The 72,089-nt window shown below is 38.5% G+C and overlaps 2 protein-coding genes, 1 long non-coding RNA gene and 2 other non-coding genes across 14 annotated transcripts; 1 reads left to right on the plus strand and 4 right to left on the minus strand.

The window, feature by feature from the left end:
- Window positions 1-1,129: 1,129 nt before the first annotated feature.
- LOC5565144 (condensin complex subunit 1) lies at window positions 1,130-29,469 on the minus strand. Of its 2 annotated transcripts, none has more exons than XM_021838324.1 (5): window positions 28,691-29,469; window positions 27,790-28,513; window positions 13,011-15,590; window positions 2,405-2,792; window positions 1,130-1,825 (listed from the first exon to the last, which is right to left on the minus strand). In XM_021838324.1, exons 1-5 carry the CDS (start codon window positions 29,266-29,268, stop codon window positions 1,770-1,772), a joined length of 4,326 nt encoding a protein of 1,441 aa, XP_021694016.1. In that variant the 5' UTR covers window positions 29,269-29,469; the 3' UTR covers window positions 1,130-1,769. The 2 variants fall into 2 exon arrangements, with proteins under 2 accessions (XP_021694016.1, XP_001649509.2); XM_001649459.2 differs by having other exon boundaries at window positions 1,130-1,452; window positions 28,691-29,468.
- Trnal-aag lies at window positions 9,349-9,430 on the minus strand. Its single transcript has one exon. It is a non-coding gene; the product is annotated as a tRNA-Leu (tRNA).
- Trnal-aag lies at window positions 10,086-10,167 on the minus strand. The gene has a single exon. It is a non-coding gene; the product is annotated as a tRNA-Leu (tRNA).
- A 1,916-nt stretch (window positions 29,470-31,385) lies between the features above and the next one.
- Window positions 31,386-48,618, plus strand: LOC5579965 (tRNA-specific adenosine deaminase 2). Of its 9 annotated transcripts, XM_021838328.1 has the most exons (11): window positions 31,386-31,531; window positions 31,588-32,024; window positions 32,820-33,085; window positions 34,356-34,388; window positions 34,477-34,668; window positions 35,013-35,210; window positions 37,728-37,808; window positions 37,862-38,754; window positions 39,451-39,721; window positions 40,152-40,738; window positions 41,978-42,594. In XM_021838328.1, the coding sequence occupies exons 1-8, from the start codon at window positions 31,523-31,525 to the stop codon at window positions 37,879-37,881; spliced, it is 1,236 nt and encodes a 411-aa protein (XP_021694020.1). In that variant the 5' UTR covers window positions 31,386-31,522; the 3' UTR covers window positions 37,882-38,754; window positions 39,451-39,721; window positions 40,152-40,738; window positions 41,978-42,594. The 9 variants fall into 9 exon arrangements, with proteins under 9 accessions (XP_021694020.1, XP_021694021.1, XP_021694019.1 ...); XM_021838329.1 differs by lacking the exon at window positions 40,152-40,738; XM_021838327.1 differs by lacking the exons at window positions 37,728-37,808; window positions 37,862-38,754; window positions 39,451-39,721; window positions 40,152-40,738; window positions 41,978-42,594 and adding an exon at window positions 47,751-48,291.
- Window positions 43,714-44,664, minus strand: LOC110674211. Its single transcript, XR_002498739.1, has 2 exons — window positions 44,420-44,664; window positions 43,714-44,344 (listed from the first exon to the last, which is right to left on the minus strand). It is a non-coding gene; the product is annotated as an uncharacterized LOC110674211 (long non-coding RNA).
- Window positions 48,619-72,089: the final 23,471 nt, after the last annotated feature.

Raw genomic sequence — 72,089 nt, forward strand, 5'->3', positions numbered from 1 at the left:
ACGCACAGTTTCACCAAACACCCATCCTTGTGTTGCATTATAAAACGAATGATCACACGTTGGCTTCGAAACTTAACCACCATTGCTGATTAGTACAAAGGATGCTACAGATCGTGTAAACGAACTGAACCATCAACAACCAGCACTGGTTTATAAGTAACTAATGAGCCCTGGCGGTCCCTCCGTTCGAAGAGGACCTGATAATATGCCTAAACATATTAACAGATCCTCCGCCTGAATGCAGCCGTTTCATGATAAATCATGAACCGTTGGAGGTGTGCCAAAGTATTGGGAAGGTGATATGTTTCACAGACGAGTATTATTATGGTGCACCTTCTACTTTGGCACCGTCAAACCCTGTGATCGTGGCCAGGGAATTTATTTGAACTTTATTTGTTATTTCTACCAAATTAAGTAGTGATGGAAAACAATTCCACCCAATTAAGTGGTTTTCTGCCATGCATATAAATAATAACAAAACATATTTATAATTTCGTCAATTATTGATTGTTTATGTGCTACATTTTAATTAACAACTTATAAAAGGTATATTTTGAACATGTTTAATCCCTCTTTACGCTTTTATTGAGGAATTTTCAGTTAATATTAAATGTGAGGTGACATCCTATTAAATCAAGGGTTTCTTCCTAAAACGTTACGTATTTTATGGTTGATCCCTTGTGTACATCAAATATGTACTTAAAATTAAAAATCTATGATTTATCAATCCTATTATTGTAATGGTTGTCTTGCTGATGTTTATTGACGCATGAAATTGGATGTGTCCCACTTGCCCCGTTTAGCGAGGTAACTGCGGCTAATGGCTCATTCTAAAACCTTCTTCCAAGGTTTTCACAATTTCGAAACTATTCGATCAGTTTCATGCACACACACTCAAATATGTTGCCAAAATGTGATTGTGTTGTTGGATTTGGAAAATATTGACATTTGAAAATTTTATTAAACAATTTGTTTGAACTATCGTTTTTTTCGTTCCCACTTGCCCCGCGGTACCTTACAAATCGATGATAGCAAACCTAGTATAATAACGGAGAATTGTTTAACCAAAAAGTGAATAACTATGGAATCGATGTTTAATGGATTTCGGATGTATCATCTACACTGCACGTTTGTCAGAGAAAATTTTGTATATTGGTCCGATGTAACAGAATGTCACGAAAAGTTGGGCTTACAAACTAACCAGGCACAACATGTATGCATCGAAAACTGTAAACTTCACTATCGATTCTGATTGGTATAACTTAATTCATATTCGATAACTTAATAAATGCATACTTTCTTAGTCGGTATCGGTTTTGAGCTTAGGTCACTAAGTTGATAAGTATATTCGTAAACACACTGGAACGAGCGAATACGGACGAAACCAAATGAACTAACGTCTCCCTCTCCCCTTTTTCGGAGGCTGCGGTGCGACCTCTTCCTCGTCATCGTCTAAAAGTATAAATTTAAAATTAAGTGAACTTTGTACGGTTTTATTCGAGAGCGGATAAAACTTTGTGCAGCATAGTATTGCATCGATAAGCTTAAGCTATGTGGACATCTCTGCCCGGAGTCTAGTCTAATGATTGTAACTAGAACTAAAAGCTAAACTAAAAAATAAAAATCCCCAAAACTAAAATGCCGGTTTTCCAACGAACAAACAACATAAAAGTGCCATCACATCATTCTGAAGATTGGGGTGCTCAGTTACAGGATGAAGAAAGCATGGGGCTTGTGGTGGATGTGTGCACGGAGGAAATGGTGCGATCCTAATTGAGCGCTTGAATGCGTTTTGTTTTACGTCTAGGCATGGTGGACTCGGTGTCTGGAATGACAGCGGGGAAGAGAGAAATCGAAACAGTATTATTAATAGCTCACTCACTAGACTTGTGAATCGAACAATCCAATGATCGGGAAACAGTGATGCGCGGTGAACCTTTTTCATGTTTAGGATGATGAATTGTTAAAACCAATGCGTTAATTAATGACTGTCATGTGATCGTTTATTAGCCTTCAAAGCTTACGTTGTCTGGATTCCGGGATGAGTTTGAAAACACACATTCAAATTACAGTTATGCCACGTTTCGTTTCAAATTCGAAAAACCACTAAACTTCAACAAGTGAGATTAAATAAAAATTTACCACCTTCGAATCTGTAAGGTATATATCATGAGACATGAATCCTTTCTTCTACTATGTACTATTTACAGTCAAAAGATGATTCATAGAACCAATATCTGAGAATCCATGCACCCTCTAATAATCTCAGATTTTTAAAACTAATCAAGCAAAAGCATGCAACCGTATCCCCAAAATACCAACTACAGAATGGTCCAGATGAAGGCCCCAAAAGCATATGAAAGCAACAATGCTGCGTCTAGAAGCGCTCAAATCAGAAAATTACCTGAACTATCGCTCTCTATGATCTTGGTGATCTTTTTGTTCTTGTTCTGCCGTGCTCGTGCCGCTGCCCGCGCACTGGCCGCCGGTGGCATGTTCTCTTCCTCGCTGTCGGAATCGCTCTCTGACGAGGACGGTTTCTGGCGACCACCCCGGCGAGCTCCGGCCCTGGATCCACCAGCGGGAGCTTTTCCTTTGACCGCCGATTTGGGGACGGTCTTGCTGCCGGCTTTGCCACGGTTACCACCCCGACTGCTACCGGCCACCTGGGTGCCGGCCTTGGGTGATCCGGACTCTTCGCTGGCGTTGTCGGCGCCACCCATTCCGATTGCACCGTCCTCCCGGATGGCTAGGCATTCCTCCAGTCGGCTTTCGAATTCCACGATGGCAGCCTGGAACGAAATGATAGCAAGATTTGAGGTAAGACAAAATTGAGTTATTTCAATCGCATAATTCTTAAAATGTCATCGATCCCTAGTTTTAGACATGAACATTGGAACTGTATAGCGAGCAACGGAATCAAGATCAATCGTGTCCGGTTCGAGTTGTGCGAGTTCGAAAAGGTAGTCTTGTTTAGTTGAGGATAGATTATTAACTGGTGAGCTCGTTTCATGCTTATGACAACATTTATTTTATCGTGGCGACCGTTACGTAATTTTCAAATAAACTATGGATAGCTCGTGAAGTGTCGGTATGAAAACAATATTTTTCAGCTGGCTTATATACGCTGCGGGGCAAAAAGGGCTCTCCCTTAATTATTTTGTTTTAGCTATCAATGGGTCATTGATATGCATTTTGTATGAAGCTATTCTCTTTTTAAGTGTTTTTAAGGAGAAAATTCTCGAATTCCATCTATATTTGGAGTTATAAAAACTAACCTATTTTGTTTGACTAGAAATGAGAGCAATCGATGAGAAACGTTTAACGAGCTTAATTTTATGAATATATACTAACCCATAAATGTAATAAAGCTAATGCTACTAGTCCAAGTATTAAATATTAGGCGTATTTCAATTGATATTTTCGGGAGTTTTTTAACGCCCCCTCTCCCCAAAGTATTTTTTTGTATGAAAATTAAAAAAATACCTTATGCAATTGATTACCCCTAAGGAGTGCACCCAAACTTGAGTGTTTCCTTGATTTAAAATATTTTTCTGATTTTCCCGCCAAAATTTGTGCTCATTAAGGAAGATAAGATTACGGTTAAGGAATATACCCAAGTAACCACGAAGCTATATATGAATACTTTATGCTTGCTCTATAGTGTGCTATCAGATTTTGTTTTAAAGTGACATAACCTTTAAGAGCTTTATAAAGCATAATTAAAGTGGGAAAGGGCCCCACAACAACCAAATTAATGCAATACTTGGTAAAGCAGTTTTAATGCACAAGCCCTACTAAAGCATTTATGTTTGTATATTTAGGATTCATGGTGTATATTAGCTTAAAATAATGTATGTTTAGGGCTTGCGTTAAAAATAAACAAAACAATGGATCCATTGACTACCTTTCAATGGTTTTCTTTACCAGCTTAATGATTTTTTTGTTGGAATCAGGATTCGAACCCACAACTAGGATGATGGTGTGCTGGATGCCTGGCGCGTTGGTGTCCTGTGCTAAAGCTGCTGATGTAATAAGGTAGGATAAAAGTTCCTTATAAACGAAGCCACTGCCACATTACCAGGTCCGTCACACTCGGGCTCAGATTGGGTACCACTTCTAGTACTGCATTTGGTCCCTCGGTAGTGCAAAAGGTACCCAAGTTTGACAGATCGCAGTACACTTTTCACGGCATTCTAGATTACCTTATGAGCCATAAAACTTTGGGCAACTGCAAGGGACATGGAGGTCTTTAATTTGTATTTGACATTACTATTCGCCCAGTTCTTACGAATAGAAAGAATTCTCTTCGGCGATTGAATTGCTTTCCTCACCAAATGAAACATCAATAGAAATAATTTGATCACCATTCTTTCTCGTAGAGGAAATAACAGAATTTAACCCACAAAACAAAGCTCTAGCGCATTAAACAGATTTCAGGGGAGAGAAATTGATCGACATTTCCTCTCGCTCCTTATAAATAAAAGAGTCTCATAGATGAAATACAACAATTTTGAATGAATACATCCTTAGATCATGAAATGGGGGTTAGAGATGAAAGAAAGTCATTTCATTATTCTTCCATATCTCACAAAACGTATTGAGCGAGTGCGAACGTGCTCGATCGTCTTACTGATTTATTACAGATTCGAGTGCGTTCAATGAGGTTATGTAATCTTGTATGACAGGATAACTGTATATTCACTCTAAATGCTTAGCATAATGCTATATTAAAATAATGCTACAAAGCATTTACAATGTTAATCAAATGCATCATTGCTTGACAGTTATTGAATAAATGCTTGATAACATTATTAATGCAAGATAAGTCGACCAAATTAATGCAATGGTATCAGGGTTGTTAACGTTAATCAACGATCAACGCCGTTTCGTTGATTCGTTGACGTTGATTTCAACGATTTAACGGAACTACCGTTGATTTTCAAGAGCCGTTGATCAACGATAACGTTAACGTATAGCGTTGATTTAACGTCAACGACAAAGCGTTATTTCTCGCGTTACATTTTTCGTCTTGTGACAAGGCGACCTGTTGTATTTCCGGCAGCTTAGTCTCAGGTGGTTTTCTAAAACCTATTAGGCATAAAATTTGTGTCGAAATTTTATTATAAAAACGGTATATAGATAAATGAAAACTCTCATGACGAAGAAAACAAAACGGCCGACAATACGTAAGTTCCCCTACCTAGCTTTACAAAATCAAAATTTGGCTTTCATTATTTAGTTTTTGAAGTTGAGTATAAATTTAAATAAAGAAACACTTTACGCAACAGCATAAGATCATTATTTATTGTTATATATGTTTGTAGGGGAAAAGCTGTACCAATTTTCGGATTTCTATACAAAGTAGGTCAAAATCGTATGGCGACCCATTAATACGATTTTGACCTGGTTTGGGTGGTGCTTTTCCCCTATTTTAAAAATTACATTTGACATTATTCTCAGTGTCTAACAAATGCCGTCGTTTGCATCTGGCGTTAAGTTTAAGGTTAAGAGTATATAATTCACCGAAACCTAATGCAATGAAGAAATTCAGTATAGCTTAAACTTTTCTGAAGATCTTCAAGCGATTTTCCGGTTCCTATACTCATTGTAATCCCCTTTAGAATGGCAGCTATGCTGGCGATAGACGATGCTCTGCAGGAATTACATAATCACAGCGTCAAAAAAAAAAAAAATACTTGGACGGACAAGCTGCGTCGTGGAACATTGTGGTCCTAGATCAACTGAATGGAAAGCTGTAGGGAATGTTCATCGATTATCAGGGCACCTCATTGCTTGCGTTCAGGCCGATTCTTCTCTTTTCCGGATCTCGGTGACAGTACGATAAAACTTGTACTTGACTTGACTTGTTGCGCAGTTGTTTGTAAGTTCAGGTCTTCTTTGTTGAGTGAATCTTCCCACTCGGTAAGTTGGTCAACCAGGAGCGCAGCTAAATTTTGCGGTCCAATATGCTTGTGATCCTTGGATTCGATGGTTCACTTTAATTGCTTGGAACCGTTCAATTGCTGGGCGAAGTCGAAGGAAGACACGTTCCTTTTGAGATCGTGATTATTATGTTTGAACAGGCAGACTGCTGGATACAGAATGATAATAATGGGGTAGGTATTCATAATGAAATATGTCTTCAAACTTTCCTTAGATACGATGTCTGCATGGTAACGATTTATTTATCGGCGCAACAAAAAATGTTCATAGCAGCCACATAAACCACACAATTAACGCTTGATTAGCGATAATCCGTTGACGTTGATTTAACGCAACTCGTTGACGTTGACGCTAACATTTATGAAAATCAACGCAACGACGTTAACGTTGATTTTCCACAATCGTAACGTTAACGGCGTTAATCGTTGATTAACGTTAACAACCCTGAATGGTATAATGCTTGTGGTTACTTGGGGTGAACTCGCCTTGGGCGAAAATACACTTAAATGAAGATAAATAATAATAATATAACCCACTAGAAACCAGGGTTGTTAACGTTAATCAACGATTAACGCCGTTAACGTTACGATTGTGGAAAATCAACGTTAACGTCGTTGCGTTGATTTTCATAAATGTTAGCGTCAACGTCAACGAGTTGCGTTAAATCAACGTCAACGGATTATCGCTAATCAAGCGTTAATTGTGTGGTTTATGTGGCTGCTATGAACATTTTTTGTTGCGCCGATAAATAAATCGTTACCATGCAGACATCGTATCTAAGGAAAGTTTGAAGACATATTTCATTATGAATACCTACCCCATTATTATCATTCTGTATCCAGCAGTCTGCCTGTTCAAACATAATAATCACGATCTCAAAAGGAACGTGTCTTCCTTCGACTTCGCCCAGCAATTGAACGGTTCCAAGCAATTAAAGTGAACCATCGAATCCAAGGATCACAAGCATATTGGACCGCAAAATTTAGCTGCGCTCCTGGTTGACCAACTTACCGAGTGGGAAGATTCACTCAACAAAGAAGACCTGAACTTACAAACAACTGCGCAACAAGTCAAGTCAAGTACAAGTTTTATCGTACTGTCACCGAGATCCGGAAAAGAGAAGAATCGGCCTGAACGCAAGCAATGAGGTGCCCTGATAATCGATGAACATTCCCTACAGCTTTCCATTCAGTTGACCTAGGACCACAATGTTCCACGACGCAGCTTGTCCGTCCAAGTATTTTTTTTTTTTTTTTTTGACGCTGTGATTATGTAATTCCTGCAGAGCATCGTCTATCGCCAGCATAGCTGCCATTCTAAAGGGGATTACAATGAGTATAGGAACCGGAAAATCGCTTGAAGATCTTCAGAAAAGTTTAAGCTATACTGAATTTCTTCATTGCATTAGGTTTCGGTGAATTATATACTCTTAACCTTAAACTTAACGCCAGATGCAAACGACGGCATTTGTTAGACACTGAGAATAATGTCAAATGTAATTTTTAAAATAGGGGAAAAGCACCACCCAAACCAGGTCAAAATCGTATTAATGGGTCGCCATACGATTTTGACCTACTTTGTATAGAAATCCGAAAATTGGTACAGCTTTTCCCCTACAAACATATATAACATTAAATAATGATCTTATGCTGTTGCGTAAAGTGTTTCTTTATTTAAATTTATACTCAACTTCAAAAACTAAATAATGAAAGCCAAATTTTGATTTTGTAAAGCTAGGTAGGGGAACTTACGTATTGTCGGCCGTTTTGTTTTCTTCGTCATGAGAGTTTTCATTTATCTATATACCGTTTTTATACTAAAATTATCGACACAAATTTTATGCCTAATAGGTTTTAGAAAACCACCTGAGACTAAGCTGCCGGAAATACAACAGGTCGCCTTGTCACAAGACGAAAAATGTAACGCGAGAAATAACGCTTTGTCGTTGACGTTTAATCAACGCTATACGTTAACGTTATCGTTGATCAACGGCTCTTGAAAATCAACGGTAGTTCCGTTAAATCGTTGAAATCAACGTCAACGAATCAACGAAACGGCGTTGATCGTTGATTAACGTTAACAACCCTGCTAGAAACTTTATTGGCAATCCTCTTATAACATGTTCAGTTATCTTTCGAAGAAATTGATCAATTATCGCCTTTATTCCCGTTGAGATTCCTGCAAAGATCTCATAACAAAATTGTCATGAATCTAAATGGAAATCTATCAAGCATCTTACCAAGAATCTTGTCAGGAATCTCTATGTAGCCCTTCTAGAGACGTTTCAAGGATCTTATTGATGTTCCATAAAATCTTCTTTGATTTTTTGTTTTTCAATAATTGGTCGCCAAAAATCTAAACAATATTTCACAAGAAATAGGTAAAAAATGTTAGAATAATGTACACAACAACAACCCAGGAAATCAACGATTATTTTAAAGGATTTTGGTACAGAAAATACTAGAAATCGTTAACTGGTACTTTGCATAATGACTAGTTGGACTGATTTGGTAGAGAAATAGACCAAATCAGTCTAACTAGTCATTATGCAAAGTACCAGTTGACGGGCAGCCTTTTGAAAGCCCCCTGTCAAAATATTCTTGCATTATTTGGAATTGAAGCAAACTGGTATTCTTATGTTCAAAACACATAATTTCCCGGTGTCTTCTCCAAATTCACGGGTATTTCCCGTATTTTTCCCGGCCATTTGTAATTCCCGGGTTTTTCCCGGATTTCCCGGATGGATGGACACCCTGTACAGTCCTCTAAACATTAGTGGTTCTACAGGTATGAATCACTTGTACAACACCAAAATTTGTACATTTATTTGGTTCCCCAATGAAATCATGTTGGATTAATTCTAATATAAGTTTTTTTTTTCATATAGCAGATTACCCGCCCTAATCAGTAAGGGATAATTGCAGAAAACCAATCGTAACACTCAGTGCAAGTCACGATTGAAATCATCATGGCAAAAAACATTCAATTGTTGCAAATGTGAACTATGGAAAGTGAATATGACGTCTGCTTGCCTATGATTGGTAGGATATAATTTTTAGTCCTGAAAAGCATACATACACTACCCACCATAAGTATGGAATCGCGTATTGCAACACTCATACTGAATATCGCAGCACCTTGCAAAGTTTAGCATCACCTAAAATGAATATTATCTCGTGATTCTGAAGTGCTAGATCAATGTATTTTTGAGGTCATCTTAAAAAATACGTTTTTAACTCCCTGCGATTTTTTATTTTTGTTGAAAAAAATATTTTATCACAGGATTTTGGGTGATGCTAAACTTATAAAAGTGCTGCAATACTCAGTATTGCAACGATTCCATACTTATGGTGGGTAATGTACCTCATTGAGGAAGCGCAAAAAAACAACAACAAAAAATCTTGGCAGCGGTGGGATTCGAACCCACGCCTCCGAGGAGACTGGTGCCTTAAACCAGCGCCTTAGACCGCTCGGCCACGCTACCTTGGGTAGGGGGCGGAGCCACCAATCCATTCACGCTACCCTCGAAGTCAGGGTTGTAGTTCCATCAGGAGAATTTCTCGTCTTTTATGGCATTGATATTTATGGCGGAACAGTGAGCAATCAATTTTAAGAACGTGCACAAGAACAGCACATCGATTTCCGTGGCATATACAGGTGTATATGGATGGCATCGTTTAGAATTATTCAAGTACTACTTCGACTACATTCCTAGTTGATACAGTGAAACCGTCATGAGTCGATATCTGAAGGAACCATCGACACATGGAAATATCGAATCGTAGAACAGAAATGCTATGGAAAGCTGTTTGAGGCGACCATCAGAAATTTAATTTCTGGTATGGTTCCATGAGTCGATATCGAAACTTCTCTTGCAAAAAAACCTCTGTCGAAGTGAATTAAAAGGATCCGGCTTCCTGTCGGTCTGAGTTTATAGAGCACTAAGAAAAGGTATCAAAGTTGTAACGCAAAATGGGAGAAATATGAGAAAAAGTATCGAAAGTTTGAGATTTTGATATTTAACGTATCAGGTACATACGTATTGAAAAATATGGTATCATTTATAAAGTTCGGGCATGTTGATTGATTACTCATTCATCACCTCAATCGCATTGATGTTTGCTCATCTAAAAAAATCTTGGCAGCGGTGGGATTCGAACCCACGCCTCCGAGGAGACTGGTGCCTTAAACCAGCGCCTTAGACCGCTCGGCCACGCTACCCTATATACTCGTGAGCGTTTCATTACAGTAGATGTTCTGCGCATCAGTATCATGAATGCTCTCACAACCGTCAACCATGTGTGATAACGTTAGTAACGTTTGGTCACACATCACGATAGGAAACTTCTACTTAAGTTTGAGTATGATTCGATTAACCTAATTTTATCAAACATTATATGTTATTAAATAAAAAAAAGTACGTTGATAGTTAGATAAACAAACTACTGATTTTGCAGAAATTATATTTGTTGACAATATCTTAATTCCTGAAGATAATACAGTGGGATTCCGTTTTTGGCAACAAAGTTGAAATTTTCAGTTGCCAAAAACGGAACCGTGCCAAAATCGGAACCCATATTTTAAATTTTGTTTTTCAAATATTGGTTTTGAAAGCATCATTACAATGTTAATACATATTTTTTATGGAATCATAAGGCGTTGAGACTTCGAAAAGGTTCACTTCCATGCATTTTCCCGGAGGGTTATACTATGCTATGAATCTATAGCTCCGTAATATTAAATCTGGCAAACGATTTTCTGGTCGCGTTTTTACCCCTCAACGTCTTCAATTTGTTATTAGAAGCTTTATGCATAATTTTTGTGTAAGAGGGCCTTGTAAAACCAATAATCGCATAAGTGACTTTTATTGAAGAACTGGACATTTTCTTAAAACTATGAGAGAAAACGAAAAAATAAAATGTTTTCTTTTAAAGACGTTTTTGCGAATCAAAAGCGCTGGGTATTGCAAAACGGCATGACTATTTTTTTTAATTAAGGTGAAGATGAATCGAAGCCAAACTTCAAATTTTCAAGAGCACGGATCTGAAGCTGAAAACTTAATCGATTGATCACTAGCTGGTGGTAAGCATTCGGTTAGGTTTTCAGCTCAAACGGATGTTTGCTTCTCCAGATCCGTGCTCTTGAAAATTTGAAGTTTGGCTTCGATTCATCTTCACTTTAATTTTTACTTGAAATAATTTTTAATTCAGCTAGATATATGTTTTACACCTGCCTTATGAAATCAACTGAAATTTACAGGATCCTGTTATGAAACCTCAAGAACCTCATAGGAATCTTCAGGTTCTCATAAGAAATTTACATGACGCCCTAGAGTTTATTAGGAATCACCAGATTTTGGACATAATCTTCCATAACCAGTTATACACTCTAAAGATCCCTCAAGAAGCTCTCAGTGTCCACTTGGAATCTGCAGATATCCTCATGAATTCGAAAAAAAATTCTGAAAAGTCCCACAAGAACGAAGAATCCCTTAAGCATTCTCCAGGGTACAGTTAGGAAACTCATAGACTCAGCTCGTAAGGAACATTTTGATGATGTTGATTAACAATCTTGTATAGAATCCTGGAAAGTCTCTTAACAAATCTAACGCCTTATAGAGTCTATAGAAAAGTGAGAACGTAGTTTTAAATAGTTGACGCAGAAAGATCAATATACACATTCCAATACCACAGACAAAAAGTAAAAACACTCTCAGTCGTATTTATCGCACGCTTCAATGGTATTTTTGAAAATAAATTGTAGTTTGGACTGTATTTGAATTTGTCATGTTATATAACGAAATTAAAAAAAAAGTTATGATACACGACATTTTGCTGTACATATTTGTATCTATTTTTGCGGTGTGTTTTTACACACGCAATGTATGTAAATCCATAATAATAAAGACAGCGAGACAAAATTTATGATTGTAACTCTGTGTGAGTCATAGATTTTTCGTTGCTCTTATGTCGGTGCTGGTGCTTTGTTCGAACAAGCTGTTCCAAATCTGAAAAACAGTGTTTTTTTTATTGTATCACCTACTGGCAGACTCAAGTAGGCTGGTCACTTAATATGAATGCCTATGAAAAGAGGTTGGTCTTAAGTTGAGATACTGGTGGAGATTATAGGTGTCATGAAACGTTGCCTATGTATGACCAATGACCATTCTGAAGTAAATAAGCGCGTACGCGAGTCCTTAGTAGTTGGTGAGATTTGGGGAAACATCGACGAAAATGGAGATCTGGAATATAATCGGTGTTGAGTTGACATGCTTTTCAAGTGACTAAAGCAACAGACACGATAATATTTACAAAAATTTACAAATTTTAATGGTATTGAAAAATGTTGCCAAAAACGGATCCATTTTGTTGCCAAAATCGGGGGGTGCCAAAATCGGAGCATGCCAAAAACGAAACATGCCAAAAACGGAATCCCACTGTATAACAAACAATTATAAAATAGTGATCAATTTGGCCCCGGCTTACGGTACATATATAAGACAATCCTGAATTTCACTAACTTTTGAATTATCCTATAAGATGAGTGAAGGCCGTTAAGCAAATCAAATATACAATTTGATCATACAAATTTTGATATTTATTTTATCTTTAAGAGGAAAACAATCATATTTGTTTTGCAAATTATTAAAACTAGTTATTTGTTCAAAATCGAAGCAATGATCAAGAAAATGTATCATTGCATTACATTTGCTATCTGCAATGCAGTACTAGATTTTCATGAAATTTTCTTTTAAATTTGAACGTATAAACTGATTGAATCATGGATTATTGAGGCTAAAGATAACGTAATGCTGCACAATCAGCCAAACCAACTTCTCACATTGATGACGGATCCTGTCCACTTAACTGGATATTACTCGAAAAGTGAGTAAGTGGAAATTCACTCATCGAATTTGAATCACCGTTATTCAACGACTGAAAAGACAATTCTTTGCGTGTGGGGTAACCAAACTGATGCTTTCCTCATTACCAACACGCTAACACATTTCCACCCATCGGATACGTTACTCCCATTCAAACGCAATAACAAGCGTAACCACTTACCTTCAGCTCCGGTTTGGCCAGCTTGCTGGTGTTGCTGATGATGGTCTTGAACGAGGCATGGATCTCGTCGTACTGCACCTTGTCCTTGAAGCAGCCAATGTTCTCCGACAGCTTCTTGATGGTCTTCTCGTTGTACGAAAGAAGCGACAGGCAGAAGGCAATGTCCCGCCACTGGCGCTGTTCGCTGGTCACCCGGAACCGGAGGCACAGTTTTTCCACCAACGATTCGATCTGCTTGTCCTTGTTGATGAGACCGATGATGTGCTGCATGATGATTTGGTACTTGGACTCTTCCAGCTCGAGGGCGGGGTCACTGAGGCGGGAGATTATGTCCGGTAGGACGTTGTACAGAATGTTGGACTTGTTGGCAATCTCCTTGAAGAACTGCTCGGTAATGGTGCGGATGTCCTTGACCGGGTCGACGATGCACATGGCCAGGTCGGAGATTTGCCCCTTGACGCGGATCATCTCGTGCAGGATGAGATTCGAGAGCATCTTGACGGCGGTCAGACGTAGTTCGATATTCTTCTCGTGCAGAGTGGCATACATGTGGCTGGTCCAGGGTTCGATCACGTTAGGAAAGCGGAAGGTCAGATCCGACAGACCGATCACGATGTTGCACTTGATTTGGTTGTTCTTCGTGTGCTGCAGGATGTTCATCAGGAAGGGCATGTTGTTTTCGCAGAAGGTGGACGAAACGGACATCAGGCGGATCAGGGTTAGGGTGGAGGCTTTCTGGAGGAAGTCGTCTTTGTGCCGGTTCGGGTGTTTGCAGATTTCGATAATCGTGGGGATGAAGCGGGCCAGCATGGATTCCTTGTTGTAGAGCATCTCCGTTTCGCAGATGTAGGTGATTTCTTCGGCAACGGTGTCCTCGGCGGTGGCACCACTCAGCAGTTCCTCCTCCTCGGCTTGTTCTTGTTCCTTGCTGTTGGCGCCGGAAAGTCTCTTCAGGGCGTTACTGGCCGACTCGTTCATACTCATGGTTTTGCGCTTGGGGGTGTTCTTGCTGACGGCGGCGTTCTTCTTCTTGCGGTTCTTGATCTCTTCTTTAAGGTCCTGGCGGTATTTGAGATTGCTGTAGACGTCGATGTCCAGGTGGATCATCTGCCTCATGGCGACGTAACCGATGATGAGGATGAACCGGGCGATTAGGAACGTGGGTAGCGTGATGGAGTTCTTACGGAAGGTACCCTGAGAGGCCTGTGAGGCGCGAACGTTTTCCTCCTGGGTGGCGCCGGGGATTTGCGATTGGGAGTCCTGCGAGAGGCGCAAGCTCTCGTCCTGGTCGGCAAACTTGAAAGCAAGATTGTGCAGCTTCTCGTAGATCGTCACCAGAATGTTCTGGCTGACCACGTCCGGGGTGTTGATCATCTTGTAGATGAAATCGAATGTCTTGTTCCCGATGGTGTCGAAATTGGAGACCTTGCTGTTGAAGAACAGCTTGACGAAGACGTCGCTCACCTTCTCCACGATGGGGGAACTGGCCTCGTACCGTTTGTAGTACTTGATGCCGTCTTTCGGCTTGGGGATGGAGTTCATCAGAAGCATCAGGGTGGCCGTGAAGATTCGAGGATCTTTCCTTCCTCGCTGCTCGAATCCGATAGTTTCCAGCAGCGCTTGATTGGCCGAGACAACTGAAGGCTTCCCGGCAGATACCATGATGAGCAGTTGGAGTGCTTGACGGGATTCCGAATCTGTTACGTTCTCCAGTTTCTTTGTGTAAATTTCGAACATAACTTGGATCATTTGGGCGTCCAGGTCACCGCTTTCGACCCACTCTTTGACCAGGACTTCCATCGCCGTGTAATGTCCCATCGACAGGTTGATCATGAACTGGCACAGATTGCGAACGACTTTCACGTTCTTGGCCCTCCCTTCCAGATCCACCTCCAGCAACACTCTCTTGTAAGCGGTCGCCACGCTGTTTCGCTTGTCCGCATCGGATGACCAAACCAGATACAGCATCTGCTGCATTCCGCACTCGGTTCCCTTGATTCCGAAAAGGTACGCCGAGGTGAAGAAGTCAATGGCCTCGAACACATCCGACTGCGACTTGGACATCAACATGTCCTGTAGCTTTGGCACCGCGTCCGAAACGATCTCCGAGAAACGAATCGAGTCCTTCAGGAAGTTCACCTCGTTTTCGATTTTCTGGAACTCGTCGTTCAGATTCGTCCCGTGACGGTTGTTAATAAAATAGCTTTTCAGAACAGTCAGGAAGTAAACGCACTGCTGCTCCACGTTCAACGTCTTCCGGGTCTCGGTGTTCCCAATTGCATAGTCCACCTTACACGCCAGCTCGAGCAGTTCCTTGTACCGCTGACCCTCAATAATGGTCCCGATGTCCTTAACCAGCGATTCCACGTCCGCATCGGTTCCCGTTATCTGCGTGCCTTCTTCCGAGGAGTTCTGTCGCGAGAGCTCTTCGGAGAATATCGGGAACATCTGCACGGTGAGATCCTCCCAGTCCTCCTCGGTTTTCTTCAGGGCCGTGTCCTGCTCGACCATCTTGTTGCGGATCTCCTGGAGCTTCTTGTCCGCTTCCTCGTACTGGGTGCGTAACTCGGCTAGCGAGAGCTGTGAGAAAATAGATTGTGATTAGTGATGGAATTGAATTAGACGGGGAGGCTACTCAAACTTAAAAAGAGACCAAACAGGAACCAATACAACATAGAGAAACGTATCAGGAACCATGAGATAAGAGTATGATTCCTCATAGAATCTGACGAAATACGTCTCTATAAATCTTGCTTTGAATTTGTAATGATTTTATCTGGGAGTTCTATCAGAAATGAATTTGTGTAGTTGCCCCAAGTTTCCTCCAGATATAACTTCGTACATTTCTTCAGTAGTTCATTCAGTGATTTATTTCTAGATTTCTTAAGGAATAATTTAGTTTTAGATTCCTTCAACAATTCAACCTGGAATATTACAAAGCATAACCGCAGAAATTATCTAAAAAGTTCCCATTAGTAATTCTTCCAAAGATTTTCCCTTGTGTTTTTCAAGAAAGTCCTAAGTCATCCAGGAATTTATCCAGTGATTCATCCATCGATTTCCCTAGCCTTCTTTCAAGATTCTCGTTAAGGACATCTCTAACGGATTTCTTAGAATTTCCTACAAAACTTTTCGTCCAGATGTGCTTTATTTATTTATTTCCCACAACTTAGATCGATTATTTCTTCCCGGAAAAAGTGGCTAAATTTTATGAAGTTAGTTTCACAATGATGGTTGTATTCTTATAATAAATTTGTTGTTTATCAATAGTTTTATCATTGAAATATTTGGATGACTGTTGGATTGATCTGACGACTATGGAATCATATTCTAGTAAATATTGCATAGTATTTAGCTGATTCGATTTTTCTCAAGTTCGTCGAAAATCAATGGAGCTAACATGGGAAAGAGAGGCATAAGATTTCAGCCAGGAATTCCTTTAGTAATTACTTTTGAGATTCCTCCTAAGATTCCTTCAGGAATTCGCCCAAAAAATCTTTGAGAGATTTTCAAAGCCTTCATGAATTGTTTTTGGGTATTATTATTGGATAATTATTGGATAAGAGTGCTTGGAGAAGTCCTAAGAAAGCTGATTCGTTTCGACACGTCATCGGAGTGAGCCTTTTGTGTGTTGAGCATGCTGATGCGACTGCACATTCGAAGATGGATTACCAACTGGTGAGCTCGTTTCATTCTTATGATGAACATTTTTATTGTGGCAATTTTACGGTTATGTATTTATCAAACAAACTTTGTATGGTCCGTCAATACAAGTATCGACATAAACCCTACTTTATTTTTTACATAATATTAAAACATATATACTATATATTGTGTAGCAATGATCGGAGGAAATACTGTAATATTACTGTAGTTCCCAAGCTTCACTTGAAAAATTACTCGAGAAATGTTTGGAGGAACTGCAAGAGTAACCCTCAAATGAAATGCTAGAGAAACTTATAGAAAAAATCTTGAGGTAATTAATGCGGAACCCCTGGTCAAATTGATTTAGGAATTCCTAGAAGAGTTCTTAATAGATTTCCTCAAATATTTTTTGGAGGAATTTTAAGAGCTTACTAAATTACTGAAAGTAATTGTGGCCATGACTTTTTCTAATAATAACTTCAAGAATTACTCTGGAAATGCATGAATCCTAAGATTGTTTAAGGAAACATGACTTGGAGTCCTCAAAATTTGTTTCCATGTATCATTTTAGGGACTCCAGGAAATGTTACAAAAATTATTAGAGAATTTAAAAAAACTGTAAATTCTGGAACATCCTACTGCAAAGATCTTGGAAAAGAAATTCTGAGCAGTTAGGTATGTTTTGGAAAATTTCCATAACATAATTATTGAAATGAATAAATTTGCGAACTCGTTGCCGGTCCGATCACGTCACAACGTTGTGATACAAATCGTAGTTGTAGAAAATACTGATTTTACTGAGCATGCAAAATAAGACTTAAACTATTGTATGAAACATAATCCAATTGAAATTGCTGGATTCCGATGGTCCGATTGGCCTTTACTGTAAACCAAGATTTGAATACCCTTAATATGAGTGCAAGGTAAATGATGCACTAGTGTGCACGGTAACTGGGCACATAGAACGGTACAAGGTGATCTAAACATGAAATTTGCAAACACAATTTTTTGTTATGCATCACTAATTTCGGTAATAAATCTTCGAGCTGTTTAGTAGAATACCTATAAGTAGATGAAAAAACCGAATTTAAGAAAACTTGAAGAAAACCATTTAATTCCACTAGAGTTAGTATCCTTTGTCAGATACGCGTATTTCGACCTCAACTGTAAGGCCGTCTTCAGTGTCGTGTACTAGACTCGACTTGAAGAAAACCATCGTATGCACACATTATATATTAACACTAGGTATAAACGTTTTTCCCCACCCATTATTTATTTATTTTTTTACTTAAAATGTATGAGCTTTTAGGTACATGCCATCCCTCTTTTGTTGAAACTTTAAATGCTGAAAGGTACATCATTTTTTTCCAAACAATTTAAAGCAAACTAGAATAGCTAGGTAGCTTGACGGTAATTATGTTAATTCTTCATATTTTATTTTATTTTACGGCTATAGCGGTCATGCGACTCAAAGCTAAAGGGAGTCTATAGAAGCAAATGATGGAAACGAATAGGTGCATAGGCGTCGCAAGGGAGCGACAAGATTGAAAATTTTTAATTAGGTGGTGAAAATTGAGCAAGCCATTTTAAAGTCAGTAAGCGTCGAAGCGTCCTGTATTTTGCCTAGCTTCTCTACTGGAAAAGGGTTGGCTCAAAGCTTTGAGCTTTGCTACCAACACAGGCAAAATACAGGAGGCTTCAATGTGCTCTTATACTGACGGCAATAAACCGAACGGTTCTATCGATCGATGACTGATATTGGGAATTAACACGCAGTCAGAGATGGTTTGTCTCTATCATGTGTGCTCTTCCCGCCAGTCACCACATGATCCTGTTAGAACTGCATTTCTTATTAGCCAAATTTTTCATACATAGGAGAAGGTATCGACCGTGATTGTGAATCTTTGGAGTAACAACTGGAGATACAGGTAGAAAAAATAGTAGTCAACATCCTGGAATACTCTCTGGGAAAATTTTCAGCAAAATTCCAGTGCAAATTACTGAATGCAGTAGCGCTGAAGTGTTTAATGAGCAAATTCTGGAGAAATTCCTCTAAGCATTTCTTAAAAAATCGCTGCAGTCATTTCTGGGAGAATTAGTCGAGGAATCCTTAAGTCCCTGACAATTGTACAAAAAAAAAAACTCTAGAAAAATTACCAGAATTTCTAAAGAATGAATCCTGAAGAAAATAATTTCATAGGAGTTCCTGAGAATTCTCTGGACCCTCTAGAATTTTGCACTAGGTTTCATTGAAAGCTAAATTGTAATTGTAATTGTAATTGCTCAATCCACACCCTGGCAGACAATTATCCGCCCATCTAGACACGGGCTGGGTGAGGACCTACCAAGCCTCCCCCGTTAACATGTCCTATACCGTTTAGCACACCGGGATCTTCCACAAGCAGGCGCCGGAATTAAAGCGGTCCCACAAGCTTCAGATACATTAAATAGATATAGTCCCTCTGGCACTAAACCGCATAGCGGCCTCCATATCATCACTAGCACTGCCTATCCCGCACGCCAAACAAAATGCCGGAAGTAGCGTGCCGTGTAGAACATCCGATGTTCTACACAGCACACCACCTCCGACACCATGCTCAACGTACAGCAAAGACATCGCTAATAAAAAGCGGAATGCGTCATTCGATTCAGTGCTAGACGGACTATAAATGTAACGAAGAGGAAATGAAAAGATAGTAGAGATGGTTTGGTTGTTGGATTGCTGAAACGAGAAGAAATAAAGTCATTACGTTAAAACGTGGTTTTTATAGTTGAATAAATGTATCGATAGTTTCTCATCTGTTTCTTTTCCGTGTCGTAGTTGCGTTGATTCTATCCACCTCGAGTTTCGTCGTCTCCGCTCGAGCAATGAGGACCGCGATGAAATGAAAATATAAAAATATGAGCATTAGTGTTTATCTATTATTTAATGTGGTTCTCATTTGCTTTTAAATACCTAAGTAACATGTGAACTCTGCCTCTATCAGAAAATTCTAATGAATTATATTTTATTCTCCTGCACTTTCCCTAACACAAAGTATTCCTATTTAGTAAGACATTTACAAGTGCAAAAGCGCAAATAAAAGTGTGGGACCTCATCGAATCATGTTGATGCCCTCAGAGCACTCAGTCTTCGATTTGCGAAAAATGAGTCCGCTGAAAACACCGACCCGACTCGACGCAATCGCGCACCTCTACCAACGCCTCCGCACATGTAAAAACTTCTGCGATAAACCTGTGGTGTGAAAGAAATGCGCAATATTATTTTAATTTCAATCCTAACTGCATGACCCGTAGGCTCTATGCGTATGATTGTTCATTATTTTAGCTAAATATACCATTTATTCCTGTACATCAGAAGAAAAGAAAAACGACTAAGAATATCTTGCAGCGTAAAGTTTAAGTGATCAATTATTAATCCTTTCTTTGAATCTAATTTCATTATACATTGGGTTATGCTATGCTTCGCGTGTGATACGAACAATTAGATTTAACAATATAATGCATTAGCATCCAAACAAATACCCTAGAAAATTTTCTTATTGTCCGACAAACATTTCAAAACAATTACGAACTGCACAAATTCAACGGCAACTTTACTTACAAGCTTTCATTCGATCACCCTTAAAATACACAGTCATCAGTAGACCCTGCACTATAATATCCTCCTAATATAACGCAGAGCTAAAAATCCTCTCTTGCGTTACCCAATCTGAACAAGAAAACATTTTCAAATACTTCCCATAATTTGTGCACGGCAAAACAGATTCCACTTTCTACGTAATGTAACCTAGCATGAACAGCTGCCCAACTCTCCAAGATCCAAGGTGCTGCTGCCTTACGTTCAAAACTTCTTTCCTCAAAGTCTGTCTATCAATTCCGAACTCTATTGCATACTACCATACCAATCAGACCCTATTCCTGATAAGACACAGAGTCATAACCCCAATGTGATGGATTTACCCAGTAAATCCACAACCTTGTCCTAACCCCTCTTACGTTTCGCTATCCTCGAAAGTCACCCATATTGATGCTTGGCAAAAAATATCAGTATTCAATCTACAAATCCCAAATTACACCACATTACGTTGGTCCGTTTGGCGTCGCCGGTGGATACCTGTTCTGACATTCGTTTATTTCAAACCCCATTTCAACCATGTCCCCCCACTTTATCAATACGAATGTTGACGAATCACGATAATCTGAAGATCGTGACCAGAACGGAGGTAGGATAAATCACTAGGGACCAACTACCACCACTAGGTTTCATTGAAAGCTAAACAAGGAAAAAAAATAGTTGGCTTCAAATACCATTTCGGTTAAAATAGACACTTTAGAGACCGACCTTAAGAACTAAAAACTTCTTAGAGACTTGCATTAAAACAGCGACCAAGTCTCTATAAAGAGACCTGCTACTAGCATTGTATCTATTAATATTAGGGCTGGTAGAGACTTAGCTTTCTAACGTTCAATAATCGGTCATTGTGATCACCGTTATCATCGATAACTTCATAAGCAGGGTTTCTGTTTAAAACTAAAAATTATTCAATAAAAATGTGTTCACTGTGTTTCGATTGGGGGATGGGATACAGTGAACACATTTTCATGGCAAGATTCTTGATTTTGAACGAAAAAAAAAGTGGTTTTTAAAATCCTCAAATCAATGATGGATGCCCTCTTAACCCTTCATTTCCCATGGTAGCCCTAGAGCTACATTGATGAGCTTAGCTTAGCTTAGACTGACTACACATATCAATGGTTGCTATTCCGTGATTGACCGAAGTCAGTGAAAATGCACAAAGAATCAACTAGAAGTTAGGCTGGGATTGACCATAATCTTCTTCAGTGTGCATAATTCAGTGCCTCTATTTATACAGGGTCAATAACGGCGCCGGCCACGTGCTTGTAGTCAGGTGGGATTGAAGGAAGGAATGTTAGTGTGTAACCTTTGCTATTTGGAGACCGTGTTAGCCTCTGCATCTCCACAAAGGTTACTGGGAGGGATGTTTGTTAATGGGGAGGATAGTTGGGTCACAGGATTCACTTTGATAAGCGATTAGACCATGAGAAATAATTATTTGTGAGATATAAACATGTTTATATGTAAATATAATATTTTCATTTGATATGAACAATTTCTATGTACCGTGCGAGCTCCATATTATAGACAGTTCCATATTCTGAACAGTTTAGGATAAACTTATTAATTTCAATCGTTTAATCGAAATTTTGGCACGAAAAATTAAATAACTTACATCAGCTATATATTTTCTCTTCGGGTATCCAGGACACATATATATTTCGGCAACATTTCACGCGAATTGACGCAAAATAAAGTGCGGACTTTGACAAACGTGAAAAAAAACATGGCCGCTTAGCCTGTGCACTAAGGCGCCGGTCAATACATTTGTTTTATTTTGTGTTGAAAATATATTCAAATTCAAATCGTAGCTGCTGGAAACCCACCGGTAAGAATATATCTTTGAATTATTTACAAATTTATGAAACTACTGCGTTAAATCTCTAATAAATCAAGTGTTCAACGATCGGCACTAATTTTTGTTAAATGTTCCATTTAATGAACAGGTATGCCGCGGCAAAAAAAAATCACCGTGCACGACCCGTGGAAGCTGGAGAGGGCCATTACTATGGTCAAGAAGGGGTTTACGATAAGAAGCACTGCAGCCCTATACGGAATTGCTGTCAGTACTCTCCACTCCAAGGTGAAAAATCCGACAATAAATAAACGCCCTGGAAAGCTAACTATATTATCGGAAGAAGATGAGGATCGCATAGTGGATTATATTGTGCGGTCAGCTAAAACTGGCTTTCCCATTGACACAAACCGCTTAAGAATATCGGTAGGTCAGTACATGGTTCTTTCCGGAAGATCGGGTGTCTTCCCAAATAACACCCCGGGAAGAAAATGGACTCAGTTGTTTTTGCAACGACATCCGGATATTTCGAGACGGATCCCGAGCGCTTTGTCCAAACAACGGACTTCGGTTACCGAGGTGCAGATTCGGAAATGGTTTAACGAAGTGTCAACATACATATGCGCACAAAACCTACAGAATATTCTTCGAAATCCGGCTTCCGTTTTCAATTTGGACGAAACAGGCATACATCTAGTGCCAACTAAGGAGTCAGTTCTTGCCAAGCGTGGAGAAAAATATGTCCACACATCGAACGCCAATTCCGAAAAGGAAAACTACACAGTATTATTTTGTGCCAATGCAGCTGGTACATTGGCTCCCCCATTGGTTTTGTATCCGTACAAAATGCGACTGCCTGCTGACATTGTGAAAAATATGCCGGATGGTTGGGCAGCAGGTAAGAGCGATAGTGGTTTGGATGACACAGGAGACATTTTATTATTATGTTTCATCCATGGCTTGTAAAATGTGGAATGACGTTTCCGGTTATCGTTTTCGTTGATGGACATAAGTCCCATGTATGTTATCAAACGAACGAGTTTTGCCGAGAAAACAAAATTATTCTTATTTGTCTGTATCCCAACTCAACTCATGTTCTGCAGCCTTTAGACGTGTCCTTTTTTAGAGGATTAAAGGTTCAGTGGAACAAAATGTTGATCGATTGGAGAATTGAACGAGCTGGAGATCCTTTGCCACGGTCACAATTTGCTTCTTTACTTCAACAAGCTGTAAATGAAATTGATAACTTATCAAGTACTCTTCAAAACGGATTCAGAAAGTGTGGTCTCGTGCCATTTGATCCGGATGTAGTGAACTATGGAATGCTTCTCCAAAAAGATGAAAGCGGAACTCAAGACGAAGCTCCTGCAGTATCCACTTCGTATTCCAAAGATCAAATTGAGCATGCTGGAATTGCCCTGAGTGTTGTGGAATCATATCTCACAAAAAATCAACGCAAGACATTCGAAGAAAATGAAAAACGCATCTCTTGGGCAGGACCCACCATTGATGTAAACTTATTCCAAATGTGGAAACACATTAAAAAAGTTGCAAATGAAAAACCAACGCAATCGGATATCGTTGAGGCGGATTCATTTTATGGTTTTGACGAAACAGAAATTATGGGTAAAATAACACAAATTTAAATCAAAACATTTATTTTTCATTTATGTTTCTTTTGTCATCAGGTGATTATCAAAACCATTTGTCTGGATTTTCACGATTCGTTCAGGAACAGGTTAAAGAATATGTCCCAGAACAAATGCCAGACATTTCGAACAAGCGTTTGACGAATGAAAAAGATCTACCGAACACAACTACTGATGAGATCTGTTCTAACGACAAGCTACCATCAAGGGTTACTGCAAGCAGTCATCCAATTTCTACTTCTGCTGATGCACAGAACGATTGCTTCAATAAAGTATTTCGCGTTCCATCGAAGACACAAGCCACGAGTCGGCGTATAAGGCGAACCATCCGTAGTCGTCCTCCAGTAGTTGCTAGTAGCGAAGATTACAAGAAGTACTACCAGAAGCTTGAGGCAGATAAAGCCGAAAAAGAAAAACAAAAAGCAGCAAAGAGAGCGATCAGGTCTGCTAAAAAGGCCCGAGGATGTGCTGATAAAATGCCTCGTTAAAATGTTGTTATAAACCATTAATAAATATGAATGTTTTTATTTGAAACAAGAAGATTTATTGCTGTCTATCATTAGGAACAATTTTGTCTGTTATTAGGAACACTTGCTTGTTGACTGTTCAGAATAAGGAACATCGACACAGCTAGCAAAAATATGTCTTCTGTCTGATCCCTTATGTTTATGCTACCGATATTAAGCCTAAAGTTAACATATATATTTACCAAATGCGAAGGTAGTAAATACCGACGACCAAGTAGAAAATATCTACTTTTCCTTATGCAATTAACTTCAAATTTTCTTAAGCGTTTAGAATATGGTACCTGCACGGTAGAGGAAAATTATGCCGACACTTGAGGTGACGAACCATTCAATGTTTGATGAACAAATACCTAAATGTAACATTCCTAACACTCTTATTCTTATGCCGACACTTACAGTGGCGAACCATCTAAAGTTTGTTGAATAAAGTGAACCTTTCGCAAGTCTACATTTGTAGTGTCGAACCATTCAGTTTTTTTTAATTACAAAAATAAAGGTAAAAAGAAACAGGTGTTTTGGAAAAAAATAAACATTAACATGATTCAAAGTTTATGTCGACGCTCACAGTGACGAACCATTCATAGTTTGTTGAAAAATCATATTTACATCCCACCGTTGTAACGAATAAATGTTATACATATTTTATAGATTAGAAATGGTAACATGAAACGAGCTCACCAATTGATCCGTCATCCTTGACTGAGCAGCAACAATCCACTTTCAGCTTCACTCGTTTGCTCGGCTATATAAAAGCACTCAGAGAAAATAGGCGCACGACCAGAGAGGAAAAACAACTGACGACTTCTCGGGCTTTCTTGACGCACTGCCCAGGAGCAAGCGTCAAGGTCGAAGGATCAAACACTACTAGCCCTAGAGCTACATTGATGAGAGAGACAAATCGAATTAGCTGAATGCTATTGTTTCAGGATTCGCTCGCTTGGATTCACTGACAGGGACGGGCTCACCTGGGAAACGGAGAAGGACCAAATGCGACGGGAACATCTTCTCGGGAGCTCTTCTTGCTTCTGCACAGAGGTTGGCACGGAATCGCTTTGATAGTTTCGCTCACCTGCAAATGGTCGGAAACTATCCGACGGCACACTTCTTCCTTTTTCTTCGGGAAATCTCCGCAATGGAGAATGAAATAGTGACGGTTTATAATTAGAAGGTTTTCGCTTTATTAAACTGATCTAACACGCGATTTGACAATTAAGCCTGATTTGCTGCTAAAAAGGAATCGCCAAAGAAATTTCTCGCCGATTCCTTGCAGAAATTTTCTACAGCGCCTCCCGTTTGAACTGACATTTCTTTTCACCTGCGTACTGCGATCGAAAAAAGCACTTTCTTGCAGGAATTTCCTATGCATCAAGATAGGCCAAGAAATTACTTGTCAGCAGCGAAGGCTTTAATGAAAAAAAAAAATTATGTCGTTCTTTTTCATGGCCTACTTCTCTCCAACAGCTATGCAATAGTTACTAGAATATGATTTCATTTTCATCAGACCAATCCAATAGTCAAATAACTGTTTTGATATTAAAACTATTGATAAACAATCAATGTACTATTGAAAAAAAAAGTTGATTTTGATTCCGAAAAAAGTTAGCTCATTTGCAACATCAAGCACATTTTATAAACACGCTTTTTTCGTAGAGTAATAGTCTATCGGTTTAAAAATACTGTCAACTTCACCCTACTCGATATTGAAGGGACCATCGAGTTACAGAACACAAAACCAATGCAACTTCGATCCAAGGGATTATCGAGGTAGTCATGAAAACCAACTTTTACTATGGTTCTCTAACTCGATATCGAGATACGAAATATCGAGTAAGGGAGAGTTAACTGTAGTAACATTAAGGACCTCATGCATGAAAAAAGAGATAAAAAAAACTAACGGGGACACATAAATCGAACATATTTAGCGTAACATTTGAAAAGGGCCTAACTGCAAAATGTAAACAAACTTGATTATTCATTATTCGTATTATTTTTTACGTAAATTACTCCTACATACTCTTACGGGCATGCAAAATGCATTATAAATGGTATTTTTATTCAAATTTAAAAGGGCCTATCTGAAAATGGTAAAAATAAGAGGGCTTAACTGGTCATAGAAGAACCTAACTGAAAATTTCCATCAAAATCAGATAGGCCCTTTCGTACATTTTTAGGATATTATCCGGAATTTCTCAGAAGTTACACTAGTGATTCCTCCTCACATATCTTCAGGAATTCTCACAGATATTATTTGATAACGTTTCAAGGAAGACCTCAAACAATATGCGGGAATTCTTCCAGGGATGTCCTCAGAGAACTGATGAGGAAGTTTTTCAGAAATTGTTTGATAAAATCCACAAAAGTGGGAGGTAGGGAGCCGGATCCTATTCTTGGCACTTTTGGTTCACTTCGGCAGTGGGTTTATTTGGAAGCTACAGAGCTCATATTTGGGCACAATATGCGTCATACTGAAGTGCTTCTTATTGGGAAGTTTCAAACAATTCGTCCGAGAAAAACTCCGCATGCCAAAGTGAATCAAAGAAGTGCCCAAGTGGTTCTGCACTCTATCTGTGAAGAACACCCTTACATAATCTCTAATGAAACATTTGTAGAAATTCCTACTGAACTACTGCATGGATGTCTGAAGTGATTCCTGGACTCTCGAGAAAGACTTGGGAGATTTTATTGATACATTACTAACATAATTATCGAACAAATAATCGATCGTATTCCTGGATAATGTTATACTTGATTTCCTGAAGAAATTTGTTTCGCTGGTATGTATAACCCTAAATTAACTTAACATTGCTATAATCAATAAAGATTTCACCTGATTTTTTTTTTAAAGAAATGTGCTAAAGAACTGCAGGAAAATGATGAACGTTCATGAGAAATCCTTGGTCGAATTATTTAGGGAATTTCTGGAATAGTTCTGCAGTTATCCTAAGACCAATTCCTGGGAGAAGCTGTCGATTAATTCTAGATTGAATCCTTGTAATAATCCTTGGCTAATAGAATAATCCAAATAATCGGTCTACGAAATCCTGGAGGAATTGTGATAGGGATTTCGGGACGAATCCGTATGCGAGTGTCTTGAAAAATTCAGTAATAAACCTGAGTGGATTTTATAAGGTCTCCTATCCTAGAGTAACTAACTTGGGAACATTTTCAGAACAATTCAAATTGAAATTACTGAAGTAAATAGCGTTGTAGTGCTGAAGGATTTTCTGGAGCAAATTATAGCGAAACTCCTCTAACAATCCATTGAAAACTCGCTGGTGAAATTAATGGAAAATTATTAGTAAAAACTGTGGAGGGACATCTAGATAAATTTATGGAGGGATTCTTATTTTGTATTCCTTAAGCTTTTACTCGAGGAATCTGAAGATAAATTCCGGGAAAAAAACCTGTGGAACTAAAACAGTGACCAAGTCACTAAAAAGAGATCTGTTACCAGCCCTCATATTCCCGGTAGTTTTAAAGTCCCGACAGAGTGGCCACCTCGATTAGAACCCCACCCACTTACCTTAGCAGAGAACGGATTATGTTCCAGGAACGCCTTGATCAGAGCGATGGCATTCTTCCGCACCAGCAGTGCCTTATCCTCGAGCCGCTCGACAGCCCTCTCTAGAATCTGGTGCCGCCAGCTCAGCGGAACCGCATTATTCCGCTCGATGTGGTGCCAGATCTGAAGCACCTTGGATCGCACGTGAGCCGAAACGTCCATCATGTGATTCCACAGATCCTGCAAGAACTCATCTCTGGTCTCCTTCAATTCGTCTGTCAGTTCTTCCGACGTCAGTTCCGTCACAATGGCTTCCCCCATTATCTGCAGGACACAATTCCTCACAACGTACGATTCTAGACCAAGCAGTTCGTCACTCAGCGTCGAGAGATGCGGAATGATTAGCTTCGGTGCCAGAGTACCCAACTCTAGCAGAAACTGGCTGAAGTGGCGAGCGACTTGGGCATCCGCCGCATCAGCCCCAAGCCGTTCAATGAGTTCCTTTATCAGCACCGGGTAGATCGTCGCGATTCCGAATTCCTCATACAGAAGCATCACTCCGGCAGCGATCGGCGCGATGGAAGCCTCGCACCGTTCGAGAATCTGCATCGTTCGCACAGGGAACGACAGGGCGTGATTGTACCGTTTGATGGCCGTACCCAGAATCTGGAACACGCTGTCCACCAGTGCCCGGTTCTTCACGAACGACTGCTCCAACGTCCGGTAGCAGACATCGCAGATCACGCTGTGGATATAGAATTGAACATTAATTTCAATACAGTTATCGTAGAATGGGGTAGAAAGCAGGGTTGGTAGTGGCCAAGAAGCAAAATAATAGTGCAAATCAATTACCAGCCCTGCTATTTTGACCACCAACTCAGCGTAAACAAAACACTGTGCAATCCCATTCTCAAAAACTTACTCAACGAACGACTCCTCGCAAACCGGCGGATCCCAGAGCTTCTCCAGCGGCAGCTGGAACAAATTGTACAACTGCACCACGCACCGGTTCCTCTTGCTGTCCCAGTCGAGCGCTTCCAGTTCTTCGTCCTTGTCCTTGTTCTTCTTCGCGCCTCCTTTCTTCAACAGACCGGAACCCTCCTTGGCCGCGTTCACATGGGCATCGATCACTTTCACCAGCCCTCCCATCAGATAGGTCAACATTTTGACCGCATTCAGCGCCGGCAGCCGTTCTTCCCGCGGCAAATCCGACTTCCCCAGCACTTCGGCCAGCTTTTTCCCCAATCGGTCCACCGCAATAAAAAGCAAATCATACGCCCGCAACAGATTCGTCCCGGACAGCTGCTGCCCGTTATCGATCACCGAGTAGAACGTATCGAAGTGGTCAAACACCCCGAACGGATCGTTCATGCTCCCCCGGGCATTCTTCAGCGCTTCCGGAATCTCCCGCGAATCGAGCACCCGTCCCACACAGTAGTTGTTTTTGTCCGAGTTGAGCAGCTCGGTGTTCACCCGCGGTATCACGAATTGCCACTCCATCTCGCCACTTCTCACCGATTCACTTGAAATTTTTCACACACAAGCTACACGAACATCCGCGACGGTTTTCGAGGTGGAAAATCGGGGAAATTCTGCGAAAAACTACCGGAAAATTGCACAAAACAAACAGACCAAACGGAAAAGTCGGCCAACGATGGCAGAAAAGCAGCCGTTTTTTGGCTTGGGCTTGAGCGGCGTTACGCTACGTTACGAATGCATGCCGCCGGGGGATTCACCGCCGATGTTTTTGGGTGGCAGTGTTGTCAGCTTTAGAAGTGCGGAAATCAACAAACAATGCAAGCCTGGCCTAGAATAAGGGCGCAACTTCGTCCTCCGATTTCTCTTCTGGGAATAAAGTTGAAAAGCTGCATGTTCAGGATGGGCCAGGGGGTGGGAAACTCGGCTCACTTGAAATTGTACCGACTGCGCGAGAGTGAGCGATCGAATCAATATGATGACGGATTGTTTTTATTTATTTTCGGAACACCGAAACCAACTGCAGCCTGCATGCCAAAGACTTGCTACAGGTGACATAGTAATGGAGAAGTGGTTGGCTTTAAATGTGCTTAATACCAGTGGCGTAAATACGGGGGGGCTAGGGGGGTCTTAGCCCTCCCTAGAAAAGTTCAAGCTCCCCCTAGAAAATTATAACTCGCATAGGTAGTTCGCATCTTGCTTAAAGGATTTTTTTATCGAACGGTGCAAGCCCCCTCTAGGTTTGAGTTTAAGTTACGCTAATGCTTAATACATTCCACATTTGAACCCTTCAATGTACCGATGCAATTGGTGGTTTGAGATATCTAACAATAAATATGTTGTGCATAAATGTGACTCATAATAAGATCTTACCCGACCAACCAGTCTTCATAATTCTTTATAGATCTTTGACCAACGATGGCGATCGCTAACGATTCAAAACAAATCTATTCAGGTATCAGAAGGCCGGCTCCAAAGGCACGTTCCCCGCCATTTGGGAGATTTGTGCCATCGCCATATTTGAGCCTATTTCATCATCTACCCGATGGGAGAGGAAAGGGAAGGGAAAGATGGGAGGAAATAGGAGTGGGGTCCCTTGGAGAGGGAAGATCGCATAAGCGAAATGAGAGCATGTAGCTCCATACCACAATGGGTTCGAACAGTGCCCTAAAAAAGGGCACTGCAAAACGCATGAGCGTAAAGAGAGCCTATAGCTCATTACCACAGCGGGTTAAGAATAACAGAATGTCCTGAAAATTCAGGCTTCTGAATTCAGTTTCACTTAATAAGTGTTTACCAAGTAATTGGAATCGCATTTGCGCAAAAACTGGACAGTTACATATCAGGTGATACGAAGTTCCATAATCGGAGTCACAACTATCACACACAAATGAGTCAGCACGCTGAATATTTGCCATGTGATGGTTGATTCGGCAGTGGCCTGTCAACGCTCTGACCAAGAGACTGCAATTCTGCTTTGACAGATTTGTTAAATACTTCGCCACCCTTGGAGATGGCTCAGTAATGTACACTTTTGTTTGACGACATGACTCCAAACTATTCCAATATTGCTTGTGCTGAGTTGCCGCCCAAGAATTTATCTGAAGCTTCACCCAGCACTTCGAAATTGGAATAGCCGGCTCAGGGCCAATGAAGTCATGCGATGCTCAATCGCGAGCTAGCTCATCAGCCAATTCATTTTCAGCGATGGAAGAATGGCCAGGTACCCATACAAGGTTTACAGAGTTGACTGAATTCAGTTCCTCAATTTGAGTTCGACATGCGATAACAAGCTTCGACCTTGAGTTGGCCGAAGCGAGAGCTTTTATAGCAGCCTGACTATCTAAACAGAAGTATATGACTTTACCCATTACGCGCTGTTGAAGTGCTGATTGCACTCCACACATAAGGGCAAATATTTCCGCCTGAAAAACGGTGCAGTTTCTACCAAGTGAGTAAAACTGATTCAGCCTTAGCTCACGAGAATATACTCCTGCACCAGCTCTACATTCAAGAAGGGAGCCATCCAGGGGGTGGGAAACTCGGCTCACTGTGCCCGGCACAGTTCTCCGCACAGTTCCGCACAACTGGGCACCCTGCTAATTGTCATTTGTTTTTGTTTTATTTTTTCATTGATTTGATTTGACAACTAAAATTTTGTTTTTGTTTGTAAATAATCGGACCGTGACCTGAACCGTGATTGTTTTTTGTGATATTTTTTATTTAGATATTTTGCAGTTTTTAGTTTGTTGTGAATAGTTTTTGAATAGTTTTAAACATGGATGAGGTAAGATAATTTAAGTTATTATAGAGCATGATGCAATAAATGTTGTTTCACTACAGGAATGGTTCTGGATGCAGCTCGAGCAAAAATACGGCCAAGTAAGCCTGCACTTAAAGAACATCCTTCGGCTGCAGAGCTTGTGCCGCCAATCGCTGGCGAACCTTACGGAGGAACGCATTCGACACATCGAGGACGACATGAGGAGCATGGCCGAATGCCTGACGGTGGAAGCGAACGCAGGAGGGACACCGTTGCGTGAGATTTATGGTCTGCAATTCGCCAAAAATCCGGAGCGCTTCCGATTTTTGGCAGGAGAAGTTATGTGCTTGCTAGACTTAGCACAAATTATGCGGGACCACTCAGCTACGTCGTTCATACGGCCTTTAAAAAAAGCTAAAGCTTGTCTTTCCCAACACCCCGAGCCTGTCGCGAACCCATACACAGATGGGTTATTGGATAATCTACGCCGAAAAATAACCCTACATATCCGATCCCTGTAAGCATTACCCTGATGTAGGGAAGGTGTACCGGTATTCGCCATGTACCAGTTATTCGCCACCCCGGATTATATACCGTTTTACGACATATATGGTTGCCAATTGTTTAATTTTCGCTAAATTGCTTTAAGATGATACGGAAACATTCTTGGAAACCGCAAAATTTTCTCAAAAAAAAAAATCATTTTTTTTTTTAATTTTTGCACCTTTGCACTTATTTTTCGCCACCCTCCATAACAAATTAACGTAGGTGGCGAATTCAGGAACCAAAATTAAAATCGTGGCAAATACTGGTGCAAGTGGTCCAGTATTCGCCACCCCAATTTTTAATACAAAAACAAAGTTTCTGATTAGTTTATATATTTTCCCTCTCCCTTTCGTGTAATGTATTGACAGTAACCAAAGGTCGTTTGATTGATGTATAAACAATATTTCTCCTTAAGGTGGCCAAAACTGGTACACCTCCCCTAATTATTGTGAAGATGAATCGAAGCCAGACATCAAACTCGCAAGAACACAAATCTAGAAAACGAGACAACCGATGATGTTGAAAACATGATAAATTGATCACTCGACCAAGTTTTCAGTTTGAAAAACTCTCTGCTTTTCCAGATTTGTGCTCTTGAATATTAAAAGGTTTTGACCTCGATGCATCTTCACCAAAGACAAGACATGGTAGTTAGGCTCAGACTGGGTACCACTTCTAGTAGTACAGTCCTTATTTCGTCTTTGTCTTTACCTTACAGGACATATTTAAATGTATAATTTGATTTATTACTTTTTCGAAATCACAGAACATCTCGAAATGACCTTATGGAAAAAGTGAACAAAATGGATGCAAAGGTGTACTTGACCAACGCCGGGCAGTATAATGCGACAATAATATGCCCATTTTGCGAAGCCAAACCCTCAAAAATAACTCTGAGCATGGACGTCACTGGAAGTTGGCACATATTTGGATTCAAACGACATTACAATACGTTCCATTTGTCGTTACCGGACTCCATGGCCGAACCAGTTATCAAACGCAGCAAAAACGATACGAAAAAGGAGTCATACGGTAAGATATGTTAACATATTCCTTGACAAGTGAACGCCGCGTGGCAGTCAATTTGGTTCTCAGAAGGCGGTTGGGTGACAAAACGTCGCATGCCATAACGTCGAATGCCATAACGTGGGAGAGAACGGAAAATTCTTGGAAAAATGATTCTCTTCCCATAGAATAAATAATGCACTTTGAGCCAGACGTTTTTCGAAGCATATTGAATCGAAATCATTGTGAAAAAAGAAATACAATTCTAAATCGCTGTTGAAAATTTACTGCTTGCAACGTTTTATCCCCTTCGACGTCTTGGGATTCGACGTTTTGTCTTTCGACATTTTGTTCCTAAACCGTGTTGAAACAGCCATAGTGATTCCCTATTTATAAATCCTACTGCATAATAATTATTGAAAAGATTTGGAATTTAAAAAAATTCGCGTGTTTAAGGTAAAGGTGAATCGAAGGCAAACCTCGAATTTTCAAGAGCACAAATCTGGAGAACCGAACACCCGTTTGAGCTGAAAACTTAATCGATTGGTCCCCACCAGCTAGTGACCAATCAATTAAGTTTTCAGATTAAACGGATGTTTGGTTCTCCAGATTTGTGCTCTTGAAAAATTGAGGTTTGGCTTCGATTCATCTTCACCTTCAATAATATAATATAAATGAAAATTCTCGAAAACTTATTCAAACCGACTCAAGTCAAAAAAGTATACAAACTTACTTTATCGATTCTACGTGTTTCGCAGACGAAATTCTACTCATTTCGCTCTAAACCAACTCAATTTTTCACTTTTAGAGCGTTTACTTTCCGGATTTACAAAACGACGAAAGTAAGATTTTCAACTTTCGCTACCTAACCACTACTTTCGCCGCTCCGCTGTATGGAGAGACAAAGTGACTTATGCACGAATCAAAACAAAACACTACTTGAGCCGATTTTACACTGATACATAAACGTCGAAAGTAACTGAATAATTCGGCTTATCATTTTGTAATAAAATTGTTGTGGAAAATAACAGGAACTCCCTAGTTTTTTTATCGCGAGCTTATTATATGCAAAATTTAAGCAATGTACACGGCGAAAAAATGTTAAAAAAGTGATTCATTTTAAAACAGTTTTAGAAGACAGGTTGTGATTCTTCTAAATTAATTTTCTCAAAACCGTATGGAAGTTACTTACGTCGATTTGAAAAAGTAATCGAGAATTGTATGTATGGCTAAATAGGAAACCACTATAGCCATAACACTCCTAACCCTGTTTGAACATTTCATTCGCTAATTTTAGATCTCAATTACGAAGACGTCGAAGTATTAGAAGGTAATTTATATGCTGCAATTCACTTTAATAGATATTTTCCGACGATAGGTTTTCGAATTATGAACAATACAATTTTTGTGTTATTTAGAAAACATCACAGTTGAACTTCTCACCGATGTAAGCAAAAATGAACCGGCATTGAATGGTTCAGATCCATACTCATATAGAAGATCTCTCGAAATGTATAATGATAGCGTCTGCACTGAAGAATATGTGTTTGCCAAGGATGCACAATTTGAAGCAGTGGAATTCCTTGAAGGGTACCAGGAACACGTCGAAGGTAACTAACACATAACAAATCAGATGTAATTCATGCTGCACAGTGCCCATTCGATTTTGCCAACACAAAATTATTCAATTTTAGCAACATCGTTCTTTTTTGGTTTTGGTAACATTTGTGGTTGGTATTGTTCAAAAATAGGATGGTTTTCCAAAATTTGTTAGGATTTGGCAAGAATAAATAACAGTTCCTATAATTTGATTAAAAATGTAGTTGGATAACTTTCTAAATAAATTCACGATATGGACATTTGTTTGATCTGTTGCCAAAATCGAACCGACACTGTACATTGCCTTATTCCAGGGAAGTCCAGAATTTTGCTTGCATATATTTTTGCTTCACAGAGAATAGTACAGACAAACCTTTCGCCGATATAATTCAAATGAATCCGTCTTCGAGTGATGCTGATCCGTACTACGTGGAAAATGATAGCTTTGTCGAACTTCATTATGATAGCGTTTGCACTGAAGGTGTTGTGATTTCCGAGGAAGCAACAGTTGGATTTGTGGAATTCGTTGAAACGAGTCAAGAGGACACCCAAGGTAAATTAATTGCCAAATGTAAATCATATACCGTGAAGGCCCCATATTCTGTACATTCAAAGCTTTTCAAATTTCAATCTGCTGTAACTAATCTAAAACACACAATAAAACTCATAATTTTTTTAGAGCAAATACTTATCAATCTTATGTGTTTACAAGGGAAAGTATAAAGTAATGATTTTTATTAAAAAATCTTAAATTTCTTCAAGGGCGCCGTGTTCCTCTTTCTGGGCTCTCATTCTATCAATTTTCTTATCCTGTGTATTAATGTTCATAATTTTGCACAAACGATAAGTTTTCTATAATAGGTAAAATAATTTACTAAAAGCATCATTGGCACATTGATTCCTTCTTCTTCTTCTTCTCCTTCTTCTTCTTCTTGGCAATACGTCCTCACTGAGACAGACACCTTTAGCATGGCTTTGCTTTGTAGCCGCGGACTCTAAACACTCGGCTAAGGAAGGCCCCACTTTAATTCCTACTTATTTTTAATTTTCTTGCTTTTTACGTGTTTACGTCTCTAGTGAAAAGTGGCCCACCTTTAAGGCCGCACGGGACGTCATCATAATCACCCTATCCATTTCAAGAAGCAAATCCCAAGAACCACTCCATATATCGATGCGAAAATGTATCACTATGATGCTTTATATGTAGTACACAACCCGATAAATTTTCAGCTTCATCGGTTCACTAAAACTCGAGATTTGCTTCCACAAAGATTTGATGATTATTGTTAGAGTGAGACGAAAGATAGGGAAAATCACACGGTCTCCCGTGTCCCCTTAACATAGAAACTTACTGAGCAAAGTTAATTTTATCTATAATACAGTCTAAGATAGTTACTAGCATAGCATATCATAGACTGACAGTACATGTCAATGATTGCTACTCCGTCATTGATCGAAACTGGTAAGAATTGTACTTCGATCCAAATGAATAATGGATGGGTGTTTCGTTTACACTCGAAGTGCAATTTTAGCAGATCTCATATTAAAAGTCAATAGCGGCGCCAGCCAAGTCCTTACAGAAGATTAAGAAAATACGTCGACATTCAAAATATCGAACTATTCAAAGGTTATTTTTAGTAATGACAAGAAAAGAAAGCTATAGGTATATAATAAAACTATATTTATTAATATAAAGGTTCATGCCAACACTTGAAGTGACGAACCATCCACAGTCTGTTTGAAAAATACATGAACGATATTGATAAAAGTTTCAAAAAAGAGTTCAAAACACTATTTATTTAATCATCTTAATTTATTGCAGTTCTATGATAATTTGTGAAATAATCCTGACAATTTTATAACAAAAACCTTATAGGGTATGCAAACGTAACGCTGTAGTACATCGACATTCATAATATCGAACTACACAAAGGTTATTTGTAGTAATGATGGAAGCCGACATTTATAATGCTGGTTATTTTAAGAAATGACAAAAAAAAAGATGGAATATGAATATTAAAATTATTTAAAACAGAATAAAGGCTTGTGCCGACACTAGTAGTGACGAACCATTCATAGTTTGCTTGAAAAATACAAATAACATAACTTTGCTTTGATATAAACGTGTAATAACAAGCTCGTTTTATGCTCACCAATCGGTAATCCATCCTCGACTGAACACAAACAACTTTTGACACTCGCACAACGTAAACCGGATACGATTGACCTTGGTTCCATCACTCTATAATACAGTCCAAGATAGTTACTGTTAATAAACTGTTTTTGTAGATAAAATAAACTGAACACTTTAAGGTGTGGGTTTATTCACAAATTTCATTACGCTAAAAATGGCCATTTTCGACACCCACCCACCCCCTCGTAACACTTTTTGTGTGAATATTTCATAAATTTTGTATGAGCCGTAACATCGCGAAGACACCCACCCACCCCCTTTAGCGTTATGAAATTTGTGAATGGGCCCTGTAACTCTCAAGATAAATATTATAGTATTCTAAACGAATTTACCATAGGATTTCAATCGAAATCTAAAAATACACACTAGACATGGAATCCTAACAAATTTTGTTATATTTTCAGCTCATGTTATCCAGAATTGACATTGTTGAGAAACGTATCATTTTGTTAAATAAACTCACTGGATTTAATTCAGAATGATATATTCTGTCTTGAATTATATTCGGTCCAGAATCCTATAAGGACTTGAAACACTATATAGCGCAGCGTAAAGTAAATGTTCTGTAATCCTTAGCTTTCAAATGGAGCGCCTTTATAAATTATGTGTGATCGCATGTGATTTCAATAAATCACGCTATTTGAGATCAAATGGTTATTTTCCCCCTATATTTCCAAATGAAACAATAATTTAAAGCTAAATAAACACTATACGTTTAATTGAGCTCAATCTCATGTTAATTTAAACTTAAATGAAATAATTTTGGTGGACTTAGAGGATGTTCAGCTACAAGTTCATGGCATTGCTTAATTTTATGTTCATACCTGTTTATACATCTAAATTATATTTTAACGATATATTTGTTTTTATTTTCAGTGGAGATTAAATTCGAAGAAGTGTCAAACGATAAAATCTATTTGCATCCTGATGAAACCAGTTTCGATCCTCTGGAGGGAAGTAGGTAGTGAAGAAAATTTCGAAAATTTTCCCCTACATCTTATTTTTTCCAGCAAACCCGTCGGAAAACTGAAGGTTTGGAGTGAGCCGGTCGAACACTTCAACGAACCTTGCTCTGCGACCGATCAATCTAACACTTTACTTGATCTACACGTCAGCATTCACGAGCGGGCAAAAATTACCAATGAACGAGGCATGCGCTACAACGACTTAGAGTTGGATGTAGCCGCTTACGATTATATGACGGCTGGTTGTAGTAACTATCAATGTAAAAGACAAAATATGTCTCTGCCTTGCATCAAAACGTTGAAAAAGCATATCTCTTCGCATACTGAAGATACTCGAGAAGGTATTTTAATGATTGCTCCACTCGTCAAATACTTGAAGGCTCACGACTACCCGATGCGTGTTGTACTAAGTGAGGATGGAACACCTGTATCGCCAAATCCTGAATACGATTGTAAAACCGACTCAATTCGAGGACTAGTCGCTCCTTTGAATGAAAACGGCATGCCAAAACAAGATCTGTTCATAGCCAGTTCGGTGGCAAAACTCATCAACGATCTCGATACATACACCGTTGGCGAATATTTGTACACGATTCTTGCAACACCATTGGTCCCGAAAGCATCACCTTTCTGCATTTTCTATATGTGTACGGACAACAAATTTACACATGAAGATGTGCTTCGTAGATGGCGTTATATTGAAACACAACTTGCTAATGCTGGAATCACTGTAGTAGCTAATGCTTCCGATGGGGATCCACGATTGCTCACTGCTATGAAATGCAGGACAGGTCTTCCTCGAGAAGCGCCGTGCAAAGTGTATGGACCACATTTTGTTGCTGAATTAGGCGACGATGCACTTTGCATCCAGGACTCAATCCACTTGATCAATAAACTAAGGCATAGTTTACTAGATCCTAAAAAGCATATGTACCTTGGTAAGTATCTTACCTCCCATAAAAGCATAACTGTTCCATAAAGAAAAAGTAGGTATTGAGAAAATAGCGCTCGAAGTTTGAAGTTTGTCTTCTCATACAAATGTTTATAATTGTCTAGTACATTTCTGCATGCCATATTAAGCCATAAACCAAGTTTACCCTCTCTTTCCCATGACTTTGATCGATTATTAAACAGAAAAAAAAATCTTCACAAAAAAACTTTAATGTAAAAAAAGCTTGAACAAACAATATTGCAAATGGGCTAAACTTGTCAAAATCAGTTAAAAAGTAGTCGTTTTTGACAGTAAATTGATTGTTTATCAATAGTTTTACTATTGAAACAGTTAGTTAGCTAATGGTTTAATCTGATGAGTATACCATAGAGGTCAACTCTCCATAATTCGTAATTGAAAGGACCATCGAGTCAATGATGTATCCATGCCATCCATGTTAGCTTGCCTTGAAAACCAACTTTCACTAAGGTTCTCTAACTCGATATCGAGATACGGAATATCGAGTAAGCAAAAGTTGACTGTAGTAACTATTGCATAGTATTCATCTGATTTGGTTGTCTCAAGTTCATCGAAAATCAATGGAGCTCTGAATCTACCATGAGAAAGAAGGGGTAAAATAAGTTGAAGGCCTAAAAGCAATGGTGAATTGACCGCTTATAAATATTGCATTATTTCATTTCAGGAAACTTTACAATCGCATCGTCGCTTTTGAAACAGATGATGGATTATGGAGACAAATCTGTGCATAAACTGAATCCATCCGATTTAAATCCGTTGGACAAAATGAAATTTGATCCATCAATAAAATTAATGTCTTCCGAGTTGATTGAACATCTGGGCGAAGTGGTCCCTGGAAGCAATGGAACGGTTGCGTATTTGAAAGTAATGCGTTTGATATATCAAGCATTTATCGAAGAAAACATCCCACCGAAAACCCGAATTACAGCGATTTGGTAAGTTCATCTATTATTAAAAAGTATTATAGGCTTTTAATAGAAACCACACGATTAGATGGTCTTTTTACCAACAGTTTCAAGAGTTTCAGTAAAGTTTGTACATCTGTAAATTTTGCTTCCTGAATATACTGACAGGTCTAGCTTATAAATGTCTTGTAAGGTACAACGGGGCAAGTTGAAAATATGGCTCTAATCTGGCATTTGCTGCTAAGAACAAATTGCTAGCTTGGTATACACATTTAGATGACTTCACTGCAGATTTGAGAAATTTTTACCCAATTAAAAATCGTCAGTTTTAGTTTTTAATGATTTTAGGTGTCTTAAAACAAGCATATTTAGCATTCGAATGATTTTTTTTTATTATCAAAAACAGCACTACTGACTATCAATTGACCAAAAGTATAATCCTCGTTTCTATTATTTATAGGACTGCTTTATTTTTCATTCGAGCTTGGCGTTCTATTAGTTTGAAGAATACGAAGAACATCAAACAATGTCCAACTTCAAATGTCTATTGGTCCCTGGAACTCAACGCACATGCACTTATCCAATTTGTAATTGTTTGTCGTGAAAATCACCATCCGGAACAATTTAACGTTCCCATCCTGTCCAGTCAACCATGCGAAACATGTTTCAGGGAATTGCGTTCGATGACTACACTAAATCACACTGCCATCAATTTCACTATTAAGGACGTCGAGCAGAGGATGCAAAAGGTGCAGATGAAACTGCTAATAATGTATCGCAGGAAAAATTTGCTTCATTTCCCTACTTTGCGAAAACAAGATCAAAAAGCTTCAGAAACAATAATTTATGATCTACCAACCGACGATGAAATTTGTAGAGCTATTTTGGACGCAGAGATTGACGCCACAGAACTTCTAATTTCTGTCGGATGCATTAAGGATGAAATCTAATTTTCTAATAATATTGTTATTCGAAATTCTCAAACAACACCCGAATTTCAATTTGTCAGTGCGCTGGACGAGACAGAATGGAACGATGAAAATGTTGGTAAGACCATCTTTATACATTATATATACTTCCCTCAGTAATGTCTTTTGTATATGTAAAAACCTCAAATGTTTGTATGAGCTACAACATAAACCTGTGGGCTCCTGGATCTGATCGGGTAAAAAAGAGGTAGTTTTTGGAACACGCCAAGTTATGTTTTTTTTTGTTTTGAATGTTTGGCACTAATAAGCGGTTTCTTCACCACCAGGCCTTAAACATAGTTTAAGGGGGCAGGATCATCAATTTGAAAATTTTCAAAGGCAGTTTTTTCGTTAAAATCATGAAAATGTGTTCACTATATTCTTTTCTCCAACCGAGACACAGTGAACACAATTTCGTTGAATAAATTTTAGTTTTGAACTACTCTGCCATAACAGTCACATTTGACATTTTTGACAAATTGGAGTTAATACCATGGAGAGTCATCAAATGATAAATACTTTCGATCAACTTAATGAAATCTGTGAGATTATTCTAGAAAATTCGAAAAAAATACCAAGTTGTTTTGTCACATTGATAATTATAATCGCATAACAGTCACATTGAGATTATAAATGAGCCTCGTAATGTAATAGCGATGAAATTTCTATCAGAATTATTTTCTGACTATTCACCTAGTATGCGATATGAGTTGTACAAAATATCAGCCTCAAATAAGTACTTTTGAGTTCCTGGTAATTTTTCGAAATTTTAGTTTCCTCCCATACTGCCATAAAATGCACACTTTGTACTCCATTTACTCATGCCTACTTTTGTCGAATGTTACAAATATGCAGTTATGGGCAGTACTACAGTTGTTAACTACTATTAAATTCTCTTCTAAAAGACATTCAGGCTCATTCTAACAAACTTCATAAAATCTAAATATGGAAATATTAGACAAATATATAAAATAAATGGGGGCCTTCCTTAGCCGAGTGGTTAGAATCCGCGGCTACAAAGCATAGCCATACTGAAGGTGTCTGGGTTCGATTCCTGGTCGGTCCAGGATCTTTTCATAATGGAAATTTTCTTGACTTCCTTGGGCATAGAGTATCGTCGTACTTGCCACACGATATAGGAATGCGAAAATGGGAACTTTGGCAAAGAAAGCTCTCAGTTAATAACTGTGAAAGTGCTCATAAGAACACTAAGCTGAGAAGCAGGCACTGTCCCAGTGAGGACGTAATGCCAAGAAGAAGAAGATAAAATAATACATTAAATTTTAAATTGTGTGTAACATTTTACTCTCTATTTTAGAAGAACCAATCCGAGACAACAAAGATTCTAGCCGATCAGATGAAGCAAGTTTTGTTGACTGCAATGGGAATGAATCTGAGAAAATCGAAACAGCAGAAAGCATATTTCAACGAGCGGGCGGAGAATTGATACTACGGAATTGTGAGTCGGTATCCAAAAGCCATTCGTTTAAAGTGAAAGGGATTAATGGGAGAATCATCCATGTTAAAAAGTCCACAATGCTTTGGCTTTTATCGTCTGGCCGCTTTAAACGTTCAAATGATAGATTAAGGCGTTTCCACCGGATCCGAACGCTCAATGCTCTGCCGATTACCACCAACCATATTAAGGATGACGTGACCATTGGAGATTGGGTGGCATTGAGCGGTCGCCTGATTTGCCATGTTAGCAGTTTTCAATATCAGACAGGTGAAAATACAAGTTATAAAATGTATACATAACTTTTAAGACACTTAATCAAATCTTGCAGGGAGATCTAAAGCGTGTTCTCTACAAACTGTTCCTGTCAAATGCCCTGCTAACGTGAAACGCAGAGGTATTTTTCTAGTTGGGAATTTTTATAACGTATCAGAACAAGGAGCCCTTAATTTGTGTAACGAGCGCCACCGCCAAAAGGATATGAAGAATTACAAAACACATATTGTGGCTCCTACTAAGAAAGCGAATCGTTCCAGTTTGGTGTTGCCAAGCAGTACATTAAAGTTTCTGAAGTCTTTAAATGTGCTATAAGCATGACACTTTCTATCATGTTTCTAATCGTATCGTTCTTGCATATCCCTAATCAACCTCAGCATGCTCATCCGAATACACAATGTAAATCTGTTACTATCAGATTTTGATTTGTCTTCCATTTATAGTTTTATGAATAAAAAAAAGTTAAAACGTCGCAGAAGGGCGAATATGTAGTAGATGTAGACCGAAGCAGACGTAGCAAAATAAAACAAAAAGTCCGAACTAGTAGTTTTTTTTTTTCTATCCTTTTAAGGCTGATTCACAAATTTCATAGGCCTAAAATGACCATTTCAACACCCACCCAAACCCGTCGTAACCGATTTGTAAAAATATTCTACAATTTTTCTATGAACCATAACATCTTGAGGACATCAACCCATCCTCCTCAGCGTTATGAAATTTGTGAATGGAACTTTTCATTGCTTATTATACAAAATAATTAGACATACAAATTAGACTATCATACAAGTGCTAAAAGAGCACGTTGCTTCAGATCATCTCGATCTACAAGAAATTAGTGCACCGAAGACACCATCAGGATTCGACGTCACACTGAGTTGCTCACACTTTGAAGAAGTGTGCACCATCGACCATTGGGGCCTTGCTTAGCCGAGTTAGGTTACTGTCCGAGGCTACAAAGCAAAGTTATGCTGAAGGTGTCTGGGTTCGATTCCCGGTCAGTCCAGGATCTTTTCGTATTGGAAATTTCATTGACTTTCATGGGCATAGAGTATCATTGTACCTGCCACATGATATACGAATGCGAAAATGGCAATTTATGCAAAGAAAGCTCTCAGTTGATAACTTTGGATGTGCTCTTAGAACACTACGCTGAGTTGCCGGCTTTTTCCTAGTGGGGACTTTAATGTCAAGAAAAAGACCATCGACCTTAGTGAGTACACGCCTGTAATCACATGTTAGTTTAATAGATTTCTTATTCATATGGAATAGTTATGCATGCGATTTTGAACATTTCTCAAGAGTTATCTGAATAAAAGCAACCATCTGAAGGTTATTCTATTCCTCATTTATTTTTCCGAAACATCATCAGGGCACTCACGCACCATCTCCTGCATATTGAAATTTGAGCTAGCACTTACTTATGCGATAACGCATTTTACTGCGTCGTTATAATATCAAACCGTACCATAACTGGTACACTTTCCCTACCTCAATTTTCGAAAATTTACATCATTACTTGTAGAATATAAGTCTAATGTCAAGAAATCGCATTGCCAAAAATATATAACATAAAGATAAAAAACCTCTATTAAAACTTTAATTATACTTATCCTGGGTTATAGATGATTTGAACTATGTGAAATTTGTGCTCCCTAGTTTCCTGGTTTCAATCCTTCTTCTTGATGGTTTGAATGGTCTTTGGGATATCGAGATGAGTCGACTGCATTTTCGATCACTCGACAATCTCTAACTTTTGGACTTAACTCGAGAACCTTCCGCATAGTGATATTCTCACTGTCGGTCTGAATACCTCATGTATTATTTTGCATACAATAGTTGATCGATGGTGCTATATATTGATTAAATAGTTTGATTCCGCAAGCGAAACCGCTCTCATTAATACGATTGCTGCGCCCCGATGAATGCATCTTCTGTTGATGATGTTTGATTTTTCTACAAAAAGAGTCATACCAATTTTATTTAAATGATGTTTTGTGTTCATTACTTTTGTCATTACTCAACACTTACCGAATGCTCAGAAACTCCAACAACGTCTTCGGTCAAGCAAATAAGCATTAAAAACCTGATTAAAAATTAATAATTCTAATGCTGTTCGATCGATTCGATCTGTGATTCGTTATCCAGACAAAACAAAAACAATCTGTCATAACATCAGTAACTGTTGCCAGTTTTTGCAGTGCAACCAGCCAAATATGACATATTGATTAGATCGCTCATTCTCGCACAATAGGCCTTTTCATGTGACAGGTCCGTCTATGCATTTGTTTACATCGGTGGAGGACCGGTGCTAACACGGGCCTGTCATTTTCATAGAAGAACTGTCAAAGAGCTTCCGGATCAGCTGATTTGAAAAGTCATTTGAATAGGCCTATGGGCACAATTCGGCACAATTTCAGATGAGCCGAGTTTCCCACCCCCTGACTATAGGTTTATTCACATGACGTTCCAAAACAGCTGATCGGGAAGCTCTTTGACACTTCTTCTATGAAAATGACAGCCTCGTGTATGCACCGGTCCTCCACCGATGTAAACAAATGCATAGACGGATCTGTCACATGAAAAGGCCTATGTGTAACAAAATTATATTCAATAAGGGACGGTTCAAATATGACGTCCATCGTTTTTCGGGATTCCTAGACCCCCCCTCCCCCCTGTGTCACGCTTTTTCCAATACCTAATACACGCACTGTCACACTTTCATAGACCCCCCCCCCTCCCCTAAATGATGGACGTCATTTTTGGATGACCCCTAAGCCATTTTACGAAGCCTGGTCAAATGACAGGAGACCTGGGATTTTTCAATCATCGGCGTCAGTTTTCGCGATGATGATGGTTGATGACTGTGCGCATTTCTAGCGTAGCTTTTCATCCAGGCGAAAACTTAAATGGAGAAAAATTATTAAAATATTTCTGATCACAAAAGTGCTTTTTTATGTGCAATATGAGTGACAAAGAGGTAGCTGATACAATGGGTGATATGAATAAAAAACTTTGAACTTTACTACATGTAGCATCTACTCAAAAACAAAATCCACAAAGTTTACTACACTTTTGGAATGAATAAAAATCTTTTCGAACATGTAGTACTTACTACTTTCGAACATGAGCAGTGACTGAAGCTGCACGTTAAGAAATTTCCATTCAGAATGCAGAGTGCTTCTGCACGTAAAGAATAATCTATTCAGAGTGACGCTTAAAATTAATACAATCATGCATATGAAGAAAATGCATGGAATCTAATCGATTACGCGACAATTTGCACAAATCATGCTGTTGTGCTGTTATTTGACAAGATTTGTAGTGTAATTTTGCGATTAGTCTGGTATTCTCTCTATGTCTATGATTTTATGATGATGGTACATCAAATAATTTTCTGGGTGGTTTTCGGCCTTCGCCAACGCCGATGATTTTTTAAATACTAGCTTAACATTTATGGGCCCATTCACAAATTTCATAACGCTGAAGGGGGTGGGTGGGTGTCCTTGAGATGTTACAGCTCATACAAAATTTGAAAAATATCCATACAAAATGCGTTACGAGGGGGTGGGTGGGTATCGAAAATGACCATTTTTGGCGTTATGAAATATATGAATGAACCCTTATGAAGAGATCTTGAGAGTACAGCTATCAAATTAGGAACCACATATTTTCTAGCACCAGTACTGAGAATCTGGTGAAATTGCGGTAGAATTTTGATGCTCCCCGTGAGTTTTCTTAACAGCATGTTGAATTCCGATGTTCTAAGTGTTTCTGTGATATTCTCGTTTTTTTTGGTGGGGTTTCAGATAGTATCCTTGGAATGTCTAGAACTTAGAATGTAGAGATTTTTATGAGAATTGTAGTGATTCCATTGGTAGTCGTTAGAATTCAATGAGGATCTCCCCTAAAACACCAGGGTTCCCTTTGAAATTATTAAAATTCTTAACGATTCCACAAAAAATCCCATTGAAATCTATAAAATATTTACCGACATTCAAAACGTTTATATTAAAGCTTTACTTTGAAATTCCAACGGAACTGGAGATCAACGGAATCTTAAAGGTTTTTACAATAATTACAAAGATTGATTTTCGGAATTACAAATATTCACACAATAATTCGCAGGAATCCCACCGCAATCTCATAGATTCTTACAGAAATATCGTCTTAAAGATACCCACAGAATTCCAAGAGATTAATATTCGGAATCCCATTCCCACCCCAATTCTAGAGTTTTTACCAGATTCCTAATATTTCCGCAATATTCCTAGAATGGTATTTAAATTTTCAGAATTATCATAAAAAATCCGACATCCCTATCGGAATCTCAAAGTTCCTACAGGAATTCCGGAATTCAAAAGGAAATCTGAGATGTCAGAATTTACACGTAAAATTCAGAATTACTTTATCAATATCTGAATTCCTACCGACATCCTAAAATTCCTAGAAAATAACATAATTATCGTAATGCCAGAATTCACACGGATATTACAAATTGCTACTGCCGGTAATCTTACCGGAATCTCAGAATTGGCGGAGCGAAAGTTTTCGTAACCTCAGAATTCCTTTGCAAAACTCAAAATACCTTCCGATATATCAAAACTCATATCGTTTTCCCATGATTTTTACTCAAAAGTAAATTATTCCATTCAATTCCGCAAACTCAAAGCATGTGTAGCAACCTCTGAAGCTAACTACCAGTAGCTTTGTAGTAAATGCTACCTTTATTCATAGCAATGCGTTGTTTGTAGTATGTTCGAAAGGTGTAGAAAGGAAAATGACACAAACATGTTCCACTCGTGTTCCACATATAGCGTTTACTACCGAGAATGTAGTAAACTCAACTTTACTACATTTTATTCATACGGCCCAATAACTAGGTGTAATGTTGCAGTAACGAACATTTTTGGATCTCATTTTTGTCATTTTCTCCATGTCCTCGTTTGGTAAGATGAGGCGTTATTGAAAATCACGCTGGATTTAATCCCAGGTCTCCTGTCAATTGACGCCGTTGCGGCGATCAGCTGTTCCGAAACGTCTCGTAAAATGGCTCTATGAGAATAAGTGAAGTGACGAACCATCCATAATTTGTTTGAAATACAAAACGATAATGATAGAAGTTTGCAAAAATAAGTTCAAAGCACTAATCAATCTTCTCAATTTAATGCAGTTCGATGTAAAGAAGTGAAATAGTCAGGAATATTTACAAAAAAAAAAAACACTAGAATATCTCTAAGAAAACGTAATCCCATAGTACGCCGACATTCATAATGTCGAACTATTCGATAGTTATTCTTAGTAATGACGAAAAAAGAAAGGTTTATTACCTACAACTTTAATTGTTAATATTTCATTTCAGGGCACTGCCAAAACCCGCATGCAGGACGTCTGTTCCGAGTACCTGTTGCGAGCGCTGCACCTGTTTGGGCCCACGGTGATCGTGTCCATCGGTCGGTACTGCGAAGACCGAGTCAAACTGCTGGTCCGGCAGAATCTACTGGACGCGACTCAAGTTCGCCTGTTGTGCATTCCCCACCCTAGCCCACGCAGCCTGAACAACACCAGCTGGGCGGAGAAGGCTCGCCAGTGGCTTGTGGATAACGGGGTCATACCGTATCTGATGCCCTGAGGGTAGAACACGAAGAAACTTCCAAACAGTGAGAGAGAAAAAGTACAAATTTTATGTGTGTTTGTGTTTGTCTACAACCGAATATGGATCACTTCATGGAGCAAGCCCTGGAGCAGGCACGGAAAGCGGAACAGCTGAAAGAGGTCCCGGTTGGATGTGTGTTTGTGTATCGCGGAGAAATTATCGCCAACGGGTGCAATCTGGTGAATGAAACGAAAAATGCCACCCGCCACGTGGAGTTCATCTGCATCGATCAGGTGCTGGAGTACTGTAAAAGCCGGTCCTTGAAACATGAGGACGTCTTCCGAGAAGTGACGGTAGTCGTAACGGTAGAACCGTACATTATGTGTGCCGCCGCCCTAATCGAACTGAACGTGCGGGAAGTTATTTACGGGTGTGAGAACGATCGATTCGGAGGCTGCACCGTGCTGGATGTTCCGGGGCTCCTCAAGACTAGCATTCCCATACGGGGAGGCGTCAGGGCAGACGAAGCAATGGAACTACTGAAGGAATTTTACAAAGGTGAGAACCCCTCGGCGCCCGTTCCCAAGGTAAAAAGATAAATATAAATATCATTTTATTCATTTTACTATCGAAATATTGCGAATAATTCAATTGATCCGATTGACGTCCATATTAGGGGTCGTTCATGTACTACGTGCACAACTTATACGGGGCATGGGTGCAAAAGTCCACGCAAACTTCAAACATTTGTTACCATTTAGGTAGTTTACCCTATATGGCCTAACGAAGCAAGGAGAGTGAGTGGTAGGGTAACTCACTATACTACTGTTCGCAATAGAGGTCCCCAAGCAAACTGCCACGAACACCAACGCACAATCAATCTTACACAAGTCGATTTCCTCAGAATGAAAACGTATCGATGTTTGTTTGACGTTATTGAGCTTTCGGTCAACGGCAGGCCAACAAGGAAGTGGTTGTTTTGCAGCAATTCTGTTTATATTTGGATTCTCACAGCAAACAAAAGTAATGTTGTGACAGTTCTCACAGCAAACAAAGAAAATTTTGTCAACATTGCACTACTACGCAGGCAACTGGATTGGTCTATGAACGATATGAGCGATAGTTGTATTTTAGCACATTACGAACCAAACTTATTGTTTGTGATGTCCAATAGTAGCTATAAGCATAAATCCAATAAGAATTGCACAATCAATGTGATGGATTTTACTAAGGTGGCGCAGATCATTGATGCGTGCCACTAGTTCTCTCTTTCATTCTCCCGCTGTTCTTATGCAGCGCAAATAGTGACGTCACTATTTGCGCTGCATAAGAACAGCGGGAGAATGAAAGAGAGAACTAGTGGCACGCATCAATGATCTGCGCCACCTTAGTAAAATCCATCACATTGTTTCACAATACCGTATTATATGTAGTTAATTATATATTTTCTAAGGACTCTGAATGGATTCAATCAATGAATAGGAGGCTTCTAACACTCTGCAATTAAACGGTCGTTTTGAAGAACAGGAAACGAATTTTGTATAACACTTACATTTATACACCACATACAAAATACATTGAAACTGGATATAAGATGTGGGTATAGTAGTGGGTGTATGACAATGTGATGGATTTTACTAAGGTGGCGCAGATCATTGATGCGTGCCACTAGTTCTCTCTTTCATTCTCCCGCTGTTCTTATGCAGCGCAAATAGTGACGTCACTATTTGCGCTGCATAAGAACAGCGGGAGAATGAAAGAGAGAACTAGTGGCACGCATCAATGATCTGCGCCACCTTGGTAAAATCCATCACATTGGGTGTATGAAGGGGTTTAGAGTGGGTTCATGGAGATCAAAGAGCTAGGAAGCAATTCTTTATCAAACGTGAGCTCAAGCAGTCAACATCTCAAAATCCCTAAAGTTCCCAGTTATCCTTAATACAAGTGATAAGTTCGGTTAAGCTTAAAAATAAGTGAAGGCATCTTCCAAGTTCTGCACTTGTTATCCAGAAGATTCAGGTAACCAACCATTCAATAGTGAAATCTCCCACATGGCCCCTCTAAGACCCTCTGCCCCTACAACAGGACCCATTTGGTTTGTGCCACGTTTTGGCCTAACCACTAAGCCCCAGCGCGGAAATCAACCGTAAGCTACTCTCATTGTCCGCCTCACGGACAACAGTGTTCCGCTAAAATATTAACCGGGAAACATCATCAAGTTCTGCGTGCTAGTTCCTGAAGAGGAGATTCATCGCCTTGTGCCCCAAGAGAACCACATGGTTGTGCCCTCCCCCGTCGACGGTACCCTAACAGCATTGCCCGTTCATCCCATCAGTTCCAGTCAAGGCCGGCCCAACGTAACACACTCCCACACACATACACCCAACACAGCGTGAGTAGAATAAACGTTAAAAAGTGAAAAGACCGTGTTAAGTGATTTTGCGACCTGATCAGCTTTCCCCAGTACCCCCTATTGTCAATTAGCCGGCCCCGAGAAAAGAGGCGGGTGTAGCCCACGGGATTATCACAAAAGGCCGAATCACAGAAGGCCGAATCACAGAAGGCCGAATCACAGAAGGCCGAATCACAGAAGGCCGAATCACAAAAGGCCGAATCACAAAAGGCCGAATCACAAAAGGCCGAATCACAAAAGGCCGAATCACAAAAGGCCGAATCACAAAAGGCCGAATCACAAAAGGCCGAATCACAAAAGGCCGAATCACAAAAGGCCGAATCACAAAAGGCCGAATCACAGAAGGCCAAATTAGAGTTACAATCCTAAAGAATAAAGCTTGGATATGAAAAGAACAAGTCCATGCTTTGTTAAATGCAGTCATGTCAGTAACCAGTGCGCTATCCTCCATGCGGCGTAGCCGCATTGAGGATAGAGGAACTGAGGCGGCAGAATGCCGCCGAAGTCTCCGATATCCGAAGGTTGTGTATAGCATCTATTTGGTGTCATGCAAATAGCAAATCCAATTGCCCGGTATAATGCAAGCAGAGGATGTTTTTCCATTTTTAGGTCCGACGAGCGACAGCGAGTTCGGACAGCAAGCGTTTGCCCGGTATAATGCCAACATAGTCTTTTACGCAACAAGCATGAGAATGATTGCTGCGATAGGGTATAACAAGTGTTTAAGGTGATTATAGAACGAAGCCACACCTCAAGCCACACTACCAGCAAGCAAGCAATTTGATTGATTTTCAACGCGAACTCTTGTCAGATTCTCCAGTCTTGTGCACTTGAAAATTCAAAGTTTGGCTTCGTTTTATAATCACCTTAAGTGATCATAAGAATACTAAGTTTACGAAGAATACTTTTCATCGTACAGTGCCTGTTCGATTTTGACTCGGTTTGAATTTGGCAACACGGAAATCCATGTACACAAAAATGGATCATGGTCAGTCACAAATCCTGTCAATCTCAATGATTCTGTGGGCCTTCTTAAGGCTTACCATATTCAAAATAGGTAAATTTTATACGTCGATACAAGTTTTAATAAAAACAATCATTAAATTTAGGTAACATGAAAATTTTTGCATGTTGCCAAAATCGAACAGGCACTGTATACCCTTCCAGTTTTCGCCAGGTTTTTACAATTATGTTGTACAAAATACAACAGTACCACTACTTAAGCTCCATCATAGAACTTTTTTTTGGGTGTGTCAGCTAAGAATAGACCAGCTGACACACCCAAAAACCACTAACCATACACTCTGATTCAGCTAGTAATGTCACTTGTGCATCTTGTCCCGCTTACCCTACTGTAAAAATGTCCTTAAAATTGTAGAAAAATAAGGCTTTCCGTAAAATTTATTTTAATATTTCGGCCTTTTGTGATTCGGCCTTTTGTGCTTTCGGCCTTTTGTGATTCGGCCTTTTGTGATTCGGCCTTTTGTGGTAGACTCGTAGCCCACCCCAGACAGCTTCCGTGGCTTAGACCAGAAGCTAGGGGATAGCGTGTGATCGTGCCCCTCTGGCCACGTCACTCAGTCCAGGGATTGTTCAGGAGTAACACATTAATCAATTATTCAATCTATTCATGGAATCTAGTATCTCTATTTTGTCTTTGTATTAGATCGCATTGAGTAATTACTTCACATTTTCCTAAATTTTCAAGACACCAGAAAATGTATACATTTTTTGACAATAATGATTCTCCCATCGATTTCGCTAGGACTTCTTTCATGATTTCTGTTAAGGACATTTTCAAGAATTCAAGCACTAATTTTTCCATAGATGCCTACACCGATATCTTAGGACCTCCGCCAAAATTGACTCACAAAATTTTAAACAGGATTTTTCCCAGGGATGCTTTTAGAAACCACTCAACAGATTCCTTCATGAAGTCTTCCAAAAATTCTTTCCAAATTTGCTAAGGAAGTTCTCAAAGATTTTTCTCAGGTGTGCCTCCAGGGACTTGAGAAGGATATATTTTTTTAGAAACTATTGGAGAATTTTCTCATGCAAATCGTTGATTTACAGTCAGCTCTCCTTAATTCGATTTATTTGTTATCCAATGTAATCTAATCCTAGAACTGTTTTTCCTTGACTTGAACAAAAGTTTGTATAAACAGCAAGTTATCGTACCAAATAGCTTACAATAATTACAAATACAAAAAAGGACCATCGAGTTAGGGAGGTATCGAATTACAAAACACAAAATCAGTGCAACTACGATCCAAGGGACCATCGAGGTCGCCATGAAAATCAACTTTTACTCTGGTTCTCTAACTCGGTAACGAGATACAAAATATCCAGTAAGGTAGAGTTGACTGTAACTCTGTAAAAATATCTAATGAGCTCTTGCAAGGACAATATTGGTCGGCGTTAAGTCAGAGGGGACCAAGTACAAAACTTGGGAAAATTGGATTATTCTTTCATTAGATGCGAAATTACCTTACCTCCGTTTCACTTTGACCAGATTTGATGAATGCTGTAAACTGCGACATAAGTCAGTGACATAAGTTAGTAATCAAATGATGTTTTTTTCCATACCAAATGCCTAAGTTTGGGGTGCTGTATCTCAGCTTCTGGTAGTTCGAATTGGCTGAAATTTTTATGAAGAACTACAAATAACTTGAAATTTTGCCTGTAAGGGAATTATCATATTTCAGTCATTTAACATAGAGTTTCAGAGGGTTGTTCAAAGACAAAAGTAAGTAACCGAGAGACTTTTTAATTTAATTCGAAAGCGGTAAGTCGTGAAAAGTTGTTGTGTTCTGCAAATTTGTGTGATTTCTGAAGTTTAACAACTTTGTGGAACAGACCAACTTTCCACGACGTTTTCGAATTAAATTGAAAAGTCTCTCGGTTACTTACTTTTGTCTTTGAACAACCCTCTGAAACTCTATGTAAAATGACTGCAATGTAATAATTCCCTTACAGGCAAAACTTCAAGTTATTTGTAGTTCGTCATCCAAATTTCAGCCAATTCGGACCACCAGAAGCACCCCAAACATAGGCATTTTGTATGGAAAAACAGCATTTGGTTACAAACTTATGTTACTGACTGTATGTAACAAATTTACTTTGGATGATCAATAAAAATCGATAAAAGTGTGAGTGGACCAAGTGCTTATTACCATAATAGCATAAAGTATCAGCGCACTGAGGAATGCGAGGAAATGAAAAACATTTCAAGAGATTTGTCAGATTTTTCAACATCGTATGATTCTTCTACTTATCCATCAATAGAAATTTATAAATATTACTTAAGGGGGCAGGATCCGTCATTGATTTCGGAACTTTCAAAAGCAGTTTTTTCCTTCAAAATCAAGACAATTTTCAGGAAAATGTGTTCACTGTATTCTATTCTCCAACCGAAACACAGTGAACACATTTTCATCGAATAACTCTTAGTTTTGAACAGAAAAACTGCTTTTGAAGTTTAGATGATGACGATGATTACGATGACGGAGCGTTGATCGTTAATTTCATGCATTTGATTTTGATTTTTGATGATTTACCATATTTGGATGGGTGATCAGAAATTGCAATAATTTCTGTGCAGACAGAGCGGACCAAGTGTTGAAAAGCAATAAACTGATTGATTATTGCAATTTTAGAGTCGATTTCAGAGTCCGATAGAAGTTGATGGTAGTTCTATGGTGCATGTATGGAATGTGCTAGAACCCGCTTATTGGGCCAGTATATTCTGGTCGGTTTTCAAGATTTACACTTGGTCCACTCTGACTGAACACATATTTGAATATTTCTGGTCTTAAATGCCCTTTCCTTGCAAAACTTTAATTTTCAAGCTATCGTAATACCACTGATTTCGGTATTGACGAATGGGTTATTGAAGAATTTACGATACTGGTGACGAAGGGTCTTGATAATCTGCTTATTTTAGAGATATGCACCCAGTTTGACCATGCAAGCATTAAATGATTGTTATTTTCCTAGAAATTGTTCAGTCAGAGTGAACCAACTCATTGAACGGTGGTCTTTAGTTCAGTCAGAGTGGACCAAGTACACATTGTCCATAAAAAAATCGTTCTATCAGAGGTTTGCATTATGATTTTTCATGATTATCACTACACATTATAATAGATTAGGAGGAACTTATTGAGATTTCGCGGATTCGTTGCGAGTTTGAAAGTGAATTTTGACCTTTTGCGCGAATTTGGCGTGGATTTAGTTTTAACCACCGAAATCAAACATTCTTCAGCTAAAGTATCGACATGTCAAATAATAATTTTTCTTTGGGCATTGCAAAAATTAAAAAAGATGTCGCAGTTGAGAATTACAAAATGAAATCTATAAAAATGGATTTATCTTCAATTGTCTGCGAATAGAAGTTCATCCAAAGCTGAAAAAAATATGATTGAAAGAAATATTTGTTTTTCAAAGTTCAAAGATAGTGTTCATACTGCAGAATTTCTTATGGACAAATGTGTGAGACTTTTATGAAAGAAACTGTTGCGTAAAATTTTGAAGAGATTTCCTTGTTCATTTTTCCTTGTCCCTAATCTAGATGGAATTTTTACAAAAAAAAATTGAATCTTTGCAGTAAATGCTTAAGGATCAAGAGATTTGAATCCTGAAAAAAAAGAGAATCTTTCACTTATCACTCTCTGTAACAATCATGATTAGCAGCACATAATGAGAGCCTGTATAACGTGTACTGCCACAGCTCTTATTAGATCGCAAGAAAAATGTATTTTATAATTGCTCTCTTTCTTTGAGGATCTTGTTCGCTGCTCTTATTTATTAAACTATTACATTGCCGATTATAGATCGCTACAGATGGGATGTTTTTATTCTTTTGCTTTGATCGTGCTTCAAAATCAAATGAGAACGAATTCTGCAATCCCTGATTTCTATATAAATTCCCATGCGTATTCTCCATAGATTCTTTAAAAAAATCTTCTTAAACTCCTCGAAAAAAAGCTACAGGAATTCCTCCAATGGTTTTTCCAGAAAATTCTTCAAAAAATACATTGGATGAGTATCCAAGGATTTCTTCAGAAATTCCTTTACAGATTTCTGCGGAAATTCTTTCGGATATACTTCCAAAAATTACATTACGAGTTCACTACTGCTTTCAGAATTTTTTAGCAGAACAATAGGTACGCCCAGTTATTTACGCAGGAAAAATTCTGAAAATTTCGCTAGGAATTTTCGAACATTTCTCATAGTAATTTCTCCAGTTGTTACTCAAGTAAATCTTCCAAGTTAAATTCTCTGTTCTGAATTGTTAAAAAGATTCCTTCAGAAAAACTATTAGGATTTTTCCTGGATTCCTCTATAAATTCATCCAGAGATTTCTCATTAAGTTTCTCCAGAGGTTTCCATTTCCGATTTTTTTCTAGAATTTCATCCAGGAATGACTCGATTTTTTTTTTGATGATCAACGGCTTTCTAATGGATCTAACATATCCTTCGAAGAGTCTTAGGCATTTCTCCAGAAGTTTTATCAGAGATTTCTTTACAATTTCCTTCAGAAATACTTCCCGGTTTTTCACAAACTCTTCCAACATAAATTGTAAAGATTCTGGAGATATAATTATTCACCGGATTAATTAATGGAGAACTTTTTTGAAAAATTCCTGATGCATTAATCTAAAGGAATCATTGAAGTAGTCTTAGGATTTGAAGAATACCTGAATCAACAGAAACTATTGATTGAGTTTTTAATAGATCATACAAAAAAAGTATTGAAGAAATTTTGTAAGAAATCCGAAAAAAACATAAATGGATGTAAACTTAAAATTACCTCGTGAAATGCCTTAAGAGCCAGTTCGCGAGAGCCGCAACCCCTTCTTGTATCGATGTTCTTCGATCAGGCTGAAATTTTCAGGGATCGTTCTTCTATATAAAAGAAGATGTTTTGCAAAATATTTGATTTTTATACTAGGAGAAAGTGGGTCAAAATGACCCCCAATGATTGCATGTCACCAAACATGCAAAATCACAAAAACTGATATAACTTTAGTAAAAGTGCACGGATTATGTTGAAATTTGGCATGATTACTCTACACTGTAAAAAATTTAAAATAAGCATGGTATATGAATTTTGAAAGTACTTCAAATCGAGAAAAACAAGTTTTTCATAAAAATTTTAGTGATTTTCAAATCGATTTTTTTTTTGCCAACCAAACTAGGTCAAAAAACTAAATATGACGTTTTGTAGGGCAACTAATGGGCTTTAATTTGAGGTATAATCCAGATATGCCGTTTTACAAATTTTCGAAAAAAAAATTCGGGGTAGTGTTTGAACTTGAGCCATTTTGCGAGTACCGCAACCCCCTTACCTAGAGAGGTGGTATCGATGTTCTCCGATCGAGCTGAAATTTACAGGAGTTGTTTTCCTATATAAAAGGAAATATTTCGCAAAATTTCAGATTTTTATATTAGGGGGAGCGGTATAGAAAAACCTCTTTTTTTTCAAATGCAAAATCAATTAAACTGCAATATCTATAGTAAAAATGCACGGATTTGTATGAATTTTGGCATGTTTACTTTACGTTATATGAACTTCAAAATAAACATTGTATTTGGATTTTAAAAAATGTTTCAAATCGTAAAAAACTGTTTTTTTAATAAATTCAGTTATTTGTCAAATCGACTTATTTTGTGTTAACCGAACTAGGGTAAATGATGGCTTCGGCACCCTGAGGGTATTTTCGGCAACACTAACTTATCGTCCTTGTTAGAATTTATCTACGGAACAAGGGTTACCTTCAATGTACTCAACATGTTCTTTGAACTATAATCTTCCATATAAATCACATTCTTGACAAAAATATTATATAACATGGGTTTTATTATTAAATGAAATAAATGCTTACGAAATCATCGTCATTCGTGAGCTGCCAAACAGAACAACACAAGAACAGCTTAGGAAAAACTCACCACTTCGAAAGGTCCAATTCTCCGCTCCAATGCCAATTTTTTCACAAAATCTACGCACCGATCACTTATGCACAATTAAACTTTTGATTGATCTATAAAGCACTCGAAAATACTTAATTTTTATGCTTCAAATCACAAGTAAAAATTAATGAACTTTGTTTTCCTCGGCAATCACTTTTTATTACTGCACCAGGTTGCCAGAAAACCATATTCAATTGCGGTGTAATTATTATTCACGATTTAAATTCACAGAAAAGATCGAACACAACTAATTAATTTATTGGAATTATGCAACAAAGCATGCATGAGTAATAATTGAGTCTTTCAATGCCTTCCTTATTTGAAGATTGTAGCGCATAAACTTCAAAATACTGAGAAACATTTAAAATATACGTCTTTTAATAGGTTAACTATTTTGGCAACACTCCTGTTGTTATACAGGCAATCAGTGGATGATGTAATTGTGTCAAATCAAAAGTGAGTAGATTTGAAAAGGGTCTATTCTGATTTTCTCATACACTGAGAAGAATATGAACCTTAAAAATTACTGGCAAGGTTTGGATTTTGATCCGAATTAGCTGATTGAACCATATTCGGAGAGTGATATTCAAAAACAAAAAAAATGAATCCTGGGACATCGCATTAGGATTTTTTTAATACACCCCAACCTCTTTTTACGACCGTTATCGGGGGGTCGTAAAAAAAATCTGGGTAATAATTATGTTTTTGAAAAATGCAACGTCTAAATGCGGAAATACTGATTCGAGATATTCGGCAAAGTTGAAGCATGGGTTGAGAACTTTCCAAAATGGCCGTTCAAGTTTTCATATTTTGGTAATAGATGGCAACACTGCTCGATTGTTATCAAAAGAGCCAATTTTATGGGGGTGTGATATGCAAATACCAAAAAATTTCCAAGATGACGGTACCGAACGTTCACCAAAGTTGAAGGAAGTGTTGCGTGCTATACAGTCGGCCGAATCACAAATGTTCATGTGGCTGGCAGCACTGTTCAAGAAGAATAAAGAAAAGATCAAAACAATAAAACTTGAGCGGAACAGAAAAATAGAATGCTTAGCAACATAGCAATACTCTTCAACTGTAATCCAGTTTTTCATGAAGGGTTCAAAATTTTGTCGTAGTTGGCAACACTGCTTAAGTGAAATTGCGTCACCGGCAGTACAAGTGTGCATGCAACTTTTGTTTTGCGGATATCTCAGGTTCCTGACCACTTAGAAAGATGGTGTCTTTGGCAAAGTTGTTCATTAGCTCAAGCGCTATCATTATTAAAGCTATGAGATTCAAAATTTTGCCACCAGGCGGCGCTAGTGAGCGTAGAATTTTTGTTTTGCGGATATCTCAGGATCCTGACCACTTAGAAAAATGGCGTCTTCGACAAAGTTATTCAGTAGCTCAAGGGCTATCATTATTCTGGCCAAGAGATTCGAGATTTGGCCACCAGGCGGCGCTAGTGAGCGTAGAATTTTTGTTTTGCGGATATTTCAGGATCCTGACCACTTAGAAAGATGGCGTCTTCGGCAAAGTTATTCAGTAGCTCAAGGACTATCATTATTCTGTCCAAGAGATTCGAGATTTGGCCACCAGGCGGCGCTAGTGAGGGTAGAATTTTTGTTTTGCGGATATCTCAGGATCCTGACCACTTAGAAAGATGGCGTCTTCGGCAAAGTTATTCAGTAGCTCAAGGACTATCATTATTCTGGCCAAGAGATTCGAGATTTGGCCACCAGGCGGCGCTAGTGAGGGTAGAATTTTTGTTTTGCGGATATCTCAGGATCCTGACCACTTAGAAAGATGGCGTCTTCGGCAAAGTTATTCAGTAGCTCAAAGACTATCATTATTCTGGCCAAAAGATTCGAGATTTGGCCACCAGGCGGCGCTAGTGAGCGTAGAATTTTTGTTTTGCGGATATTTCAGGATCCTGACCACTTGGAAAGATGGCGTCTTCGGCAAAGTTATTCAGTAGCTCAAGGACTATCATTATTCTGGCCAAAAGATTCGAGATTTGGCCACCAGGCGGCGCTAGTGAGCGTAGAATTTTTGTTTTGCGGATATCTCAGGATCCTGACCACTTAGAAAGATGGCATCTTCGGCAAAGTTATTCAGAAGCTCAAGCGCTATCATTATAAAAGCTATGCGATTCCAAATTTTGCCTCCTGGCGGCGCTAGTTAGCATGAAACTTTTGTTTTGCGGGACATGACTACATAGACATGGCGTCTTGGGCAAAGTTGAGCTTCTCAGCAAGTTTATCGAAGACGACATCTTTCTAGGTAGTCAGGATCCTGATATATCCGCAAAACAAAAGTTTCATGCTCACTTGTGCCGCCTGGTGGCAAAATTTTGAATCTCATAGCTTTTATAATGATAGTCCTTGAGCTAATTAACAACTTTGCCGAAGGCGCCATCTTTCTGAGTGGCCAGGATCCTGAGATATCCGCAAAACGAAAGTTTGATGCTCATTAGCGCTGCCTGGTGTCAAAATTTTGAATCTCATAGCTTTTATAATGATAGTCCTTGAGCTACTGAACAACTTTGCAGAAGGCGCCATATTTCTAAGTGGCCAGGATCCTAAGATAACCGCAAAACAAATGTTTCATGCTCACTAGCATCACCTAGTGGTAGAATTCCGCAATTAAGTGATGGTGGTGCTTACCCTTGAACTACTGAACAATTTTGCTGAACATCATGATCCTCTATTTTGAATACTTTGTAAGATATTGGTCATTTATAAAAACGGTCGTTAATCTGAATTTCGGTCGTTAAAAAGTGGTCGTAAAACAAACCGTCGGTGAAAAAACGGTCGTAAAAAGAGGTTGGACTGTAATACCACAGACAAACAGACGTAACACTTAGAACAAATGTCGATCAAAATCATAGTCACGAGGACATGTACGCCCAATGTTAAAATCGGTGTGTTTGGCCGATAGGCCAACAGATGGCGGTAGTGTGCAAACGTCAAACACGAACAAAAACGATGCGAGCGCTGCGGGTGGTGGATCGGCCACCTACCATATTTTTGAACCGACCGTTTAAAAAGGTTGTCGATGGCCAATGATGAGAGTGTGACGTCTGTTTGTCTGTGGTAATACTATTCATTCTCTCGGTAATTACTTGGTGATAGAGCGTTCAAGAGCAGCAACCTTTACAGACCAAAACCATATCGAGCCATTCAGCTTGTCAGTGAATAGTTCAATTCACGGTGAAATTCTTGACATTAAAAAAAAATGAAAACAACTATGCAAGTACCATCGTTGGGGGTGATATTTGGCCAAAAATGCGTAAGTTCTCATTTATTTTTAAATAACTTTCGCAATTTGACTTGATATGTTCGGTTAAATATGAGAATACGTTGCAAATGCTAAACAAATAATTGAAATCTAACTATTTTCCTTTAAATAGGAATCATTTGAAAATTGGCCCAAACTCACCCCTTCGAGAAGGTGACATTGGGCCAAACAAACTACACTCAGGAAAACGAACTATCGATAAACATAGGAACCCATATGAAAATTCGCCACAAGAAATTGGATTGAAATTCATAAATTTACGTCATGGAATCGAAATTTGAAAACAAAAATAGTTTTCGCGGCAGCCTGGAATCGAACCAAGGACCTTTGTTAGTTTTGTAACAAAAACTATTCAAAAACATGATTTGAAAAAAAAATCGAATTTATTTGGGTTATTTAAGTTTTTTTTGCCAAATATTACATTTTTCATATAAAACTTATGTTTCTAAAGCATTTTGTTTGAATTACAAGTTGAATAGTGTATTTTTTTAACATGTGCAAATATATCATTGTTTCAAAATTATTTAAAAAATGTTGCCAAGTCCTTTTCAAAGGCTTAACAAATAAGGAAAACCAGTTTCAGCTTTAACAATATTGTTTAACTGATAAAAATTAAAATGTTGAATAACTTGGTCAAAACAGTAAAATGCGGTGTATGAAAAGTTTGAACACAATTAAATAAGCTTCAAAACCATGCAAACAGATTTGGAATCGGTTGAGTATTCATGAAGTTATGGTCAAACAAAGATATTTTTTCAGCAAAATAAAAAAAAAAATTGAAGTAAACTACTTTTTATTGAAACTAGTTTTGATTTAACACAAATTTGATGTTCTACAAAGTTTTCAAAAAAAAATATTTTTTTAGGTAATGGTGCTGAAATTACCGAAGTTATGGTGACTTCACTGAAGGCCATTTTTTTTAACTTGAAAGTTCACCTCCAAGACGCTTGCACCTCTAAATTTTAAAATTTTTGGCTCAAACTTCGAGGTTTCTCTACTAATATGATTCGAATTCAGAAGAGTACACGAATTTTTGGTTTTGAGAACTTTTGAAAAATAAGCCGCACCCTAATAGACTGTAGCGCATGTGCGAGTAGCAAATACACTGAGAACAGCGTTGCGGTTGAAAATACTATATCAGAGGGTTAAATTAAATACACAACGCCACTTGATTTGTGCAGACTAAATTCGCATTTATTTAGAATATTTTGTGTATTCACACCATTTGTATGGTAAAATTTACTATATCATGGTTAAAAACTTGCAGCAGACCAGAATCAAACCGAGAATCTGGCGATCATCAAGCGCGAACGCTAGCCGCTCGGCTAGCGACGCGGTTGGATTGAGAGGGAACAAAACGCAAATAAAAAGCGTTCATGATAGCTCAATCGTGGTTGGAATAATACATTCAAAACACGTTCATGGTTCTCATTACTGCAACGCTTGTTTCAGTGTAGGAGCATGCATGTAACTCATTCAAACGCAACTCTGAAATTCAAGTAATCCGATAATCGCGTTCCGTGGATTTTTCTTGCAGAGCACAATATTGTGAATCAATTAACCATGACGTCACGCTGCAACTTCTAGGTTGGATTCGCACCTGCTGCAAGTTTATTACCATGACATGGCAATTTTTAAAGCCGAAATGCTGCCATAGTGAGATTGAATACAAAATTTATTCGATAAAATAAATGCAAATTAAATTAGGCAGTGTCCATTTATAACATAACGCTAAAATGTACAATTTTCGACCATTCCCCCTCCGCAACGGTCTTTGCATGAAAAAAAAAATTGTGTTTGAGCCGCAACGTTTGAGCCTAGTCCCCCTCCCCCTAGAGCGTTACGTAATATGTGGACGACGCCTTAGTCTGCATAAATTTAGTGGCGTTGTGTATTCAATATGAATCTCCGCTATTTTATTTCTAACTGCAATTCTTTTCTCAGTGTAGTCTGTATTTTTCTGCATTGGCCCTTTCAACGAGTAGAACATAATGAGTGACGTTTAATTTCAGGAATTGTAAACAAATACGAAATGTTACCAATACATAAACTAGTTTTTGCGTAGTTTTGGATTGCCGAAGTGAACATTTTTGTTGCCGACAATAGTAATTGCATTGCCGATAAAAGAACAAGTGCCTCGTGACTTTGGTGAGGAAAAATAGGAGATTAAGAGAACAAAATAGTGTTTTATGTAAAACAATCAATAAACGAAGAGTGCTCAAGTGTAGTTCAGGTGTCTCCTGCTAATTGTTGTGCTCTATTGTTGCGTAAAATTGCCTTCTTAAAAGTTCAGCTGCTTAGGCTGCCGACAATACGTAAGTTCCCCTAGGTCAAAAAACTAAATATGAAGTTTTGTAGGACAACTCAAGAGCAGTCCTAGGAATGGTAATAGTAATAGGCTTGAATTTCGAGAAACTCACTTGAGTTTTCCCAGTACATTAGTTCAAAAATGTGAATCTCATCAAGTAGCCTACGTTGGGTGTACGACTTTTCTAAATCATTAGTGTGAAGGCTCTAAATGCCTAAATGCGGGAAATAGAACATTTTTCTACAGTAATTTTGGGTGACCCTTAGCAACGTGTATTTTGCTATTTTCAAGGCTTTTTACCTACAGCAGCGATGGTTCATAGGCTTCGCTGACTGTGATTTTTTTTTTTTTTTTTTGTATCTTTATTAACGAGATTTTTAGCCCTGGGCTAGTTCATCTCGGGACCAACGGCTTTTCTTCCCTTCCGAAGGAAGTCGTCACTGATTTTTTCAGTGACTATCTCGGGGATGGGATTCGATCCCAGGTCCTCGGCGTGAAAGGCGTGCGTTCTTACCACTACACCAGGTCCGTCCCCTACTGTGATTTGCTTTGCTTGGCTACTGTAAAGTGAATTTCAAGATTTTTCCCAACCCTGCTCTAGAGCTTTCATTCGCGGTGTACCGTGGTGAATCAAAGTTCATACGGTACCAATATCCGGACACTTCGACAATATTTACCAATAAGATTCAAGGTTAATATGTTTATTTTAATTCTTTCCTTGTTATAAACATGATTGATCATTTTACACGCATTTATAATTCAGTTACCATTGACAATTAATTGAAAAAAAAAACAACGTAGAGGTTACTCCAGACGAACTTCTATTCTCCGTGGTGAACTTATATTAGTGAAAGTGTAGACGAATGCACGCACAACGTTTATACAACTATATTGAATGAAAAACATGATTTTTATATAGTTATTGTAACATAATAATATACAAAGTTATAGTCTACTAGTTATTAAAGGCGTGATATATTTAGTTGATTTTGAAAATCTTTGCATGGTTCAATTTTACAATTTCATGTTAAAACATGGTTGTTCGCATTTTGATTCAAAAGTGTCCGGATTTATGATTTGCTACATTTTTCGTTGTAGTGTTTGAACTTAATCAGGTAACCAAGGTACAATGAGCACAATTTAAAGCTTGTCAACTATCTCATAATAATCTATAGTTTTTCAAGATGTATTTATTACTTTTTAAAAAGAAACCCATTTGGTAGTTGATTCCCAACCAAACCGCGTGAGAAGAAACAACGCTTATTACCAGTGAATAAATTGTCACCCAACACGCAGCAACAAGGACATTGTCACTTCCTATTCTTGTTGCAACAATTTTATTCCGCAACATGAGTTTGTCATCACCTGAACAGAATATGACAAAGATCGATCACCACGTGCGCGGCGATTTTCTGGGCTTCGCTTTGCAATTTTCGAGAACTTTCTCCGTGTTGGTAAACATTGACACATTATCGAACAGCATCCATAAAACAAATTTGGTTTTGTGTTTAAAATTACTGATTAATCGCGAGTTGAAAAGGTTGCAACAATATTGCGCTCTGTGATTGTCATGACAATTCTGCTTTTAATTGTGTCCTTATCCGCAACAGTTGTGACAAACGGTTGTGAGCGAGCTTGCTTTGTTGTTTGTTTTTCGTCTATTTTGATGATAATTTGATTCACTGCTTATTACTAAACAACCGAGGCTGCCAACGAAATGCAATGGTGCAATGCCTAATTGTTATCCAGTGTCATTTCTTTCAGATATGGCAGCGGCAACACGGTATGATAAAACCGGCATTACAACTACAGACAAGAGGCTTCCATACGCTGCTTATACCGTCCGGATTTTGATTCCCCACGGTACACCTCAAATGATGCCTATGAGTTGCCCTACGAAACTTCATATTTAGTTTTTTGACCTAGTTCGGTTGACAAAAAATGAGTCGATTTGAAAAAAAAAATTACAAAAATATGATATTTTTTCGATTTGAAACATTTTTTTTATCCAAATACCATGTTTAGTTTGAAGTTCATTTAACGTAAAGTAAACATGCCAAATTTCATACAAATCCGTGCATTTTTACTATAGCTATAAGCAGTTTAATTGATTTTGTATTAAAAAATAAATACATCATTAGTAGTTTTTTTCTAATTGTTTATTTATTGGGCTCATACGTGTATAACACTTTACGGAGCCAATTGTCTTTTAAATTATATTATTTTTATACAATTTAATAAAAAAAAACTAATAAAACTAACAGGCGAACTAATCAGATATATCGGACTTTGAACCGATAGAAGATAGTCGGGAAGAACTTCTCTGCTTTTTTTCTTTGGATGGTGTTAAACTCCTTGATGCCTTGGCCTCCAAGTCCCGTTTTTGACGTAGAATTACGTCTTTCTTCTCTATACAGGAGTGAAATGGGAATTCCAAAATCAAGAGCGTTACGTTGGCATGAAATATTTTAAACGTTAATAACTTTTTGCTGGCTTAACGAAATTTCATGATTAGTACCTCAATCGAAAGACAAGACATCAAAGGTTCATGTCGTTTACTTACTGAATCTCACATACCTGTCCAAATAGTTTAATAACTGTTTTAAAAGAGAACGTTGATTTCAAGCATATCTATAAATAGGGGTGCTACAGAAAAAATGACGTCATTTACTTTTCACTCTCCGATTGGATCGCATCTCAGCAGGCAACACATCGGCTTACTCTGACCGGGCGTACTTCTCTGGCACAGACATCGATAGTGAAGGACCCCCGTCCCCCATTTGTCTTGCTTCACTCAAATCAAACTATCGAGCGAGCGAGAGAAGATGCCGTCCGAAGCCAAAGCCATCACCGCTGCCGCCGCCAAGAAGAAGAAGAAGAAGAAGAAGCAGTGCACCGGAGAATTTGCGGTCGAACTGTGAACACGGTCGGGTGTGTCATTCTCGCTTGTTTGTTTGTTCACCGCTTGTTTGCGTTCACCCAGCCATCGTCATCGCTGCCGAGGAGCTGTTCTAGGCAATTTCATCGGCCGAGAAGCTGTTCTCTCGCGCTTCAAGATTTCGACTCGTGATAAAATTAGCATTGGTGGTCAAGAAGCAATCCCGTTAGGAACAAATACCAGAAGCCCCCTGAGTTGCTGGTCCGAGAAGCAGTTTATCGACGTTTCCAGATTTCGACTTAAGCCCGATGATCCACTACCCGTTGCTGTTGTGTGCCATCCACGCCATGAAACATTCAGCTGGTTCGTCGTATAAGCAAATAACTTGCTCAAATTTATACATTTGAGTTGAGGATTTCCCGTTTGACCATGACAATCAACTGATAACATCCCGCAGTGTTATTTATCTGTAAGAGAATCGAAGCTAACAAAGCCATCGGCCCTTTTCAGGGCCATCAAATTAGTGTAAAAGAGTTAAAAGAGAAATATTTACGACTTTATTTATGACTTCTTATATTCCTAAATCAATTTCACAGCTTCATACAATATTTCATTTGTCATGAATAATTTATGACTCAGCAATTTGTGACTATTCGCGGGCGCTGCTGCAGTGCCGTCGGGGTGAGTGCTCAACATTTCACCACAACGATTGTAAAATAGAGTGGCATTTCCAACACATCTTTGATGTCAACGTAATATTTTATAGGAACACTTTGATTAGAAAAATAATCACATGTAACAAAATTGCGACATATTTAGAATGCTTTTGAAAAGAAATTCTCATTGAACAAGTGTAGTAGTTTTGGCACCCATGGATCAGAAACTTACCTTCATAATGAAGAAAACTATTGATTATCAATAGCTAATTATTGAATATTTAGTTAATTTCAACCCTTTCAACAGTTCATTTTCGACAAATTTCACACGCATTAGCATTCTCCGCAATTTTCAAGTATTTCTAAGCCCAACACATTATTGGCACATACCCATTTCCCAGATTGGTCGATCAGAAAGCGAAGAGTACAAAAGGGAGGAGCATCATCTGCTATTCTATGGTTATAAAACATACTTTCTTCGTCGGATTCAGTTTCATTCCATTTCCGCTTTCGAGCTGGTAAGAGCTCCTCCGAACTTGCTTAGCGAGAAGAACCTCGCTGCTAGAAAGCTGCTGAGCTGTTAACCTTTAACCTGTCAATACAGCATCTGATTTGTGAAATTCAAGATTAAAAGATTGAGCTACGTTTCCAGATTTCAACTTAATCCCTGTGATCCGCTACCCTGTTGTTGTTGTGCACCCATGAAATATTCAGCTGGATGGTCGTATAAACAGAGAACTTATTCACATATCGTCCCCTTAATGCTACAACTAGATAACTCGAAAATTGGAGGTTTTGAGTTGAGTATACCAAAATATAGGTCTTAACTAGCTCTATAACATATCCAAAGCTCATTATCTTGTGATTTGAAACAACAAAGTTATAGTATATTTTCAAAACTAGATATCTCAACGTAGAACAAACGTATTTTGTGCTAAAACTAGGTAACTCGAGTTACCTAGTTTGAGCTCCGAAATTTGCTCTCATACCATTATGCTACAACTGGATATCTCATAAAAATTTAAGAAACAACTAACTACTACGAAAACAAAATGGAAAACTAGTCTCGTGTAGAGCTCCTGCAGTATCTATATGGTCATAAATTGGTCAACAATTGAATGAAAAACTTCGAAATTATTTATTGTATGCTATTTTATTACATATTTATGAGAAGTTAAACCATGACTTTTCATAAAAACATAAATTTGAATATATTGATATGAGTTTCGGTCATTGAACTGAAAATAGCAATTTCGAAAGATGTGCTTCATTTCCGTACACAATCTTTGAATGTATTGAAGAGATAATAATCGTTTTCATTGCATGCTTTTACTTGAGATGAAATTGAGCGTCTTCGACATAGATGTGGGTAATTTGAGTAAGAGTTGATTTGCTAGACGTCAATTAATAAACGTCTTAATATGTCTAAGCCTTATACCATTTAGCACAGGTCTTAACGTGCAGCGGCATACCTGTTTTATTGTATGTCTGAAGGTATGGTCGGCAAAAACAAAGAAAAATAAGTGTAGTTTTAAGCCTGATTCGCTGCTGACAAGTAATTTCTTGGCCTATCTTGATGCATGGGAAATTCCTGCAAGGAATCGATCAAGAAAGCGCTTTTTTCTGATCGCAGTATGCAGTTGAAAAGAGATGTCAGTTCAAACGGGAGCCGCTGTAGAAAATTTCTGCAAGGAATCGACGAGAAATTTCTTTAGCAATTCCTGTTCAGCAGCAAATAAGGCTTTAGACACTAATGTGAAAGTACGTATGATTGCCTGCAATATATCATTGAAAATGAACTGGAGTACAAAAGCATGCAAGACCAAAACTATCTTTTGTCCACATTCAATTCAAATGGACTGCCGAACGCATTCATACTATCAATTTTTTATTGTTTTTGATTATGATTTTGAGATCCGAATTAATTTTCTCACAAAAATTGTGTTAATAGTGTTTGACGTACCATCAATGTTCAACGGTTTCGAACCATCACGAAAACAATGCTCACTAAAACAGTTCCCGTTTGTCTAATTCAGCACCTTGGAGAAATATTTTTTGAACATCGTTCGATACAGGAAGGTGTCCGGTGACTGGAAATACTCCATTTAATGCTTATTACCATTTAAGTGATGCAATTCATCTTAAAAGATATCAATTATGTAGCATTTGAGTTATCTATATTCATTGATTTAAACTAGGTATCTCGGAATATGAAGAAATCATTGAATGATTGTGCATGCTACAACTAGACAACTCGCAAAATTTTCAAATTATGATCTTTTTCTCGGTTAAAAATAATTCTGATGCCTGAATTTGTACATGATAGGAAAAAGCATGAGTTAATTAACGTGTGTGTCATAAAATAAAATTAGAGGAACACTCAGGAACGGAAGACCATGTTCTTGAAAAACGGTCAAATTTTCAAAGTCGTATATCTCAAAACGTCGATTTTCGAGTTATCTAGTTGTAGCATTAAGGGGACGATATACACTTTCGTTGGGGTTTCCCTGTTTAACCATGGCAATCAACTGATAAAATCTGTGGCAACATCCATGCTCAATCGGCTTTTCAGGGCCAACAAACGTTGTTAAGAGGGTTTATTGAATAATATTTCCTAATTTATCTATCATGATCTAAATCTAGCGGTATTGTACAAAACTTGATTTGGTTCACATAATTTATCCCACATTATCTCATGAAATTTGAGAATTTACTCGTGGACGCCGCTGCAGCGCCGTCGGACCGTAATAACACCATAGTACTCAGCATTGTATGGCATTTCTAAATTCTTGAGTACGGAAATTGGGAATTGTATTAAAATTGCAACAGATTTTCAATACTGTTCACTAAACTGATTCTTGACCAGTTGTAATAAGCATCTATTGATCTGAAATTTTTCTACATGTTAGTTACAATGAAGAAATGCATTGCAGATGTCAAATTATATCAAGCAGAGCATTCATATTAACGCTTGTATTGGGTTTCGAATTTCGTTTTCCATAACTTTTACGAATCATAATATTAATCAGAAATATTTAAAATTTGCTCGAATGCAAAACATTCGTGTTTTTGCATTTATTGTAAACTATTAAAATAATGTTTTATTGTTCATCCGAACGTGTCCATGAATTTTTAAAGATATGTGAATCCCTAACCAAGACATCAATTTTATATACCTTATGTCCCAGATTGGTCGATCAGAAGAAGGCGAAGAATAAAGAAGGGAGGAACATAGTCTGCTATTCAAATTGTGTAAAACATACTACTTTCGATTGATTCGGTTCATTTCATTTAAACTTTCGAGCTAGTAAGAGCTCCTCGTGAAAATTGCAGCATCGGTACAGTTAAGATACAATCCCATTAGGCACCACTACAAGAAGCCGCATGATCGGATGATCTGAAAAGCTGCCAATCTTCGGATATGTGCAATTGCTCAAGACTGAGCTACGTTTCCAGATTTCAACTTAATCCATGTGGTTGTCATATAGTCTGTTTCCCAGATAAGAAAGCGAAGAAATAGGCTAAGGCATCGTTCACAAATTACGTAACGCTCTTGAGGGAGGGGGGAGTAGGCTCAAGCGTTACGGCTCATACAAAAATTTAAAATTTTCACACAAAATGCGTTACGGAGGAGAGAGAGGGGGTCAAAAATTTTCAATTTAGCGTTACGTTATAAATGGATGTCGCCTAAATAGAAAATAAGCTATATGAAATTCATGTCTTGGCACGGGATCTACAACATGATGTTATATGTTGTTATTGCATCCCGACGGCACTGCAGCAGCGTCCTCGGAAACATCCTCAAATTATCGTATTGTCGATTATTCGTAATGAATCAGATATTGTATTTGGTAAATATATATTAGGGAATATTGCACAAATAACTCTTTAGAACACATTTGTTGGCTCTGAAAAGGGCCGATTGAATTGTTGAATTCGAGTCACACGGACACATTGATTGATTGACGCACTGGTTGGGAATCCTCCTCGATGAGGTTCACGGTGGCGGCTTTTTCGGGGTCATCTTCATCACGGCGATCTTTGAAACTTGAAGCGGTTTTGCTCAGGAATTGCCTTCTTTTTCTCCTCCTTCTTCTCGGATGCCAGCCACAATCACAGTTTAGGACTGCGATGGCGGTCAAAACCATCTCATTCTCCTGTGGACTGCTTCCTCTTCTTCTTCTTGGCGGTGGCAGCGGTGATGGCTTTGGCTTCGGACGGCATCTTCTCTCTCTCGTACAACCCGGGAGCATCATGACAGCTGCAGTACAACGTCAATGTACCGAAAAAATTTGGTCCGTGGTACTGTCAAACTCAATGAAATCATGGAGTGTGCTCAAAATAGGGCGTAAACTAGAATTATGCTTGATGGGCATAAAAATAGTTTTACATTTTTTGTTTGGCATTTGTAACATCATTATAAACGAGTGATCACCAAATAGCGATTCTCTAAAAGGATTTGTATGGTCATCGGGAAGATTTTGTATGGCCCACGAGCGAGTTTTGAATAGTGGTGTGATGTGGTCCGCATGCTGAAGGTGCTTATAGTAACCGTTCCTTTGTTTACGAAATTTTTTTTTGACCACTTGTCAATTCAAAGCAAGACAAATTTGTTAGGGATCGTTCAAATATTACGTAACACAACAAGGGGAGGTAAGGGATATTTTGTAGTGTTTCGGTCCATACAATATATTGAAATTTTCCATATAACACCTGTTACTTCAGGGAGGAAGGGGGTTTAAATTGGCGAATTTCTTCGTTACGTAATATTTGAATCATCCCTTAGATATTGACGAGAATCATTAATTTATGGGAAATTGACTGTAGTTATAAGCTTGAAATCAATCTGAGATCATATCAACTCGCTGTACATTTTCTTTTGCGGATTTGAACACTTTTTTCTCATACTCACCACCAGATGTCTAAGTTTCAATCAGATAAGCTTATTGGATGAAGTATGCCGCTTTTACGATCGCTAATATCACGAAAAATTAGCCCACTTTTACAAAAAGGGATCTAGTGATCTGACGTTTGACTCGGGTCGCTTGATATGGTCTTATCCACCGGTGCACTAAATTTACTCAGTCCAAGAATTTTGACACTTGACCGAAACACGTGGAAAGCATCTACGTGACCCGTTTAAGTGTCAAAATTCTTTAACCCGTATAGGCCTGAGTGAAATCAAAAATACTAAAACCCTTAATACTCAGTGAATACTTAACGGATTTAAATATTTTTTTGTCAGTATACTGGCCCACATATCTAAATTCTAGAAAATGCCGGAGAAACTCGAGAATACTCCTCTAGCCGGAGTTATTGCGGTGGGTCACTGGGTCAAGTAGGGTAGAAAAAGGCGATTTTTTGGGACATTCTAAATAATCATTATTTATTTCCAATTACATTTATTTTATTTTGCATACATTATTAAGATCTGATATTCAACATAATAAATTAATGGTGCAATTTAGAGTGAACCAGATGCGGCCACTCGGGCTTAATGTCCTGAAGAACCGGCTCTAGATTTGTTAGGTATTAAACCGTTTCAAATCTTTAAAAGAATAGATCGAACATAACAGTTCACTAAAATGCATTCCCA

The sequence above is a fragment of the Aedes aegypti genome, chromosome 1 (assembly GCF_002204515.2).
Source record: "Aedes aegypti strain LVP_AGWG chromosome 1, AaegL5.0 Primary Assembly, whole genome shotgun sequence".
Taxonomy (NCBI): Eukaryota; Metazoa; Arthropoda; class Insecta; order Diptera; family Culicidae; genus Aedes; species Aedes aegypti.

Bases quoted from the DNA above. Each gene is read 5' to 3' on its own strand.
- LOC5565144 (XM_001649459.2), bottom strand. From the start codon at position 29,268: ATGGAGTGGCAATTCGTGATACCGCGGGTGAACACCGAGCTGCTCAAC. The intron at 28,514-28,690 runs GTAAGTTTTTGA...CTATATCCACAG, and splicing joins TGCGAGGAGTCGTTCGTTGA to CGTGATCTGCGATGTCTGCT. The intron at 1,453-2,404 runs GTAATTTTCTGA...TTATACTTTTAG, and splicing joins CATAGAGAGCGATAGTTCAG to ACGATGACGAGGAAGAGGTC.
- LOC5579965 (XM_021838325.1), top strand. From the start codon at position 38,004: ATGCGCTACAACGACTTAGAGTTGGATGTAGCCGCTTACGATTATATG. The intron at 38,755-39,450 runs GTAAGTATCTTA...ATTTCATTTCAG, and splicing joins TAAAAAGCATATGTACCTTG to GAAACTTTACAATCGCATCG. The intron at 39,722-40,151 runs GTAAGTTCATCT...TATTATTTATAG, and splicing joins ACCCGAATTACAGCGATTTG to GACTGCTTTATTTTTCATTC.